At 29.6% G+C, this 57012-nt stretch overlaps 4 protein-coding genes across 5 annotated transcripts; 2 read left to right on the forward strand and 2 right to left on the reverse strand.

The window, feature by feature from the left end:
- Positions 1-455: 455 nt before the first annotated feature.
- On the forward strand, positions 456-1948 carry LOC135956759 (cytochrome c oxidase assembly factor 7 homolog). Its single transcript, XM_065507331.1, has 3 exons — positions 456-626; positions 782-1071; positions 1135-1948. Exons 1-3 carry the CDS (start codon positions 527-529, stop codon positions 1504-1506), a joined length of 762 nt encoding a protein of 253 aa, XP_065363403.1. The 5' UTR covers positions 456-526; the 3' UTR covers positions 1507-1948.
- A 749-nt stretch (positions 1949-2697) lies between these two features.
- On the reverse strand, positions 2698-4737 carry LOC135958060 (probable citrate synthase 1, mitochondrial). Its single transcript, XM_065508924.1, has 4 exons — positions 4611-4737; positions 3957-4550; positions 3404-3865; positions 2698-3217 (listed from the first exon to the last, which is right to left on the reverse strand). Exons 1-4 carry the CDS (start codon positions 4653-4655, stop codon positions 2804-2806), a joined length of 1515 nt encoding a protein of 504 aa, XP_065364996.1. The 5' UTR covers positions 4656-4737; the 3' UTR covers positions 2698-2803.
- A 1191-nt stretch (positions 4738-5928) lies between these two features.
- Positions 5929-34914, reverse strand: zyd (zydeco). 2 transcript variants are annotated; one of them, XM_065507581.1, is made up of 8 exons: positions 34759-34914; positions 10143-10316; positions 9888-10075; positions 9637-9823; positions 9492-9572; positions 8465-8962; positions 6666-6767; positions 5934-6594 (listed from the first exon to the last, which is right to left on the reverse strand). In XM_065507581.1, exons 1-8 carry the CDS (start codon positions 34790-34792, stop codon positions 6257-6259), a joined length of 1602 nt encoding a protein of 533 aa, XP_065363653.1. In that variant the 5' UTR covers positions 34793-34914; the 3' UTR covers positions 5934-6256. The 2 variants fall into 2 exon arrangements, with proteins under 2 accessions (XP_065363654.1, XP_065363653.1); XM_065507582.1 differs by lacking the exon at positions 9492-9572 and having other exon boundaries at positions 5929-6594.
- A 6675-nt stretch (positions 34915-41589) lies between these two features.
- On the forward strand, positions 41590-56326 carry LOC135958678 (sodium/potassium/calcium exchanger 4-like). The gene is made up of 7 exons (XM_065509569.1): positions 41590-41683; positions 54697-54903; positions 54969-55156; positions 55211-55397; positions 55458-55757; positions 55808-55909; positions 55983-56326. The coding sequence occupies exons 1-7, from the start codon at positions 41590-41592 to the stop codon at positions 56324-56326; spliced, it is 1422 nt and encodes a 473-aa protein (XP_065365641.1).
- The last annotated feature ends 686 nt before the right edge of the window (positions 56327-57012 follow it).

Consider the following 57012-nt stretch of genomic DNA (forward strand, 5'->3'; position numbering starts at 1 on the left):
AACTCATAATGAATTAAATAACGTGATGGTTAGGAGATAAAATTTATTTTGATTTCGAAAATGGCATTAAAAATTAATTCTTTTGAAACTTTGATTCAAAAGTGTCACAATAAAATGTTAAACAAAGGAAAAAACGAAAATAAGAAATATTTAATGTCATTTTATCTTTTCGAAATCGATATTATCAGATATGTAACTGAATTTTCATTATTTTATGTCAAAAGACAATTCGACACTATATTCTAGCCAATAAATGACTGTATATTCTAGCCTATAGTTTAAACTCTATGGTCTAGAGGGAAAAAAGTACTATTTAAATGAAATTAATCCCACTTTCCATCCCTGTTTCGCCATGTCAAACAAATCATTCACAATAGCCAAACAGCTGTTTGGTATTATTCACAAGAGACCAATAAGAAAATTTTGACATTTCACACCGAAGAAAATATTCCCTGTTGTTTTTATAAGAAAAGAAAAACAGTTTTATAATAAATTTAATTAACTATTTACTTAAGACAACAACACAATGGCTTATGATTTAAAAAAGGAATCAGATGTCAAAGAATACATAGACAAATTGGGTGTCGAATATCGTTTTGGCTGCTACTCGGAAAAGAAACCAGAAGGTAATAAATTATGAACAGAAAAAAAATGCCGGAAAATATTTCTATTGCCTACAAAAAAAAAAATCAATTCTAACCTAAAGACTTTAATTAACAAATAAATAATTTACTTTACATAAAATTAAAATGTTAGTGATTTTATGAATTTGTTGTTGTAGTTTGTCATCTGTTGGGCGATTATTTGGAGGGCATTAAGAAAGATTTCGAAAAGGCCTCAAAGGTTTACAAATCGACATGTGACGATTATGGTTACGCAAAATCCTGCTTCAAATTCGGCAACTATAGTTTCTTGGGCAAGGGTAAAAGTGGCAGCAAGGGTGATCCAAGAGCCGCCTATAGTTATTACGAAAAGGGCTGTAATTTAAATGATTCCGATTCGTGTCTGCATTCGGGTTTGTTGTTGGTGTCTCGTTCAATGCCCAAGGAAATTGATCGGGATGTAAAGAAGGTAAGTGAATTATAGGGAAAAATAATAAAATTTTAATATTGTAATTTTTTTATGATTTTTTAGGGTCTTGAGTTCCTGACCAAATCCTGTGACATGAACAATGCCACTGCCTGTTTCTATTTGTCGGGCATGCACATCTCAGGCGTCCAGAAGAAGCCCGAAGAAAGCCTACCCACACAAACGCCAGCTAAAGATTCCGAGTTCATTGTACACAAGGACATGAAAAAAGCCTTTGAATTTGCCTACAAAGCCTGTGAACTGCGCAACATGTATGCTTGTGCAAATCTAAGCCAGATGTATGCACGAGGCGATGGCACAGATAAAAATGAAAAGGAAGCAGATAAATACAAGAAAATGGCCATGGAAATGCAAGATGAAATTAAGAAACAACAGCAAACTTTACAATTCCAACAGGGTATAAAAAATCCCCATTAATCCAAAAGGAAACAAACCAAAATATCTTTCTACATACAACAACTATAAAGCCACCAACACCAGCTCTTTAAATGTATTAAAATTTACATAAATTTTCTTTTTATCACCAGTTTTAAACAGAACACAACTGTTTAGCATCTTTGTAATATGACATTCTAAAGCCTTTTTAGATGTATGTAAATATCCTTATATATTTTCCTGGTCTTTCCTTAGTAGTTTTAGCCGGCCCATTAATTGATGTGACGACAACTGTTTTTATGTTGTCTTTTTAAATTTAACCAGACAAATTTAGTTTGATTTATAACATTTTCTATATTAATCTGTTTAAGTTAAAGTTAATTTTTAATGGAAAAAATATCAGTTTTGTGTATTTTATTTCGTTTTGCCAAATAGTGTAAAATGGATATTTTTTTGAAAATAAATTTAGTTACAATTTTAAAAATTCAGTTGTTTTATTGTAGACGAAAACACTTTAGATTAGACTATAGGCTAGACTATTGAGCAATCCATAGACCAGACTATAGATTAAACCATAGGCCAGACTGGACTAGACTATATAGTATACTATAGGCCAGACTATAGAGTAAAATATAGGCCAGACTATAGAGTAAACTATAGGCCAGACTATAGAGTAAATTATAGGCCAGACTATAGAGTAAACTATAGGCCAGACTATAGAGTAATCTATAGGCCAGACTATAGAGTAAACTATAGGCCAGACTATAGAGTAAACTATAGGCCAGACTATAGAGTAAACTATAGGCCAGACTATAGAGTAAACTATAGGCCAGACTATAGAGTAAACTATAGGCCAGACTATAGAGTAAACTATAGGCCAGACTATAGAGTAAACTATAGGCCAGACTATAGAGTAATCTATAGGCCAGACTATAGAGTAAACTATAGGCCAGACTATAGAGTAAACTATAGGCCAGACTATAGAGTAAACTATAGGCCAGACTATAGAGTAAACTATAGGCCAGAATATAGACTAGACTATAGAGTAAACTATGGGCTAGACTATAGAGTAAACTAGACTAGGCTATATAGTAAACTAGAGTAGACTATAGAGTAAACTATAGACTTGACTATCGAGTAAAATGTAAACTGGACTATAGAGTTTTTTATGGCCGGAGATGAAACAATTATTTGAGACGAGAAAATTCCATTATTTTGAAGAAATATTTTAAAATATTAATAAGTTTTAATTAAAATAAAATTAAGTAGAACAATTCAGAACATATATTAAGACAATATTAACGAAAACATTAAAATAAATAAAAAAAACCTGGTCATATTAGTTCTTCTTCATTTGTTGGTTTTTTTCCATTAAAACGCCACTGGCTTTTGCTCTTTCCATCAGTAAATCCGTAGTTATAGTATCGGGACGTTCTAATGGCAGCATTAAAGCTCTAGACCATATTAACTGAGCCATTAAACCCAAAGCACGAGAAACACCAAACAGTACAGTATAATAGGAAGCTTCATTTAAACCAAAATGCCTTAACAAAACACCCGAATGAGCATCAACATTGGGCCAAGGATTGCTAACTTTTCCCAAACTTTTCAAGACGGTGGGTACCACTTTATAAACAGTGGCCACCAACTTCACCATAGCATCATTAGGTATAACACGTTGGGCATATTCCAGTTGACATAGAAAACGGGGATCGGTTTTGCGCAAAACAGCATGACCATAACCGGGTATAGGCTAAAAAACCAAAAACAAATTTATATGAAAATTTACTTTCAGCCCAATTATGAATAAAAATTCCCCTGGAGTGTTTTCTCTTTTCTTATTTTTCATATTCAAATTCAATGTAAAAAACCTCCCGGGGAACAAACTCCCTGGGAATTTTTTATTCATAATTGGGCTGTTTAACTATGAAAATGATACCTTGCAGTTTTGTTTTACTTGTTCCTGGCAAAATTCTTTAATATCTTGTTCACTAGCTTTTAAGCCCTTAACTTTAATCAATTCATCCAACCAATTGAGTACTTCCTGATTGGCCAGACCATGCAGAGGACCTGCCAAGCCATTTAAACCTGATGCAAATGCTAGATATGGATCGCATAGAGCAGATCCCACCAAATGACAGGCATGAGCCGAGACATTACCTCCCTCATGATCACAGTGTAGGGTTAAATATAAACGCAATAGTTCATTAAAGTTGTGATCATTAAAACCCAACATTTGGGCAAAATTAGCACTCCAATCTTGGTTGGGTTTGGCAGTGTAATTGTTTGGTGCAGTTTTAAAGCTGTTATTATATATCATGGCAGCTATACAGGGTAATTTGGCCAAAAGATCCATACTGTCCTCTAAAACAAACTTCCAATAGTTCGAACGGGCAACATTCTAGCAATAATTTAGAAAAATTAACAGAAATGTGAAGTAATTAACAAAATCATTAAATTTTCCTAGTTTCTTATTAAACTCTTGTACTTACCTCATCATAAGCCTTATTAAATTTGGAATTCTTATTAAGACTTGCCACTGCTATTGAAAACTGTGTCATTGGATGTAAATCCTTTGGTAATGATTCTATAACTTTCACCACATATTCCGGTAATTGACTATTCTCAGCCCAAGTTTTAGATAAATACTCAGTATTCACTTTACTGGGCATTTCTCCCGTAACCAATAACCAAAATATAGCCTCTGGCAAGGGTTCCTTGCCACCCTCTACTGTGGGCAACTTTTCTTGTAATTCCTTTAAGGTAAAACCTCTAAAACGTATGCCCTCTTCAGCATCCAAATTGGAAGTGTCGCATACAAAGCCCAGCATACCACGCATGCCGCCATACAACTGGTTCACTGTGATATCAGCCACTTTAGTTTGACCATATTCCTGTTTAAATTTAGAGATTCTAAGACGCTCTTTCTGGATTTTAGTTTCAAGTAGTTCAATGAAATCCTGTTGGTTGTTGATGCTCTTTGTGTCCTTCTTAGTTTGGTTTAAGTTTTCCTTGAATTCTTCAGTTTTCTTTAAGGGAATTTGCAGAATATTTTGTTTGGTGCTGGCCCAACGTAAAAGGAGGGGCTTGGAGGTGAATAGAATTTAGAATTATTTATTGTTTTTAGTTTATTGGATATTTTTTACCTTGAAAGAGTTTCTAGGGCAGATATATTTGTTGAGAGCAAACATGTTGAGATTTTATTATACTTTTTCTGAATAAATTATTTATATTTTGAAATTAAACTGAATGGTATCTGTGTTTCAAAATTTAATTTAGAATCCACAGATTTTGAAAGGTTTTTTAACCCTTAATTGGTTTGTAGGGCTGACATATACTGTTAGTATCCAAAAAAATCATTCAGAATCAAATCTTCCAATTGTATTAATGGTTAATTGAAATTATGGTGAATGCAAGGACTTGTATAATTGTGGTTAATTGGCCTACCTCTTCAATTCATCGAAGAAGGATGATATGGTCAAGATCGAGTTGATATACCAGTAAAACTACGTTTCCGCTTACACCGTAATCGGCACCGAAAACGAAATTCCATTCATTTGCACCGAAAAAAAGTTCGTTTCAGAAATCGGCAACGAAAATTGGAAACGAAACGGCACCGATCAGTAACGAAAAACCTGTCAATTGGGGTCGCAACGAAAACAACTTGAAGTAGGTTGTTTTCGGTGCTGTAGGAACGAAATTATTTTAATTATTTTTTATTTCAAATTTAAAGAAAATCAAAATGAATAAAAAAAAATTAATTTTCTTTATTGGAAGAGGAAAAATGAAATTCTATTTAATTTCCAAATGACAACTTAAAAAAGAATTTCGTTTCTGTTTTATGCCGCAACGCATTACGGTGTATGCGGAAACCCAGCTTAACCGATTGAGTTCCCTGTTGAGTAGGAGGTTAGGCCTACTTTGAAACAAAAAGTCGACTTTTCGACTTTTTTAGATTTAAAAAAAATCGACATTTCGACTTTTTTAAATTTTTTTCCCGACCAAGGAAAAAATTAACTTATAGAACCCTAGTTCGGTCCCAATAAACAATAATTCCGTGGTTTCCTTTCAATAATTTCCCACAACGATCGATAATTTTTTTGAAAACATTTTATTTAAATTTGTTGTTTTTTATATTTAAATTACAAATCTTATAAAATAAATTAAAATTGTTTATGATTATTGTTTTTGTTTTTGCTTTAAAAACTTATACAATTTTATTATACATCAAATTTTTATTGTTAAATTAAAGACATATTTTTATAGTTTTGATTAAATTGCAAATGATTATGATTTACATACATAGTATTTGAAATTAAAAACAAAATTTAAAGAATAATTATTAAAAAAAATATTTCAAAATTTTAAAGAGGTTTTATTTTTGCTTAAAAACTGTTGAAAACATTAAAAGAGTTAAATCAAGACAGAGAGAGAGAGACAACAATAAACTAAATTGCGAAAAAGCAGCAAATTAAATGAAACAATAAAAATAATACTAAAAAATACACTTAAAAGAAACAATTGAATAAATTTATTTTGCCATTTTCAATACAATTGCTTAAAAAAACATTTTGGACCAACTGTCTTTAGTGACTTTAAACGTCACTCTTATTACCAAGTAGAATAGGTTTCGAAATTTTTAAAATAATTTTAAATTTTTAATTAACGGTTTTTGGTTTTTTTGAAATTTTTTTACTTATTATTTAAAGAGAGAAAAAAAACATAGAAATTAATAAAATTTTATTTAATTTATATTGTTTTTTTTTGTTGTGGGTGTGTGTGGTGACTTTATTCATGATCTACCACAAGTGGGTAGATTAACCCGGAAGAATACATTCAATTCGATTAGTGAGGCAAATATCAAAAATACCAAATACATGACCAGACAGGCTGTGCCCACTTTTTTATCCAATTTAAATTTATTACACGAAAATGTCAAATACAACAGGAATAGCGTGGAGAGCAGGGTTATGGCGGAATATTCAAGACCGGCTGAATTAATGCCAACATAATTTTGTCCTGGTTGTATGGGGAAGAAGACAGCTTTGATGAGCCATGGTACACCCAAACATAAAAGAATATCGAAGGTGTTTGAACCAATGGAATTGCAAATGCCCATGGAACCGTGACCTGATAAGGAGAGGAAAATATAATTGTTATAATATGAAGGTTATGAATTTGTTTTGTTATGATAAATGTACCTCTTTTGGCCACTATAACACTGGATACAGCCTCGGGAACACTGGTGCCAGCAGCCAGGAATGTAATGCCCATAACGGAATCGGGGATTTTTAAAGTGTCACCTGAAAGAAATATCGATTTAAAAATAATGAAGTTGCTTAAGAATAGAACTAGAACAGAACTAGAACATAACTAGAACATAACTAGAACATAACTAGAACAGAACTAGAACAGAACTAGAACAGAACTAGAACAGAACTTGAACAGAACTAGAACAGAACTAGAACAGAACTAGAACAGAACTAGAACAGAACTAGAACAGAACTAGAACAGAACTAGAACAGAACTAGAACAGAACTAGAACAGAACTAGAACAGAACTAGAACAGAACTAGAACAGAACTAGAACAGAACTAGAACAGAACTAGAACAGAACTAGAACATAACTAGAACAGAACTAGAACAGAACTAGAACAGAACTAGAACAGAACTAGAACAGAACTAGAACAGAACTAGAACAGAACTAGAACAGAACTAGAACAGAACTAGAACAGAACTAGAACAGAACTAGAACAGAACTAGAACAGAACTAGAACAGAACTAGAACAGAACTAGAACAGAACTAGAACAGAACTAGAACAGAACTAGAACAGAACTAGAACAGAACTAGAACAGAACTAGAACAGAACTAGAACAGAACTAGAACAGAACTAGAACAGAACTAGAACAGAACTAGAACAGAACTAGAACAGAACTAGAACAGAACTAGAACAGAACTAGAACAGAACTAGAACAGAACAGAACTAGAACTAGAACAGAACTAGAACAGAACTAGAACAGAACTAGAACAGAACTAGAACAGAACTAGAACAGAACTAGAACAGAACTAGAACAGAACTAGAACAGAACTAGAACAGAACTAGAACAGAACTAGAACAGAACTAGAACAGAACTAGAACAGAACTAGAACAGAACTAGAACAGAACTAGAACAGAACTAGAACAGAACTAGAACAGAACTAGAACAGAACTAGAACAGAACTAGAACAGAACTAGAACAGAACTAGAACAGAACTAGAACAGAACTAGAACAGAACTAGAACAGAACTAGAACAGAACTAGAACAGAACTAGAACAGAACTAGAACAGAACTAGAACAGAACTAGAACAGAACTAGAACAGAACTAGAACAGAACTAGAACAGAACAGAACTAGAACAGAACTAGAACAGAACTAGAACAGAACTAGAACAGAACTAGAACAGAACTAGAACAGAACTAGAACAGAACTAGAACAGAACTAGAACAGAACTAGAACAGAACTAGAACAGAACTAGAACAGAACTAGAACAGAACTAGAACAGAACTAGAACAGAACTAGAACAGAACTAGAACAGAACTAGAACAGAACTAGAACAGAACTAGAACAGAACTAGAACAGAACTAGAACAGAACTAGAACAGAACTAGAACAGAACTAGAACAGAACTAGAACAGAACTAGAACAGAACTAGAACAGAACTAGAACAGAACTAGAACAGAACTAGAACAGAACTAGAACAGAACTAGAACAGAACTAGAACAGAACTAGAACAGAACTAGAACAGAACTAGAACAGAACTAGAACAGAACTAGAACAGAACTAGAACAGAACTAGAACAGAACTAGAACAGAACTAGAACAGAACTAGAACAGAACTAGAACAGAACTAGAACAGAACTAGAACAGAACTAGAACAGAACTAGAACAGAACTAGAACAGAACTAGAACAGAACTAGAACAGAACTAGAACAGAACTAGAACAGAACTGAACTCCTACTCACCAATTATAGTTATCATCCAGGCCACAACATACGACAGCGAACCGATCCACACAATGCACATCACAAACGTCAAGGGAAATATTTTATTATTTTTCGCTTTCTTACAATCCGGTATGGCGACACAGAACAGCAAGTGTATGGGCCATATAATGATCCAGGTGAATTGGGCAAAACAACTTTTACCCCAGGGATACTTAAGCAATGAGTAGCCCTCCTCATCTGCAGGTTCTACAGCAGGCACTGCGGCATCCACAGCCGCTGCAGCTTGTAACGTATTGGCCTCAACATCGGTGTTTTCCTGATGGGCTATGGGTGCCTTAATCACACAACCCGAATTATTAGAGGCGGCCGTTGAAGTTGTAGTAGTAATGCTGGTGGTTAGACAAGTGGTGGCTATAGGCGGTGAAGCAGATGGTGGTATTTTTGGCGGTTCATTATTGACACCACCATTTAGCTGAATGGTGGATAAATTATGGCATATACGATTCTCCACGAGATCTGGGAAGGGAAAATGTGGTAGAGATATTAATAAAAAAGCTGGTATAAAAGACAATTAGATTAGAAAGGTGAAAAATTAAGCAATAGTTTTGAAGTGAGAACAGTTTTGGATTAAACGAGTATTTACAGTTAGATTTTGAGATTATTTGAACAGTTAAATAACAGTTTAACTAAAGGTTAACAGTTGACAGTGGAGTTAAATAAATACTTAGTAAAAACATTGAAATTTAATTTAAAATTATAGAGATACAAATGAGAATTAAAATTGTAGTTTTGGCTTTAGTTTACAGCATAGAAAAAGACAGAAATAAATTTTCTTTATTATACAAGAATCTGATTGAGAAAAAGACAGTTTAACAGGGAGTTTAAGGCCATAATTAGATGTCAATGGAAACAATTTCGATTCCACTTTTTTAAAAATTGAATCAATACTCTTTTTAGGCATCTAATTACTCTATAACAACCCAGGATAAGTAAATAGTTAGTTGTAATAGACCAGAAATATTTTGAACAAAAAAATATTATAAACCTGGTTCTTTTTCATTACTGTTCTTGGTCTGTATGCTACAGTTTGAAGAACGGCTGCGTGAACGAGCTTGTTTAACACCACCTATATATAAAATTGATAATTGCAGAAAGAGGATAACCCAATTCAGGAACTAAAAATCACTTACCTTTGGCACACTTTTGAAAGGTTTTATCGAAATACATGACAGCCAAGTAGACAGCATATAAGGAGACTAAAATTAAAGCCTCATACCATTCGACACGTTCGTCATGCATCACACAAATTAAAACGGCCACCGTAAAACCATAAGCTATACTGTCACGGGTCAAAGGCCACCAATCCAGGGGTATGGTCTGTCAAATAAACAAGTAATTTTGTAATGAATCCAAAAATCTCTATTTATTAATTAATACTCACCATTCCCGCTCCTATGCCACAGCAAGCTGCCACCGCTAAAATATTAAATACCGCCGAGCCCACTATGGTACCCACACCAATATCACCCTCTGTGATAAAGGTTCCTATCACATTTACAAAAAGTTCTGGTGCCGATGTTGCTGCAGCCATAAATGTAGCACCCGCTACATCATTAGACATATTTAGGGCTTCGATTGTAAAAGAAATTAACTCAATTAATATTTAATATCAAAGATAGTAGAATTTTTCACTTACCGGCACAGATTTTTTCCACGGCGGGCACAAAATATTCATCACATACTACAGCTAAAGCTACAAATAAATATAAACTGGCTATAACATGAAGTACAACAGCACCCGCTTGTCTCTGTCCCTCTGTGAATAAATCCCGGGGAAAATCATCAATAGCAGGCTGTGTGCAATTTATGTCTGTAAATAGGAAGGAAGAAAAAGTCAAAAATCTTTAATGATTAATGATTAAATGAAAAATAATTGGATGAGAGAAATGTTTACACCCCAAATAATATATCCTATTCCTGAACAGATATCGAGAGCTAATTTCATGGGTTTTCTTTCTGATCTTTAACTTAAAGGGACTATAATGAGGTTATATTGAAGACATGGCGCCACTTCATCTTGTTGTATCCACAACTAAAATTCGTTTGACTGAGCAGTAAATTTGGAGAAGGCTGTTATAGGAACCTTCAGTACATGCAAGGAATTTGGGGATGGCTCGTAATTTAAAATTTGAATGTTTTGAATTGAATGCTGTCAAAAAACTGAAGCTACATAGTTTACCAATGATAGAAAAATCATCATATATTTAGCCAAAAAGGTTTTTTTCCCTAATCCTAATACGGCCGGCAGACATTACTTTAACTGTGCTATATTTCAGTGATATTCAGTGTGCGATATTTCAGGTGGCAGTGAAAAGGTGGATCCTGACACAATCTTGGACGAGTTCGAGAAAACTGTTCTTCAACAAATCATCAATGGTGTATAGTAGTTTCATCATAATCGTATAGTAGCCTGAGTACGAGGAAATTTTTAGTTTATGGAGGCACAATTAAATAATAGAAATAGTAGAAGCCCGCCATAATCAATTCTTTATTCAATTCTACTATGACCTAAACTCTATGAATATAATGTGGTTCAAGATCCATTTCTTCAGGCTGTATGGCTGGAAAGTCTATGGAATGTCTTTGGAGACAGACTGAAAGATGTTGTATGAGTGTGAAAAGAAGATATAGAACTAGAACCTGAAGATGAACCTGAACTTAAACCTGAACTAGAACCTGAATTAGTACCCGAATTAGAACCTGAACTAAAACCTGAATTAGAACCTGAACTAGAAACTGAACAAAAACCTGAACGAGAACCTGAACTAAAACCTGAACTAGAACTGAACTAGAACCTGAACAAGAACCTGAACTAAAACCTGAATTAGAACCTGAACTAGAACCTGAACAAGAACCTGAACCTAAAGAAGAACCTGAACTAGTACCCGAATTAGAACCTGAACTAAAACTTGAATTAGAACCTGAACTAGAACCTGTACAAGAACCTGAAGAAGAACCTGAACTAAAACCTGAACTAAAACCTGAACTAGTACCCGAATTAGAACCTAAACTAAAACCTGAATTAGAACCTGAACAAGAACCTGAACTAGAACCTGAACTAAAACCTGAATTAGAAGCTGAACTAGAACCTGAACTAGAACCTGAACAAAAACCTGAACTAGAACTGAACTAGAACCTGAACAAGAACCTGAAATAAAACCTGAATTAGAACCTGAACTAGAACCTGAACAAGAACCTGAACCTGAAGAAGAACCTGAACTAGTACCCGAATTAGAACCTGAACTAAAACCTGAATTAGAACCTGAACTAGAACCTGAACAAGAACCTGAACCTGAAGAAGAACATGAACTAGTACCCGAATTAGAACCTGAACTAAAACCTGAATTAGAACCTGAACAAGAACCTGAACCTGAAGAAGAACCTGAACTAAAACCTGAACTAGTACCCGAATTAGAATCTAAACTAAAACCTGAATTAGAACCTCAACTAGAACCTGAACCTGAACAAGAACCTGAACTAGAACCTGAACTAAAACCTGAACTAAAACCTGAACTAGAACTTAAATTAGAACCTGAAATAAAACCTGAACTAGAACCTGAACTCGAACCTGAACTAGTACCCGAATTAGAACCTGAACTAAAAGCTGAATTAGAACCTGAACTAGAACTTGAACTATATCCTGAACAAGAACAAGAACCTGAACGAGAACCTGAACTAAAACCTGAACAAGTACCCGAATTAGAACCTGAACTAAAACCTGAAAAAGAACCAAAATTAGAATATGAACTAAAACCTGAATTAGAGCCTGAACAAGAACCAAAATTAGAACCTGAACTAAAACCTAACCTAGAACCTGAACTAGAACTAAAACCTGAACTAGAACCTGAACAAGAACCTGAACTAGTACCCGAATTAGAACCTGAACTAGAACTGAACAAGAACCTGAACTAGAACTGAACTAGAACTGAACTTGAACCTGAACCTGAACTAGAACCTGAACTAGAACTAGAACCTGAACAAGAACCTGAACTAAAACCTGAACTAGAAATGAACTAGAACCTGAACAAGAACCTGAACTAGTACCCGAATTAGAATCTGAACTAGAACTGAACAAGAACCTGAACTAGAACTGAACTTGAACCTGAACTAGAACCTGAATTAGAACTTGAACTAAAACTTGAACTAGAACCTGAACTATAACATGAAATATAATCTGAACTAGAACCTGAATGGGAACGTCAACTAGAATATGAAATAAAACCTCAACTTGAACCTAACCTAGAACCTGGAATAGAACCCGATATAGAACCTGAACTACAACCTCAACTAGAACCCGAACTATAACCTGAACTAGAATCTGAATTAGAACCTCAATTAGAACCTGAAATAGAACCTGAACTAGAACATGAACTAGAACCTTAACTATAACCTGACCTTGAACCTGAAATAGAACCAGAAGCAGGACCTGAAATGGAACCTGAAATAGAAGCAGAAATAGAACCTGAAGTAGAACCTGAAATAGAAAATGAACTAGAACCACAACTAGAACCTGAAATATAACCAGAAACTGAACTAGAACCTGAACTAAAACATCAACAAAAACCAGAACTTGAATTTGAACCTGAATTACAACCTCAACAAGAACCTGAAATATAACCCGAATTAGAACCTGAATTAGAACCTGAAACTAAACTAGAACCTGAATTAGATCCTGAACTAGAACTGAACTAGAACTGAACTAGAACTGAACTAGAACTGAACTAGAACTGAACTAGAACTGAACTAGAACTGAACTAGAACTGAACTAGAACTGAACTAGAACTGAACTAGAACTGAACTAGAACTGAACTAGAACTGAGCTAGAACTGAACTAGAACTGAACTAGAACTGAACTAGAACTGAACTAGAACTGAACTAGAACTGAACTAGAACTGAACTAGAACTGAACTAGAACTGAACTAGAACTGAACTAGAACTGAACTAGAACTGAACTAGAACTGAACTTGAACTAGAACTGAACTAGAACTGAACTAGAACTGAACTAGAACTGAACTAGAACTGAACTAGAACTGAACTTGAACTAGAACTGAACTAGAACTGAACTAGAACTGAACTAGAACTGAACTAGAACTGAACTAGAACTGAACTAGAACTGAACTAGAACTGAACTAGAACTGAACTAGAACTGAACTAGAACCTGTCGTTGGTATTTCTCAAGGACTATCCTATATTGGCTTCCAGTTCCAGTTCTTAAATTATCCTAAAACATAGTTATTTTATTAACATAAATTTGTTTTTAAAGTATCTAATTAAATTCTTTCATATTTATCTTTTCAGAGTTTCAAATTACTTTTAATCATAGGTGCTTTTGAAAACTCCAATTTGTGTCAATAGTAGAGGATTCAATACAAGTCTCAGAATATTCCCTAGGTTTGGAATTTAGGATTTTTTTTAAAAAAAACCAAACTGCGTTTTACTTGTCTGCAGAAACACCTATATTCTCTGGCAGGAACCGAACACGCAACTCCTGGATTGATAGTCCAGCACACTATCGTCTAGTCTATTGGGGCACCCTATGTGGAAAATATAATATCAATAGGTAGGAAATGTCTTATAATAAAACTAATTCGCAATATAATAAAAACTTAAATTTTCAATGAGAAATGATTCTAATATCAAATTTAATTTAAAGTTTTTCAAAGTTTCTTCAAAATTTTGTTCATAAACACTCTATCTCCAATTATAATCGAAGGTGATCTCATCATAATAATCAGCTTTAAGATGATTTATTTAAATTTTGCGTATAATTGAAAATTATTATTAAGTTGTTGTTTTATTTTTTGTTTTGTTGCTTTAGACTTCAAAACAAATTTTTGGCGGTAAAAATGTATCAATTTATCAAACAAAATACAATTCGTATAAATAGAAAAATGCAAAATAGAAGTCACAATAGAAACCTTGATACAAAACTACATACTAAATACAGAAAAACTACTAATGACGACAAATAACTAAACAATAAAGGAATACGAGTAAAAACAACAAAATTTAGAAAAAAAATAGAAAAAAAACTAAAAACTACAACAAACAAATAAATAAACGTAAATTATCCATTATGAAGTGGCGGCGCTACTTTTACACAATTAAAATAATTTTTGTAAAAATTTTTAATTGATTTAGAGAGAAAAAAAACAACAACAATGAAATAAATTTATTTTAAGAAAAATACTAAATTTAAAACACTCACACACACACATTTAGCTTTGACAGCAAGTGTGTGAGCTCACGAACACACACACATGAATTTCTCTCAAAGTTCGGGTTTTAAACGATTTAAACCGGATGTAATAAACTAAGTACATTCGAAGTAGCGGTAATAAACAACAACAACAACATCTAATGATAGTGATCTTTGAATTTTCTATATGAATTTAATCGAAATTTTCTCTATATGATAAATGTTACACTGAGAGATTTTGAGATTAGATGCGATGAATAACGATGGAATTTAATCATGTTTTTTAGTTACTTGTAAAATTTGTAAAACAATTGTAGAATTCACAAAGAAATATTTCATTTGTTCATAAGTGTATTATTGTTTCCAAACTAACAAGTTTTCTTTAATGAATAATATAATAAATGAGTTTTATGTTGGACAGATATGTTTGTAACTAAAGATCGAACTTAAAAATTTCCCCAATTCGGCGATCTTTGAACAAATCGGTTGAGCTTAGTAGATGTTATAAGAAAAAAAATATGTTCATAACCTCAAAATTATTATTTTTTAAATGAGCTTCTGTAAAGTTTATTTCACAACCCAAGTATTCGTTTTTTATTTATATACGATTTACATAATAAACTAAGAAAATCGCTTGGGTTTAATAAAAGTTATAGAGAAAAATAAGTTTCTAACCACAAAATATTTTTTTTTTTGAAACTAGTTAGTCTAAGATTAATTTCGCAACACAAGTGTTCACTGTTATCCAAAAAATCTTTCAGAATTTAAATTGAACAAATCGGTTTAGTTTTATAAAAGTTATAGAGCAAAATAGGTTTCTAACCTCAAAATGATTTTTATTTAAACTAGCTACTCTAAGATTAATTTCACAACAAAAGTGTTATATCTTCTTCAAAAAATCTTTCAGAATTTGAATTAAACAAATTAGTTAAGTTTTATAAAAGTTATAGAGAAAAATAAGTTTCTAACCTCAAAATTAATTTTTTCAAACTATGTTTTTAGGCTATATTTTACAAGCCTATTTCTGTAAAGTTTATTTCACATCCCAAGTATTCGTTTTTCATTTATATACTATTTACATAATCAACTAAGAAAATCGCTTGGGTTTAATAAAAGTTATAGAGAAAAATAAGTTTCTAACCTCAAAATATTTTTTTTGAAACTAGTTAGTCTAAGATTAATTTCGCAACACAAGTGTTCATTGTTATCCAAAAAATCTTTCAGAATTTAAATTGAACAAATCGGTTTAGTTTTATAAAAGTTATAGAGCAAAATAGTTTTCTAACCTCAAAATGATTTTTATTTAAACTAGCTACTCTAAGATTAATTTCGCAACAAAAGTGTTATATCTTCTTCAAAAAATCTTTCAGAATTTGAATTAAACAAATTAGTTAAGTTTTATAAAAGTTATAGAGAAAAATAAGTTTCTAACCTCAAAATTAATTTTTTCAAACTATGTTTTTAGGCTATATTTTAAAAGTCAAGTATTCGTTTTAGTTCTTAGATCATTTACAACAAATATGAACAGAATTAGTTGTGTTTTATAGAAGTTATAGTAAAAATTAAGTTCCTAACCTCAAATTTATTTTTTCTAAATGAGCTTCCATAAAGTTTATTTTATAACCTAATTATTGGTTTTTTCATTTAAATGCTATTAGTAGAAAAAATTCATGAAATCACTTGGATTTTTTAAAGGATACAAAGCAAAATAGGTTCCTAACCTCAAAATATTTAGTTGATTTTTATGCCTTAAAATCACTGTTATCCAAAAGGTGCAGTACTTGATAACATATAAGAAACAATTACATTTCATTAACTCAGTTTTTTGTTTTAATATTTCTTTTTTAAATTCCACAAGAATTTGCTTTGTTTTCTTAAGTTTACTGTCGTGTAGCAGCACCAGGAAATCATTTAATATTTATTCGTATGACACTTTTGTCTATTTTTATATTGAAAATAGCATAAATACTAAAACAATATGTCGGAGAACAAAGGAAATATAATAATAAAAAAGTTAAATAAATGCTTATATGCAAATATGCAGAACGAAAATTAAATTACCACACTGTTAGGGAATATATTCCAAATCCTTATCTATACTTGTCAAATATTTATCATAACAATTAATGACATTTGTTGTCAAGACAAAGTTGTCTGAGCAAAAGTACTAAGAATTCTGTCTTAACTAAGAAATAACACTAATAAATATTTATTATCTTGAGAACCATTTTGAACCATAATAAATATTTATTATCTTGAGAACCATTTTGACGTTTGCCATTTGTAAAAATTCTCAACTGCTCATTCTCTATGGGTAAATTATGTCCTCTTCGATCTCGGATCTCCCACTTTATAAAATTTAGTGCGTGATCTACATTTTTATTTCTACGTCTTAAAACGATTTGAGTTATAATTTATCAGATTATGTGCTAGAACTAGTAACAATTTATTTTTTTTTAGCATTAACTATTTAAAACAAAAAATTTGAATATATATTTCCTTTAATAAGGTATCACAACTTTGACAGTTGCAAGCCAAACTAAATCAGATGTAGTTTATTTTATTAAAAATATTTCAAGCCATTAATACAAATAGATCGGAAACTCGCCTGTCAAAGACCTAACTCAGTTGTCAAAAACCTAAGTGGTGTGAAAAAAACTGTGTTAAAACAGTGTTAAAATAAAAACAACACTCGTACGTGTGATTAAAAAACTACTAAAACAAGTTACGGATTTTTTTGTTTTCACATTGTTTGTTTTACTAATACATTCTCACCATTTAGGTTTTTGACAACTGAGTTAGGTCTTTGACAGGAGAGTTAACGCTCTATGTATATTTCTCTATGGTTCAAGCTTTGAAATTCGTATACAATATATAAATCATATGTCTTAAAATTTAAAAACATCATCACAATATCGATTGGATATTGCTGAAGGTATTTACAGACGTCACTACTGTGTATTAATACCAATTTAAAATATTATTAAATCCATCCGGGTTGTCAAGAAATCATTTTGAAAAATACAAATCTTGTTTACACTGTAATTGTATTTCAGAAATTTACTGAAATTGCATTTTTATTTTAATATTTTAAAATCAAGTAAACCAAGTAATTTTGACATGTATTAATACACAGTATTGTCGTCTGTAAATACCTTTACAAATTCATGGATATACTTAAATTGGTTTTAAAATATTCAAATATAAATAGAATTTCAATAAATTACTTATTCGTAGACTTTTAATTGTTTCAAAGTAAATCTTGTTTTCATAATAATAATAATGAATTGCCTACGTATGGGTAATAATAATTATAAATAATATAACTCATACGCCCTGATGATCATAATGAATGATTTTGAAGACAAATGGCCGTTTTTTTTTATATAAGTTGACAGTTTATAGTATCATTTTGAAATGGAAAGTATTAATAAAGGTATGCTAATTAATTTTACATTAACTAATTTTCAAAAAATGTTATTGTATGTTAAAATTATCTGTTTAAAAGAGGTCTTCTTTATTGAGCAAATATTTAAAATTTTTGTTTCGAATTTAGCAAAAATTAGATAACAAATATGACATTAATGTTTTCAAATGGATTTGCAAACAAATTCATTAAAGTGCCAATGAAGAGCACATAATGGAATTTAAAAAGAAAAATTTTGATAATTTATAAATAAGTGCACATATGGGAGTAGGGTTGAAGAATATAGCAATGAAAGTATCGAGTAGTTAATTTTTGGTATTGAGTACCGGCTAGTTTTTATAATTTCTGTTTTTTTTATATTAAAAATTTTTAATATTATAAAATTTGTGTAAAAGTTGTATTTAGTTAGTACTGGTTTAAAAACTATAAGCAAAAATCAATTTTTAAGAAAAATTTAAAAATTTTCCAAAAAAGGATATATGGCCAACTTTTAAACTAAAGTTGCTAGTTCAACGAAATTTGTTGAGCGTATAAGGGACTCTAAACCACAACTTGTGCTGTAATTAGTTTTAACAATTTCTGTTTTTTTATTAAAAAAGTTTAAATTTTTTTGTTATAAAAAATTTTAAAATTATAAAATTTGTGTAAAAATTGTAATTAGTTAGTACTGGTTTTAAAACCATAGGCAAAAATCTATTTTTAAGAAATATTTAAAAATTTTCCAAAAAGGATATATGGCTAACTTTTAAACTATAGTTGCTAGTTCAACGAAATTTGTTGGGCGTATGAGGGACTCTAAACTACAACTTGTGCTGTAATTAGTTTTAACAATTTCTATTTTTTATTAAAAAAATGTTTAATATTTCTGTAATAAAATATGTTAAAAATATAAAATTTGTGTAAAAATTGTAATTAGTTAGTACTGGTTTAAAAACCATAAGCAAACATCTATTTTTATGAAATATTTAAAAATTTTCCAAAAAAGGATATATGGCCAACTTTTAAACTAAAGTTGCTAGTTCAATGAAATTTGTTGGGCTTATGAGGGACTCTAAACCACAACTTGTGCTGTAATTAGTTTTAACAATTTCTATTTTTTATTAAAAATGTTTCAATATTTTTGTTACAAAAAATGTTAAAATTATAAAATTTGTGTAAAAATTGTAATTAGTTAGTACTGGTTTAAAAACTTTAAACAAAAACCTATTTTTACGAAATTTTTATAATTTTCCAAAAAAGGATATATGACAAACTTCTAAACTAAAGTTGCTAGTTCAACGAAATTTGTTGAGCGTATGAGGGACTCTAAGCCACAACTTGTGCTTTAGTTAATTTTAACAATTTCTGGTTTTTTATTAAAAAATTTTCAATATTTTTGTTATAAAAAATGTTAAAATTATAAAATTTGTGCAAAAGTTGTAATTAGTTAGTACTGGTTTAAAACAGCATTGTTTGACCATTTAATTGGTTGACTACTCCAGGGTATGGCCAAATTTTAAAATTAAAATTTTAAAATTCCTCAGAAATTATAAGAGATTAATAGCACATACATATTTTTTCAAGACCTAGGCAAGCGTTTTCCAAAAATATAAAAAATCTTTGAAATCGGATGGGAAACAAAAAAATTACACATAGAAGGTACCCTACTTTGAGCCCCCATAGCACCACCCATAGCACACCGCCCCTGCAGCATTTGTAGCGCCCATTGTAATAATTTAAACTCGAATACTGCTTGGCTACGTCCACGTAATTTTATCCCAATCGGACCAGCTGTTAAGAAATGCCAGTTTTATTTCCAAATTCTGACCCACAAATTGAAAATTTTTTTTTAAAATTTCGCCACTAATTGAAGCCTATTTTGAAATTTTAGAGCTCCGCGCATTTTTTGGCCTCTAAAACAACATATTGGACCTAACAAGATACTTAAAAATGATTACAGAGCAAAACAAAAGTTCGATCATAATGATCTAAACTGATATTTGAAAGATCAAATAAACTAATTTGAATTAATAAAAAAACACTTCCAAATCTCTCTCTCAATCCAGCACCCTGTATATCTTTATTTTTCTAACGTAAAGTAAAATGCTTTCTCTCTCAATTAAATGAATCTTAAATTGCTTAATTAACTAAAAAAAAACAAACCAAACATTATTATTCTGTGATTCCATGACAAATGATCAAATAAACAGACATATGGACGGTGGTGTGGTTGGTTGGTCGATCGGTTAGTCGCTTGGTTTGGTATACAAATGTTTATTTTGTAAATATTAAAACATACGAATTGGTTTGTTTCCATTTCAAATACAAAACTATATCGTTTGTATATTATTTTGCGACTCTGATGATGATGATGTTGATGATGCTGATGATTGAATTGAAATGTTTTGGAGAAATTAATGAATTTTTAATAAAAACAAGTGGAAAAACTTGTGATTTGTTTTTATGATGAGAATTTCTATTTAGATTTTTATTATTATTTTGTTACTTAATTGTTGTTAGCAAAATGACAATTGATTTTAGTTTTAATGTTCTAATGTTTTAATGAGGGAATAAATTTGTAGTAATTTAATTATTTGTTTAATATGTTTGCTTGTTTAAATTAATTTTGGAATATTTTTGTTTAATATTATTGCTATAATTTAGAGGTAATAATGTTTTGCGTGATTGATGTGTTTTTTTTAAATATTATTTGGAATAATAAGAAAATTTGTTAATAGAGAGAAGAAGGTATGAACTTAATCATTGGGCGCTCTTGGATCTCATGGATCCCATGGGCCTTATCCTATGACTCACGACGCATAATTCGCCAAGTTCTGATCAGCGAATGGGAGAGTTCTTGTGGGCGAGGGGAAATCGACTGCCTCGGATTCTCCTGCACACTTTCATGGACGGCGTCATTTGGCATATCTTAAGTTTTATCCTAGTACGGGTGTTGATTCACTGTTTACTAAACCAGAGGACTCAAATGTATCCATTACACTGCGAATAGTCCTCTCGGTAGCACGATTATGGCAAAGAGCGCGGATCTTTCCCCGAAGAGAACATCCATTTTGATAAAACAAACAAAAGATTATGATTTGTCGGAGTAACAATCTTGTCGAGAGGCTAGGACTTAAGTAAATTCTGTGCTTTCAGATCTCCTGGGCTTATGTATAGTTTTTTTTAGTACATTTCCACAATAATGCCTCCAATTCTTGGAGGCATTACTTTACGAATGGGTTAACTGTCAAACGAACTGTCATAATGCGCTCACATTTTTATATTTATGATCAGTATAGATTGACACTTAAACAACGCAACCAAACTATTCAAATTTACTTTGAAAATCAGTCATCGATTCGCACATCTTATAGACGAGTGTTTTATCGCAAAATTGTGGTCAGTCATTGGTTTCTACTGATAAAATTGACGCCTTGGAAGCCAAAATTGTTCGTGTCATTCGAAAGCCCGAAATGATTTTCAAATGATTTGATTAAAATTTACTTTTTTTGTAATAGATTTTTAAAGTTTATTAAAACATTGTAAAGATTATCTAAAAAATTATCACTTTTTAAACAAAAAAAAAAAACAAAACTGTTGTTCATGTCAGGATTTAAGTTTTAGATTTTTTTTCAATAAACTAACAACTTTAATTTGTTAATTTTAAATATATTTATTATTTAATAATGGCACGCTAGTTAAAAACTATTTTCATATTGTTATTTTTTTAACAATAAAAACAAAATTATTAAAATCTTTTGAAAAGAAAATTTCAATCAAAATCCAATTAACGCCTACAATAGCTAAATGTATGAATGTGCTGAATGTGTATTATTTGCAATTGTTATAACTAAAAAAAAAAAATACTAAATTATTAATTACTTGATGTTATCAAATAATTAAAACAATAATTTTGTTGCTGCTGCTGTTGCTGGATTTTTTTTGCTCTCTCTCGTTGTTTTTTAATTTTGATTTATAAATCGAAACGGAAATACAGTGGCGTGCTGCATGTATACAAAAATAATACAATATTTAAGTGAGGAATTAAACCACTAAATTATGAAATTGGATATGAGGAAAATATTTTAATTTGTCACACGTAGAGAAATGTATGATACGTAAGAATAAAAAAACAAAAGTCGAATCATAGCTCTCTTTTGGATCTCTTTTCTCCATATTAGCCATATAAGCTAGAGATTTCCGGTGATCCCTCTGCCTGCTGACTGTTAGTAAATTTCACAGTAATATCTAGCTCCTCGATAGAGAGCAGATCCATCTCCTTGAAATTTTGAGTGGTACTAGATTCACCAAGAGAGTCTCTCGACAATCCCAGAAGCTCGTCCACATCCAAGATCCTAACCTGCCCTTCAGGCTCCATTATCCTGGCATGAACATCTGTTAGACCTCCCGCTATCCCTTCATCAGTACCCACTTCCAACCACATCCCTTCCAATTAAACATTTACCTTCAATTTTATTCCAACGATTATGCTCGTACTGACGGACACACAGCATCGGCATTCGTGAACTAGCCTACTAACATACAACAGCGCTTTGTGCTAACCATACAGGACTTCGGCATTGCTACCATTCACATTGCCCATAGCCTCTACGAAAAACGGAGCGAACCTAGTCTAATGGATGACCCGTAAAGAATATTCTATCTATGTCTTGATAGCAGGGATGATATCACGGCCGTTCCAATATCATGACAAGATGAGTAACCTTTGGTTGCGCTTGCAAGATCATTGGGAGCTATTCAAGCAGCAATTTCAAAACGCTTGCTAGCAGCATGATTCATCCATAAAAGAAATTGAGTATCACACGAATTGAAGCCGAGAGACCTTGAAAAATTATTTTGCATATAAGAAATGATGCTTGAACGCTACAAAAGAAAATAATTTTTGCTGAGAATCTTTACTTGCTATGAAAAATGGATACATTACGATAACCCGAAGCCTAAGAGATTGAATGTGAAGCCCGGTCAACTAGCCGAATCGACACCAAAGCCAAATATCTGTATTTGGTGGGAGCAAAGGGGTCCTATCTATTATGAGCTGCTGAAATCTGACCAATCCATCACGGGGAACTTGTACTGAACGCAACTGATTCGTTTGAAGCGAGCATTGGCTGGAATACACCCAGAATATATGGCCAGATATAAAACCGTAATATTCTATCATGAAAACACTAGGCCACATGTTGCAATACCTGTTAAAAAGTATTTTGAATGAATACGCCTATAACATAGGGATCAATGGGTTTGAGACATGTTCTCAAATATGTTATTCTTCCATCTATCTTAATCTATTGACTTTCTATATTGTCAATATCACTGTCCGGCGATGTTCTTCATATTTTCTTTGAAGTTTTCCTTCCTGTTCCTCATACTCGACTACTCAAACTCAGAGGATCAAGGAGATTACAGATATTAGCTGATTGCAGTTATTTCCTAGACATATTTGGTGATGAATGTTATTATTTACCTAAAAAATAACTGTAATACATCGTTTTTAGACTCAGAAATTCAACAACACTTCTTCTCAAACTTCGAGGATCTTTGAAATTCTAAATATAAGGATAAGGTACCATTTCCAAGTCTTGGTTAAGCAAGAAAGACATTATTATTCCAAGCATAGTCATTAGAAATATGTTCTTTATATAGTAATTCTAGTAGAGTTTCTTGTGTAGAATCAAAATATCCCAGATATAGAAGATTTTATAACAATGTAGTAATTTCTTGACATTTAATCGCGTTCTGTTCCTCATAGTCGCCATTTCAAATGGTTCCAGATATAAGCTGATTGCAGTAATTTCCAGTACTCTTGGTGTTCTTCACCTAAAAAGACACTGAGATTCATCTTAACCATAATGTTTTCCATTCTTAGTCTTAGCAATTCAACAACACTTCTTCGCAAATTTCGAGGATCTTTGAGATTTTAAATATTTAATAGTCCTGGCAAGAAAGACATTCCAATCATAAACATTAGAATGTTCTTCATCTAGTAGATTTTCTTCTGTAGAATCAAGAGATCCCAGATATAAAAGATAGAGTAATTTCTTGACACTTAATCCAGTTCTGTTCCTCATAGTCGACTTCTCAAACTGCAAGCATCAAGATTATTCCATATATAAGCTGATTGCGGTCATTTCCTGAACTATTTGCCATTTTTCACCTAAAAAAGAAACTGTGCTTTATCTAAAACTTAATGGTTTTCGTTTTTAGTTTCAGTATTTCAAAAACAAATCTTCTCAAACTTCGAGGATCTTTGAAATTCTAAATATAAGGATAAGGTGCCAATTCCTAGTCTTGGCTAAGCCATAAAGACATTATTATTCTAATCATAATCATTGGAAAGATTTACTTCATTTAATTCTTATTCCTTATAGTCCAGTCAGTGCCCCGCCCGACTACTCTTTGTTTCAATCGATGCAGAACGCTCTCTCTGGTATTCGCTTCTCTTTGGCTTGATTAGGTTTTGGCCTCAAAAGATGAGCAGTTCTTTTGGGTCGGAATCCATATGTTGCCAGAAAGATGGGAAAAGGTCTTAGCTAACAATGGCCAATACTTTGAAAAAATTTATATTGTATAAATGTTTTATATACTTCTAGATGGAGATAACTGTTGACAGCAATTCCCTCTAACAGACTAGATGCCATATCTCGTGGCCAAAAGTTTTTAGTATGCGAAGACGGTTTCTTTTTCATTTTGGTTGGGGGTTTAGTTCCTTTGGTTGGGGATTTATTTAATTTAGAACTTTTGGGTTTTAATTCATTTGTAGTTTGGGGACTATGTTCAATGGGGATTTTGTTCGTAGCACCAGTAAATCCAATCCAATCCAATGGTTTGACTATTTTTAGCTATGAGACAATATAATTGTAATCAAAAAATAAAAGTTAATGTGCCCCCCAATACAGATTAACAATACCAGAATACCGGAACGAAACCATGTAAGGTATCTTGGTACGACTGCCTTCCTGCATGGATCCACCATATTGAATCAAAAGTGACACATATAAAACTGAAATCTATTCAAATGCTGGGGCTCCTTAGTCCTCGCTTAGCCCTAGACTTGGGACTATAAGATTCTCTTGTATAATGCATCCAGCTATAGGAAACAGCATCTTCTTCTAATATCGAAATGAAACAAAGGAGACAGTCAAGACTCGTTAGAAATCGTATCATCTATTTATGTAACTAGATGATCTTAATGTTCCTAGGAGATCAAAAACTATACTTCGAACTAAAGGCAATTTCATTAAGCGCTTCCTATCTTTAAATTTAAATAAAAGAAAGCGTGTTTGAGATATCATCGAAATTTTGTATTCATTTGAAAGTTTTATCGATGTCTCTAATTGGCGAGCATCCGAAATGTTCAATTTTCCATGACTCTGCTGCATAAATCAGGCTGAATTTGATCGATGGCATGTGTTATGTAGATTTTGAGGGCCGCACAGTGGTACATTTTTTTGCAAAAAGTAGAAGGAGTGCTCCTATGATAATAAAATTTGGTACACTTGGCTAGTTTCATATAGAAAAGCTAAATATTAAAAATGGTTCATATCGGATAGTCGCTAGGGGTACCTCCCATACAAGGGTCCTTCCAAAATAACGTTGTATCAGTCATAAATTCTTAAATAATGCAGCGATCTTATTTAAATTTTGCATATGTTAGTTCCAAGTGCCCAGATATCATACTACAAAGTATGAAGAAAATCGATACATATTTGAATCTAGTCCACATATAGGTCCCTTTCTGAAAATAGTTTTAGCGTTAAAAACTCACATAAAAATAATAGTATCGTGATGAAATTCGATATAAACAATATTTATATAAAACCAAATCTATCTGTTAAGTTTCATAAGGATAGGAGCATAATTGCTCCTATCCCTCATATAAAAAATAAAAGCCTAAAAGTATGCAAAGCTTTTTATTGTAAATATTCATACAAAATACCTGAGTTTTATCACAAAATTTATAAGTTTGTTCAGCGATCGCAAAAAGTCGCAGAATATTTTTACATAAAATGAAAGAAAATATTCCAAACTTTCATTTAGTAGTAGTACTAGCACGGAGGTAGACCGAGCTAACTTATTTATTTTCTAATGAAAACTGCAAATGCTAAATTATTTGGAGCCATTTTGATTTGCTCGGATCTCTTAAACTATATATGTAATTTAAATATTTTTTTCTTTCCTATTAAATTCAAAATACTATATTTTAATAAAAATGCTGTAAAACTATTGGCAGTTGAACCGTATTTATTGTATAAACAACTGAAATGTAGTAAAATTTTCATCAGTTTTCGTTGTATAATACATATTTAGATAACTTTACCACACTCTTTTTTATACAAAATTGATTTTTTTGGAAAAAAATCATGGTTTTCTACTAATGAAACATTTCTCTACAGAATTGCATCATTAGATTTCTAAAAAATTAGTTGGTTCACATCACCTTCACGTGAGATGACCATGACCTCAAATCACACGTCCAGAATATCCAATGTGGGGCCACATTGGATACCTTTAGTGCTGTTGACGTTGATGGACTGGCCAACATCGTTCTCAAAGAAATATGGTCCGATGACAGCCCAAAATTCATACCAAACAGTGACTTTTTCGGGAAGCATATGTCGTTTTTGGATCTCAATTTTGTTTGGCGAAGCATGCGGAATGTTTCCCGAACAGAACATCCATTTTGATAAAACAATTTTTTTATTTGCACGCTATATCAGTCCCTGGTGATTTTGGCAAAACAAACTGAATAAATGACAGCCAATTTGACAGAAGTAGCTTCACTAATATGGCTGCTATCAACTGTCAAAGTTATTCCCTATTGAAAGACACTTTAAAAGGAAAATTTACAAGGTAAACCAAATTCCCTTGGCAAGGAATTGCTATCCTTTGAGATTCCCATCCTCTTATATCCCCTTACTTTTCTGCTTCTTAGGAAGCTGTCAAATCTTAGTTAGGTTTTTGTACTTATTTTCCTTTTCTAATATTTAAAGTATTTTATTTTTCTCACTTTTTTTCCATTTCTTAAGTATTTTTTTTTTATAAATTTTTTTTAATCTCCATTTTGTTTTTCTTTTCTTTATTCTTTTATATACTTTAATAGTTCACTTGGGTCACTTTATTTTCAATCTATGTTTATATACTAGATATATGTATTATCATTTATTATCACCCTCATCATCATCTTCATCTTTATGGCATTTTATTTTGGAATAAATTGCTTTGGGTGTGATGTTTCTCTTTTTAGCGCAATCATTGTCACTTTTTAGTAATTTGTACGAGTTATTTATTATTTTGAGTGTTAGAATAAATGCATACAGACAGGCTACAAATGTTTATTTGTATTTGTATTTAGTATATAAAGTATAAAATTTATATAAATCTAAATATCTGTAAGTTCTTTTTTTGTTACACTCTTAAAGATTTATGAATGTATCTTTAAGATACATAACTATCTATACATCTACATCTACACTTCTACAATACTTTTACAGTTATGATTTATTCACCACTAGTGGTGAATTTGAACTGTTCATGTACTCGTACATAAATTAAATTTATTTTATATTAATTTAAAGCTTCGTTTTAAATCGTTTAATCGAATTTGATTTTGGTTTATTATGAAAACTATAAAATAAAATATTAAATTTTTATTCTGAAATATTTGGTCTCTATTTCCAACAGATAAATAAATCTCTTATAATTTCCAATTCCTAAAAATTGCGGCAAAAATTTCAAAAATGGTATTTTGCTCATAGGATCCACATTTCTATCGTTGCTGGGAAAATACTTTGAGGATAAATAGGGAACACATCAAGGTTTCGATAGCTACTTTCCGTTTTCTGATCTCGGCTATGGGATTTTAGAACATGTGGCCCAAAGTTGAAATTTTAATAAAAAAATAGGTTAAATTCAGAAGGGAATAGGGGGGACATATTTAAAAAATAGGACATATCTTTTATACCAAAATATTCTCCGTAAAGATACCTTCTAGGCAAATATAAAATTGTTATACATTCTTTAAGAAAGTTTTTTTTTAATAAAAAAGGAGTTAAGTCACCTTTTTGTTAAAAAAAAACAGCAAAAATCTAATATTTTTTGAATTTAAATTGAAAATCGTTTATTTTCAATGAAAGCTACGGCTCATTTTAATAACTTGGCTATGCCCTCTCCAAATTTTATCCTGATCGGACTAGCCGTATAGAAATGCCAGATTTGTTTCTCTCCCACTATGCACAGTGGTTTAGAATTTTTTTTTTTTGTAAATAATTCGGTATCTTGTGAACTATTGGAGATATTGTTACGAAATCTCACATGGTTTGAGCTGTGGTGTTTCTGAGTTGATTTACGCTTGTTCAGCTTCCTAGCGCTAATGGGGGCCAGTGCGTAGCCCCTCAAAATTGGTCACCTCGGGTCTAAATTTTTTTTTAAAAAATCCCCAAAAATCCATTTATGATCCAAATGAGCTGAAATTTTAAATATAAATAGTCCTTGAGAAGATCTACAAAATACGCTTACATGTAGGTTATCTCTATTAGTTTATGAGATATTCAGGTTTATTGATTTATTCTTTTTAATTTTGCTCGATTTTTTTACGGTTTTTTAGATATGGCGGGCCTATGGAGGGTCAAAATTTATTTCTAAAATATCAGCTATATTTGTAATAAAATTCTAAATAAAATAATAGAAACTTGCTGACAGTTATCTCCTGCCTATAAAAAGTTATACGCATCCAAATTTGGATGTAAAAAATGGCCTTTTTTTACGTTTTTTTCCCAAAAAAGCACATATAATTTTTCTTTTGTAGAAAAAAAATTTCTTCGAAACTATATAGAATTTTTATATGATTCGTAAAGATAACTTAATGCAAAAGCGTGTAAAAAAAAATTTGGCTCACTTTAGCGGACATATCACCCCCCAGACCTATTCAAACTTGGCCAATTTTAAAAAAAAAAATTCGGTTTGAGTAAAAAATTATAAAAAGACAAAGCAGTGATCCACAAAAATTCTACATATTTCTATAACCCCATATGTTTCTTAAATACCTGCTAAGTGTTTTTACTATCACACGGTAAATAACGTCACAGTGGGCACTTTTCTAAAAAATCTCAGTTTTTGGAACTTATTTTCCCCGTTTTAGGAATTTTGGCATTTCAAAATAAATAATGTCAAAAATTCTAATGCCATTAATTTATGGACATTTGATTCTATATTGGTTCCAAATTTTGTTATTATATCTTTGATTGTTAAAATTTTACATTAATTCAAATTTTATATTTTTATTCGTGGAAAATCACCATATTATAATTTTTTTAGTTTTTAAGGTAAATGAAGTCCCAACATTTTATAAAATTATTTAGTTTTACTAAATTATCAATCCTGAAGTTATAATGTTTTCAACAATATCAAATACTTATATGAAAGGCCTTTATTTAATCCTTAGAAGTTCCACAAACCTTGCCCCCTTTGACAGATTTATACGTTTTTTCATACGTACAAATTCTTAAATTTTATAACTCAAAAAATTATGAAGTCTTTATACCCTACACCACCATAGTGGGGAGGGTATTATGCGTTTGTGCAGATGTTTGTAACGCCCAAAAATATAGTCTAACACCCACCTTAAAGTATACCGGTCGACTTAGAATCACTTTCTGAGTCGATTAAACGATGTCCGTCCGTCCGTCCGTGATTGGTTGGCTGGCTGGCCATGTAAACCTTGTGCGCAGAGTACAGGTCGCAATTTTGAAGATATTTCTATCAAATTTGGTACATATTATTTTTTCGGCCCAAGGACCAAGCCTATTGAAACTGGCTGAAATCGGTCCATTATTTCACCTAGCCCCCATACAAATGTCCTTCCGAAATTGGACTTTATCGGCCATAAATGTTTAATTTATAAATGTATCTCCACAAATTACGCTCCAAATAAGTTTTATATATACAAAATTCATGTCACAAAATTTTGTTAAGATCGGTCCATAATTAGTCATAGCTTCCATATAGACCCGCTTCCGAAAATCACGTTAACGTGCATAAATCGCTTAAAAATGTTGGTATACTCACAAAATTCAATATAGTAAACTTTCATATTGAAATAAATCACACGACCTAATTTCATGGTGATCGGACCATAATTGGTCATAGCCCCCATATAAGGCCCACTTCCGAAAATCACTCAAAAATATAAATTATTGAAATTTTAAAAGAAAAATGTTTTTGCTCTTTTACTTAGTGTAGGGTATTATATGGTCGGATTTGACCGACCATACTTTCTTACTTGTTTTTTTTTTTGCTTGGTAAACCTAACTTATCATAAACACAATCTCTAACTAATTTAGACTTTAAATATTAGAAAACCGGTTTGAATGCTGGGATCAGCTTTTCTGCGAGTTTTGAATAGTCGAAATTAAGAAGAAGTTCTGATTGATCTTCGACAAAATTCAGTTTTACTTTCAGTTTCTACATAGACACTGGTAGTTAGTTTAGGGACCAAATTTACTTTTAAAATCAGTCATCGATTCCCGCAACATATCAATGATTAATTTTTGGTTAATAAACAAAATGGCGGCATATGGAGTGAGATCAATCCACAACAGACCCTACAGATTCTATTACATTCAAAAATAGGACCATATTTTTTTAAAAATGAAGAGGAGATCGTTGCCGCAACCATGGATTTATTGAAATTAAAATTTGTCGATAACTTGATTTCTAGAAATGGACTTTTCAATTGGCCTCCAAAGTCGTGCGATTTGACACCTCGCGATTATTTCCTGTGGGTCCACGTGAAGTCACTGGTTTATCCTGATAAACCAGCAACAATTTTTGGCCTGTCACATACGGCCAGCAAGGTTTGAAAAAGTGGCTCAAAATTTGAAGTTAATTAAAGAGAGGTCTATCTTTAGTTTGAAAATTATGTAAAAAAATATTTAAAAAAACAAAACTTTCTTTTGAAAACAGTCCCAACGAACAATGGATCATATAAGGTGAATGCATCTTATAATTGATTTTTGCAAATGATTGAAATTAAAGTTAAGATCTCAAGCAATAATTATTTGCAGAAATTATAGTTATTATATCAACAGAACTATTCGAAAATGGCGACAGAACACACTATTTTCGACATTAAAGTTTTAAGGAGTTAAAATTATACCATATTCAAAGGCGTATTTATATATTTATAATTATTTTTTCTTGGGATTGTTATATCTTGTTGGAAAGGCTACCTTGTCCAGATTCTATGTTTGTTAGGAGTTTTGTATATATTGTTAGCAGCTTTGAAATTTATTCATTTAAAATATATAATGTTTTTTGGCTTACCTATGCAACTTTGACTAGGATTTTAATTATTGGTGCCGTATGCCGCCTATCCAGTTTAACATAGAATTAAAGTTTAACTTATTATCTAAAAGATATATGAAAATTAGCTGCCGTTTTGTGCCTATAAACAAATGCTATGGAAAAATGTTGAGCAACTCAGAAATTTAAAAACAAAAATTATTAACTTTTTTTGATTTTAATTGCTTTTCATTGCTTATATTGCTATGATAGCTTATAAAAATTTCTAAATATATATAAAGAAAATTTAGTTCTTAACAAAACAGTGTTTTAGTTTTTTAAAAGGGATGAAAATTGTAAAAGTTATTCAAGTTTTCATCAACACCTTTTATAGTATTTTCTCCCTCAGGGCATATGAATAAAAACTATTTTTTCTTTTTTTTTGTACAATATTTAATTTACACAGAAAAAATTATATTTCAATTCAAACATTTATCACACGTTGAACTGGTTTCAATTATTTCATAATTGAATCAAGTATTCATGTGCTCAAAAACTAAATTTTCTATTGAATTTTGAGTTTTGAATTTGTTAATTTTGACAATTGCATATACAATTTTTGTTATTGGTTGAACTTTAAATACAAAAATTATTGAATAGATAATTTTCGTAATTGAAAACACAAAAAATAACAAAAATGTGTAGGTGAAATAATGGACCGATTTCAGCCATATATCTTCAAAATTGCCATCTGTACTCTGCGCACAAGGTTTACATGGACAGCCAGCCAGTCAGACGGACGGACGGACATCGTTTAATCGACTCAGAAAGTGATTCTAAGTCGATCGGTATACATTAAGGTGGGTGTTAGACTAATTTTTTTTGGCGTTACAAACATCTGCACAAACACATAACACCCTCCCCACTAGGGTGGTGTAGGGTATAAAGACTACATAATTTTTTGAGTTATAAAATTTAAGAATTTGTACGTATGAAAAAACGTACAAATCTGTCAAAGGGGTCAAGGTTTGTGGAGCTTCTGATGAGTAAATAAAGGCCTTTCATATAAGTATTTGATATTGTTGAAAACATTATGACTTCGGGATTGATAATTTAGTAAAACTAAATAATTTTATAAAATTTTGGGACTTAATTTACCTTAAAAACTAAAAAAATTATAATATGGTGATTTTCCACAAATAAAAATATAAAATTTGAATTAATGTAAAATTTTAAAAATTAAAGATATCATAACAAAATTTGGAACCAATATAGAATCAAATGTCCTTAAATTAATGGCATTAGAATTTTTGTTATTTTTTATTTTGAAATGCCAAAATTCCTAAAACGGGGAAAATGTCTTCCAAAAACTGATTTTTTTTAGAAAAGTGCCCACTGTGACGTTATTTACCGTGTGATAGTAAAAACACTTTGCAGGTATTTAAGAAACATACGGGGTTATACAAATATGTAGCATTTTCGTGGATCAGTGCTTTGCCTTTTTAGAATTTTTTTTCAAACCGAAATTTTTTTTTAAAATTGGCCAATTTTGGATAGTTCTGGGGGGTGATATGTCCGCTAAAGTGAGCAAAATTTGTCTTTATACGCTTTTGCATTAAGTTATCTTTTCGAATCATATAAAAATTCTATATAGTTTTGAAGAAATTTTTTTTCTACAAAAGAAAAAATATATGGGCTTTTTTGGGAAAAAAACGTCCCTTTTTACATCCAAATTTGGATGCGTATAACTTTTTATAGGCAGGAGATAACTGTCAGCAAGTTACTATTATTTTATTTAGAATTTTATTGCGAATATAGCTGATATTTTAAAAATAAATTTTGACCCTCAATAGGCCCGCCATATCTAAAAAACCATCAAAGATCGAGCAAAATTAAAAAGAATAAATCAATAAACCTGAATATCTCATCCACTAATAGAGATAACCTACACTTGTAAGCGTATTTTTTCGTAGATTTTCTCAAGGACTATTTATATTTAAAATTTCAAAATTTTTTTTTTAAATTTTTTTTTTTTGGAAAAAAAATTTATGACAAAAATAATTTTTTGATGAAAAAAAAATTCGGATCAAAAAATATTTTTACCGATTTTGACCCATTGTAGGTCCAACTTACTATAGCCTTATCTACATTGTTGCAATGGACTTTGAAATATCTATCATTAGATATCCATATTGTCTATATTAATGACTTAGTAATGCAAATATAGATCAAAAATAGGTCAAAAATCGAGGTTGTCTTGGTTTTTTCCTCATATCTCAGCCATTTGTGGACCGATTTTGCTGATTTTAAATAGCAAACTTCTCGAAAGCATGTCTGACAGAATTATTGATGATTTGGATCCCGAAGATATCTGGGGTCTTCAGAAAATTGATTTCAACTAACAGACGGACAGACAGACAGATGGACATGGCTTAATCAACCCGCTATCTATAAGGATCCAGAATATATATACTTTATAGGGTCGGAAATGAAAAGTGTAGAAATTACAAACAGAATGACAAACTTATATATACCCTTCTCACGAAGGTGAAGGGTATAAAAATCTTACAAAAATCCTCATCCATTCAAAAGTTACAGATTTTTGATCGGAAAATGACCAATGATTTCGACTATAAATAGAATATTGAAGTTTTTCATCAAAATCCTTTAAGTTATACTATTTTTAATGTTTCTTTCATGCTATTTACAAGCGATTCCAAAATGGAAACTGAACATTTTTGAGCATTTCAATCATGATTAAACCCTTAACCCTAAATTTCTCATAAATTGCTAAAGTTCAAATCAAAACGTGCATGTAACTGAATTGAAAATAATTTGAACATTACATTTCCTATAAATTACACCGGCAAAAATTATTTAGTTATTTGCACGTTTCTCTATAAAATACCTTTGAAAAATATTTGAAATTTTTCAAATTTCTATACATGTTTACTATATCTATTTGTTTGTTATTTATATTATTTGTTTTTTGCATATAAACATTTAGTTTTATTGAAATTTTTTTGTGTGTTTTTCAGTTTAAAAGCTAAACAAAGTTTTTAATTACAAACAGTTTGAGCAATGAACAAAAAAAAATTTTATTTATTTAAATGGCAAATGACATGTGGTAGAGATTTAAATAAAAATAATATTAAACTAGTTAAGGTTTTGTTAATATTTTAATGCTTCACTGAATAAACTGAATAAAAACAAAAACTAATAGAGATTTGAAAACAAAAAAAGAATTGAAATAAAAATAAATATTATGTATACGCCACCAAGTGTTTTATATTTTAAAAGATTTAAGGTTAATTTGAGTATTTTTGTTTAATAATAAATTTTATATACCCGTAGTGCTGCTTAAACCCCAATAATCTTCCATTTTGTGTGTTGTGATTGTTGAATTTTTTGTAGTTTTTAGTTGGTTTTGTATTATTTATTAAAGGAATTTCATTGAATTTCAAAAATATTGAATTTATTTTTTTTTTTTTTATTAAAAAAATACTTTTTCTTTACAACTAGCAAATGATTTAGCGACGGTATTTCGTTTTATATATTTTTTTTAAATTAAATTTATTTTATTTTTTAGAGGTGTGTGTTTTTTTCAAAATTTATTTTTTTTTTCAGCGCAAAAAGATCGCGTAAGCGCGCTTTAACGTTGTTTGCTTGATATTTTGAACACCGCTCGTCATAAACTGCGCTCAGCACTGTCTATACATTGGAATACAAAAAAAAATGCAGCAAAAAAAACAAAAAAAAGCTACAAAATTCAAAATAGAACAGCAACGTTTATTTGAAAATTTAAAAACCCACACTCTCACACTTTAAAACCACACACATTGTATTTCTGTAAGTGTTTGTGTGTTTTTCAGGAGCACAAACAATTTAGCATATTCACCGTTACATTGATTTACTTAAACTTGTACTCTTGCACTCTCGCTCTCTCTCTCTTTCGTATTTAATTCCCAGCTTAAACACACACTCTGCCACACACTTGTTTGTCTAAAGCAGGCAAGAATAATAACGGTGCTCTGTGTATTTCTTTTATTATTATTATTATTGTTGTTGTTTTTGTTGTAAAAACAATATGCTTGATTGATTTTCTTTTTAATTTTGTTGTTTGTTGTTATTTTAATTTAAAGGAAATTCGTCTTGCTCTTGTTCTATTTTAATTCTTCCAACAGAATCCGCTTCCGTTTATTTAAATACTTATTTATTTTATTGTTGCTTGCAACTTCTTCGGCATTTATCAAATGCTTACTTAGGTTTTAATTTCTTTTAATTTTAGCGGGTGTATTGTTATTTTTTCAAATAATTTCAAATCCATATCATATCATTTAATTTATAATTTTATTTTTATTTTTTCAAATTTATCATTTGCTGTAAATGATGTTGAGTAACCGCACCGTTATTATTGACTAAATTCATTTAAGCTCAGTTCTATAGTTGCAAGCTTTGCTCTAATATTTAAATGTGGCAAAAAAAAAAAAAACAAAAAAAAGTGCCGCTGTTCAAATTAGTTTATTTTTCTTTTTTTTTTATTCATCTTTTGTGCATTTGTAGTGGTCATTTATTTAGTTTGTATTGGTGATTTTAAAAGATTTTTTTTTCTATTTGTCAAACATAAAAGCGTAACAATTTGTAATATTTAGTTTAGTTTTATTTTCGTTTAATTTTTGGTTTTTTTTTTCTTACTTCTCCATAATGCGGGTCAATCATTAAGGGAGGTGTTCTTTTTTTTGTACGTTTTAAAATCTATTGTTGCAAGTTTAGTATCTTTCTAAGTCGATCTATAATGATTTGCTCTATATGTGACAGTGGGGCAAAAACATGTACTAGGAGAATACCACATAAATGTCAAGATTGGAGATCACTGATCGCGGCCTTTAAAAACATGCCAGGAATTTGTTAGGAATTTTAATTTGAAGTTAGGCACGGGTAGTTTTCAGCAATAAAATTCAGCACATTGGCACCTATTGAAAAGAAATGCAATGGTTCCAGTCATTCGACCGATTCATGATCAACCAAAAACGAAAATTAATGATTACAATCCTCGAACCAGCCAATAATCCTTATATAAACGACCATGCAGCTCAAAAGTCACGTTATGGCTACCCAAATCTTCTAGCATGAGTGCAGAATTTCAGTGCGTTGTAATCTCTGGTACTACGATGTTTGCTTTTGGTCTAACATATGCAAGTAATGACACTTTTCCGCCTTATCTGAGCGGAATCATGGTAGGCTTTACTTATTAAACATATTTTCATGTAGTCATTGTTGCTCCGTCAAATATCTCGCTATCAAGAGGCCTAGATTGTGCAAGTAGTCTCACTTCTCCACCTTATCTGAGTGAGCTCTTAGTAAGCATCACTTATGCTTTAGATATAGATAGCGGAATGTCAGTTTCAGCTGGTCATCTGCAACATATGACGTTGCCTTTCATGTCCTCATGTCCACGCACCCACATAAATACGATTGACGAATAACTCGTCATTACATTTAAGGATTCCCGACATTCCTAGACTAGACTCAATATTGTATACAAGCAGATTTTATCATAGGTTGGCTGTCAGTATATATCTATATCAGTGTCGCTCAATATCACAAATTCTGCTGACGTTACTTTGATACACATACACTATAAGCTTTGTGTTTTTGTTGCTTTGTTTTCATCTCAGAGAACAAAATCAAATCAGTTGTGGTGTTGTTGTTGTTGTTGTTTTTATTCTCTGCTGTTTTACCAACACAACCAAAGCTTTGATGGTATGTGTTTGAGCACCACTGATCTATATTGAACAGTCGCTAGATATTTTTGGCTTGTTGAAATGTACGCAACATCTCCTTCAGGAGTTCGCTATATCTGAAGGACACTATTGGTGCAGTTGCTTTGTTGAGAGAGTTTGTGTTAAAATTCTGAGCATCCCCCGATAATGCGGCAAACATTGGCTTATATAATCAATGGATTTCAAAGTCGGGTTACAAAAGTTGTCTTGGTGAAGCATCGTTTTCAAATGACTCCTGGGCATTCTCTGGTAATATACCAAGAAAAATCCCTTTACAGGTTGGATCATCGAACCAGATGTCGGGTCCAAATTCCATAACCTCACTACCCGCCATTACGATACCACTGAATGCCCCACTCGCAAAGAGCCATCAAGGAGGGCTTTCCTACAAAGGCCTACCGATTAGCGTTTAATCGATTGGCATTGATCCAAGTCGGTCGATGCGATCACAAGCAAGGAATTGTCGGCTAAAGCCAGTTCCGGTCCTCCTACCAGCATCTCGGTATGTGATATACCTCGCAGACCGAGATCAATCGGAAGGTTTCCGCTCCTCAAGGTGCAAATAGTGGACATTGCCCTGAATAAGGAATCATTGACACCACTGCGAGAGAAGCCATGCCGGATTTACTAAGTACTCGATAGTATTTGACGGCGCATTTATCGTGATGATGATAATAACGAGCCCAAAACATCTGCTGTTAAACCAGAAGCTCAGCAAGGTATGGAATGTACAAAAATCGAGGTGCAGAAATACCAGGCATCCTTGAATGAATTGTACTCACTTGGGAACGTGGACATAGGAATAATGAAGGCAATTGTATTGCTGATAACTTGGCGAGGATAGGTGGATCGATGTCGGAAGATGAGATAGACTTCTTATGTGGGGTAATGAATCCACTTGTGATGGACTGTCAACACACGTCAGATCTACTCGGTTTACTAAGCAATATGGTGGCGATGATTACCAGCACTTTCGGTACTTTCAAGACTTGGGCTGCCCCACCGTAACTGCAGGAGTTGTCAAAATGAGGAAGAGACCATCTTACACTTGTCCGACTCTGGGTGATCTGCGTGCCAGGCTTTTAGGGGAACAATCCTTTAGCAACTTCTCCGAATTATATGGAAAGGAATTAAGGTGTATGCCTTTTTTAGGAAAAACAGATGGTTGATATGACTGAGCATGCATATGGCACCTAATAATGTCCCTGTATCTGTCTTATGATGGTCTACGCTCACTGAATTTCTTCTCTCCTCTAATTCCTATAATTTCTCTTATTAACTCTACTCTTAGTAAACTTATCACTCATCTTATCGCCTTACCTCTTCTGATACTTCATTTACTCTTCTCTTCCTCAGATAACACAATCAATACACAGAGAAAACTGATTCGTGATAGCAACCAAATTTGTTGCCAATCGAATGATTCTACCTTAGTGACCGAATTTTACAGTTGTGGCTGCAAAAATTTAGAAGGGCTAACAAAATTTTGGTTGCTTTAACCGAAATTCTTCATTAAAACTGATTTTCTGTTGACAGAACCGAAAAATTCTATGAGTGCAACCGAATCATTCGATTAGCAACAAATTCGGTTGCTACTACGAATCTGTATTCTCTGTGTAGACCCAAGTGAGCTATACACAAAACAAAAAGCTTTGGGTTGCTACCTGTGAACCTAACCTAATTTATCATAGATTGGTAAAGTTCTCAGTCGTTTTCTGTTACGATGGTTTCAAAGATTTCTTCTTTATTTCGAAACCCAATGAACCTTGTCCGGTAAATCTGATCCTTTAAAAATCCATTAGAACACTTTCTGTCGATGATATTTTAGTTTGCCCAAATTATGTCTAAATTTCACGGTGATTTCGAAACACATCTGTGATTGAACTTTGACAGCCTCATTGCCTATATAAAAGGTCTCCTGTTACCAGGTCTGTGGTTTTGGAAATCTCAGCCTGAATGACGCTACATTTATCGGAAAGCCTATACGACATTCGAGTGTCCGTTTCCACTATCGTAGCTATATGCATTTTAAAATCTTTCATGAATAATGCATATCCTCTCGTAGATGCCAACCAGATATTCCTATATGAGATCACTATAATGCTTAATCCCTGGTTGGCTTAAGGTCTGTCAATGTTAATTGATTTTGTACACAATTTTCCTATAGACTTTCCGCCTTAACTTCACTTTGACCGATTGCAGGATTTTCCTGTGACTCTCTATTTTCATTTCCTCTCATCGAACAGTGCAAAATATATACACAGAGGCAATAGATTTATGAGCGCCTCGAGCGGACATATGACCTTTGCCCTTCTCATGATAGTAAGTGACGATAAATTCAGCATTCACGGGAAAACTACCGCAATGACATTAATATGGTTATCAGCAGTACGAGATTCCAACACCATGATATCCACAATGCAACATGGATATCCCCAGATCAATCCACCAAGATGTACAGTGTTGGATGTTCATTCAATCCGAGAGGCCAATATCGACTAGGATCACAATCTTGTCGCGGCTAAGGTTAGCACTCGATTAAGTCAAGCCTAACTGCAACACGAAGGAAGGTGGATGTCGCTAAGCTGAAGGTGCCAAATATGGCTACCGCATACTCCACTCAATTAACTTATTTTCACTCCTTGTTCCGGTGATATTGGCGTACAATGGGAACATATTTCCCACTCTCTGGAGAATATTGCTACATCTGTACTAGGGTACCAAACACCTTCCCCAAGAAACCAATGGTAAAGAGAAAACGCAACGCTACTTAAGAGAAAAAAGCAGCCTAGAAGGCATTAAAGCGATCAGTGGTAACGTAAACTACTGGAGAGAGATACCAGCAGAAAAGGAGAGCGGAAAAAAAGTCTATTTCGGAACAAGAATAGGGAGATGGGAGGAAATTGAAATGAACAGGAGTAGGAATGAGTTACAAAAATTCTACCCAAGGGCCAAACATCAACCATAAGGTTTCAGTTCAGCTATGTACTCCTGTAGGGATGGAAATGGGAATTTTGTAGTGGATACTTCAGGTATACTGAACATATGGAAAGATGATTTTTCAAATCTATTGGCATCCAACCAAGGTGATGTCAAATTGGCGATATCCAGACTTAAGAACAACAAAGCTGTGGGAGCAATGGTTTGCCAGCGGACTATTTAAGGCTGGAGGAAAGAAGTTATTAGAGTTCATTGTTAATATTTTGCTGTAAGAACATATTCCCGAATATTGGAAACTCAGCTTGTTGTATCCTGTGCATATAAATGAAGACAATACCGTTCCCATCGCAAACAAGATTCTGTCAAGCTGTGTGAAAGATTCAAATCTGAACTCAACGATATAATCGGACATTAGTATGGATTTAGGCCTGGAAAATCGACTACCGACCAAATTTTCACACTACGCCAAATCCTAGAAACGACCAAGGAAAAGCAAATCGAATATTGAGAGATGTTACTGCAGTATTTACGAGAAGGCATCAGTGAAAGTGAATCGGACAGTGAATGAAAGTTAATGGTTTCGACAAGCAGAGAATCCATCAGGCTGAGTCAATATGTGAATGTTGGTGACTATAACTTTATTACCTCGGTAACGCCATAACTAAGACAATGATACGTGTTTGGAGATAAAGCCAAGAATAATACTTGCAAATATATGTTACTTAGGACTTATCAAACCATTTAGAAACAGAGCCCTTTCTCGACAGACAAAACTCACGCTCTACAGAACGCTAATACTGCAGAACCATGTGTACTTGCACAGGCAGATGAAACTGTCCTTGGTGTCATTGATAGGAAAATACTCCGAAAGATGACGTGAACATTGCGAAACGTATCAAACTACAACAATTACGATGACTCGGGTATTTTGTGAGAATGGATAACAATGATCCAGCATGATCATGATCCAGCGAATATGTCCTGGAGAGAAGACGCAGAAGAGGGCGACCAATTCTCCATGTGAAAAGATTAACTAGAGGAACATCTATCCGAACTCGGTGTGCAAAACTGGAGAAGAAGCACTGAAGATCGAAGCTCATGGAAATCTAATTTACATACGGCTTAAGACCCATATATTCTTATGTCTTTACTCAAAAACTCTTAGGACTACCAATAACTATATTATTTATCTCTACTTCCCAGACTCTCTTTATTTCGGTTCCAATTGATAAATCATTTGAAGTGAGAAATCTTACTGATTCAGGTGAGTATATCTGATTGTCCTTGTCTCAATATAGTTCAAGGTTCTTTCAGTATCTAACAAATAATCTTTACTACTTTCAGAAAATATATTTTGCCAGTATTAAACACATAATCATTACTTTGTGACCACAGTTTATTTAAAGCTGCATCATCAAATAACAACAACTAACTATGAGTACGAGAGTATTAGAAAATGTCGTTGTCGCATCATCACCGTCATCATGATTATTGTGATCATCATCATCATCATTATCATCTTTATCGCCACGATCGTGATCATAATTTTTGTAATGACGTTATATTGTACATATGTATGTACGTTTAGTTTAGTTAATTACTTCTTAAATAAAATGTCTCTTTTTGTCTATGTCAGAGTAGTCAATTGTGATTGCTAGTGCTGTCGTTACACTAATGTTACACTCGACTACGGTTCGTCTAATGTTCTAGATTTTGACCTTTAACGATGTTTGTTTTAATTTTAGTATTTGAATTTGAATTTTTTTCTCTCTAGTTATTGTAAAATTTACGTGTTATGAACGTGCGTCGGTTTTTATACCCTTCACCTTAGTGAGAAGGGTATACATATATAAGTTTGTCATTCCGTTTGTAATTTCTACATTTTTCAATTCAGACTTTATAAAGTATATATATTCTGGATCCTTATAGATAGCGGAGTCTATTAAGCCATGTCCGTCTGTCTGTCTGTTGAAATCAATTTTCTGAAAACCCCACATATCATTGGTATCCAAATCTTCAATAACTCTGTCAGACATGCTTTCGAGAAGTTTGCTATTTAAAATCAGCAAAATCGGTCCATAAATGGCTGAGATATGAGGTAAAAACCAGAGCAACCTCGATTTTTTACCTATTTTTGACCTATATCTGGATTACTAAGTCATTAATATAGACCAGGCGTGGATCCAGAGGGGGTGAAATAGAAAATTACCCCCCCCCCCCAAAACCAAAAAGTTTTCATATAAAAAAAGGAATAAAAAGAAAAATGTAGAACAAATTTTAATTTCCCCCCCCAAATGGTTGACCTGGATCCGCGTCTGATATAGACAATATGGATATCTAATGATAGATATTTCAAAGACCTTTGCAACGAAGTATATTAGACCATAGTTGGACCTACAATGGGTCAAAATCGGAAAAGAAAATTTTTAACCCGAATTTTTTTTCACCAAAAAAAAAATTAAAAAACAAAAATTTTAAATTTAAAAAAAAAATCAAATTTTAAAATAACAATTAAAAAAAAACATTTTTAAAATTTAAAAAAAAAATTTTAAATTTAAAAAATTTAAAAAAAATAAATTTTAAAATAACAATTCAAAAAAACATTTACCAATGGGTCAAAATCGGAAAAAAATATTTTTTAAAAAAAATTTTAAATTTAAAAAAAAAATATTGAAATTTAAAAAAAAAATTTAAATTTTAAAATAACAATTAAAAAAAACATTTTTAACAAAAAATGAAAAAAACAATTTTGGAAAAAAAAAATGTTTGTTTACCTAAAAATATTTAAAATTTGTATCTAATGATAGATATTTCAAAGACCTTTATATAAGACCATAATAAGTTGGACCTACAATGGGTCAAAATCGGAAAAAATATTTTTTAACCCGAATTTTTTTTCCCAAAAAAAAAAAAATTTTAAAAACCAAAAATTTTTTTTAAAATTTAAATTTCAAATTTAAAAAATTTAAAAAAAAAAATTTTAAAATAACAATTCAAAAAAACATTTGCAACGAAGTATATAAGACCATAATAAGTTGGACCTACAATGAGTCAAAATAGGAAAAAATATTTTTTAACCCGAATTTTTTCTTCACCAAAAACAAAAATTTAAAAAACCAAACAATTTTTTTTAAATTTAAAAAAAAAATTTCAAATTTAAAAAAAAAATTTTAAAATAATTCAAAAAAACATTTTTAAAAAAAAATGAAAAAAACAATTTTGGAAAAAAAAAATAAATTTTGTTTTGTAAAAAAAAATTTAAAAAATCAAAATTTTTTTTTTAAAATTTAAAAAAAAAAAAATTTCAAATTTAAAAAAATTAAAAAAAATTTTAAAATAACAATTCAAAAAAACATTTGCAACAAAGTATATAAGAACATAGTAAGTTGGACCTACAATGTGTCCAATTCGGAACAAATATTTTTTAACCCGAATTTTTTTCACCAAAAAAAAAAATTTAATAAACCAAAAATTTTTTTTTAAAATTTAAAAAAAAAAATTTTAAATTTAAAAAAAAAATTTCAAATTTAAAAAATTTAAAAATAACAATTCAAAAAAACATTTACAACGAAGTATATAAGACCATAGTAAGTTGGACCTACAATGAATGGGTCAAAATCGGAAAAAATATTTTTTAACCCGAATTTTTTTTCACCCAAAAAATTTAAAAAATCAATAAATTTTTTTAAAATTTAAAAAATCAAAAATTTTTTTTAAAATTTAAAAAATCAAAAATTTTTTTTTAAAATTTAAAAAAAAAAATTTAAATTTAAAAAACCATTTTTAACAAAAAATGAAAAAAAAACAACTTTGGAAAAAAAAAAAAATTTTTGTTTACCTAAATATATTTAAAATTTGTATTTTGAAGTATAATTTGGTGAAGGGTATATAAGATTCGGCACAGTCGAATATAGCTCTCTTACTTGTTTTTGTTTATTATTTAATTTTTCTTTACAACGCACACGCTTTAATTATAAAATGGGATGGGTAAATCTAAATCTATAGCTGGTAATGAATGCATGAATGAATGGTTGAGGCTGGTTAGAATTGGATTAGAATTAGTTGGAGATTTTGGGGCTTAAAAGTTTAGTAAAGTTTGAAGAGAGAGAGAGATATAACTTTGTTTTAATATAAAGTTTTAATGCTTAACTTTAAAATTAAAGTTAATTCAATAAACTTTAACTAATTTCGTAATTTTTTTTTTTCTATTTTTTTCATTTTTATTACATTTCTCCCATAGAATCCATAAGAATTTTGTAAAATTCTAGCCGTCGTCTATTCATGTGCATCTAAATTTTTTCCTATTCACTTAAATAACAAGAAGACATTCAATTAAATTTGTCAAAGAAACTACATAGTAGTAATTGAAAAAAATAATAATAAAAGAACACAACAGAACAGAAATGGAGAGTCTATTATTATATATATATTTTTTTTTCTTCATCAGATTTTCTTTTTACAGACTCTCCATATAGACGTTATGAACAAATATAACGACAACAAGTGGAAAAAAAATGAGTAAAAAACGATGTTGTTTAAAAGTTCATAGAGAGAAGATAAGATACAATATATTTTTGAGGATCGGTTTCTTTATTTTTTTGGAAAATTATGTAACATAAATTTTTAGAAAAAAAGAGCTTTATTTGGCTAAGTTCAAACTAATTCTGCTAACATAATCAAAGATAACCTATATGATTCTGTTTTGACAAGATCACATAACTCAAAGGGATCGTTGAAACTATAACAATTCTAGATGATTCTAGAAACCACGTTTTTTCAGGTAGTCATTTTCTGATGAGATGATCCTACGAGTTGGCAGATAAGGGTAAAACTCATTGAAATGCAAATATTCTTGCTGTGGGTAGGTATATTTTGTTGACCTTTAAAAGCAGTTTATTTGAATTTTTTAAAAAAAATTAATTCGTTTTTCTATCAATTGTTTTATAAAGATTTTTAGTCATAGAGAAATATATATAGAGCGGCTATCTCAATTTCTATGTTTTTCTTAAAAGTTTCAAAGATAAATTTTAAAGGTGCTTATGCACCATAATATAAAATTTTAAATCATCATATTATAGACATGCTATTGTACAACTATATTTTAAGACATAAAACCACTACATTTAAATAAATACAAATTTAAATCTGAAATTCTGCTGGCGTTCAGTATTTGTATACCCTACACCACGCTATGCATTTGTGCTGATGTTTGTAACCCCCAAAAATATAAGTCTAACACCCATCTTATATGGTTTCCACTTTAATATGAACAATATATTTGATATTGTTGGAGTTTTTAAAGGATTTTAATTTGATTTGCCTTTGTACCCCTTTGAAAATTTTCAAAATTTAAGGAAATTTCTCTGTTTTTAAGTAAAATATGTTCAATTTATCATATCTTATGAATTTTTTTTCCAAAATTTTCTTTTTTAACACAATTTTTATTAGAGTGTTCTTTGTACCCCTTTCGAAAAAATCTGAAAATTAAGCAAATATTAGTGATTTGAAATTAAATATTTGATATTTTATAGAATTTTAATATTTTTTTAGAATTTTCATTAGAGTGGCTTTTGTACCCCTTTGGAAAATTTCTAAATTTTCCAGGAAAATATCCCGGTTTTATATAAAATATGCTTAATACATCATTTAATATTATTTTTTGTGAAATTTTCTTTTTTAACTTAATTTTTGTTAGAGTGGTCTTTGTACCCCTTTAAACATTTTCTGTTAACTTAGGAAATTTTTTAGTTTTTTAAAGGTATAGGTTTGTTATATTTGTTGTGATGCTAGTTTTTGTGGGATTTTCTTTTTTTTAACAATTTTCTTTTAGGTGGCTTTTGTACCCCCTTGGAAAATTTCTGAATTTTCCAGGAAAATTTCACGGTTTTATATAAAATATGCTTAATATATCATTTAATATTAGTTTTTGCTAAATTTTCTTTTTTAACTTAATTTTTATTAGAGTGGTCTTTGTACCCCTTTCGAAAAAATCTGAAAATTAAGAAAATATTAGTGATTTGAAATTAAATATTTGATATTGTTAACATTTTATAGATTTTTAATATTTTTTAAAAATTTTCATGTGAGTGGCTCAAGTACCCCTTGTGAAAATTTCTGAAAATTAAGTAAATTTGCGTGATTTTGAATTTAATATAATCAGTTTATCATTTATAACGATTCATTGGAAGATTTTCTCTGTTTAAAATATTTTTTAGTTTAGTGGCTAATGTCCCCCTTGAAAAAATTTCTGAAAATTAAGGACATTTTCATAATTTTAAATAAAATATAATAAATTTATCACTTATTATGATGTTTTGGAAAATGTACTCTTTTTAAAATAATATTCAGTTGAGTGGCTTATGAACCCCTTTGAAAATTTTCTCAAAATTATAAAAATTTTCCCAGTTTTATATAAAATATGTTTATTATATCTAATATAATGATTTTTTTTTGGAAAATTTTGGATTCTAAAACATTTCTTTTGAATGGTGTTTGTACCCCTTTTGGAAATTTTCAGTTAATTAAGGAGATTCCAGGATTTCAAACAAATTATGATTATAATGTTTGATATTGTAACAATTTTTATAGAATTTTCATTGTTTTTACTATTTTTATGTGAATGGTGTTTGTACCCCTTTAGACATTTTCTGTTAATTAAGAAATTTTTTTAGTTTTTTAAAGATATATGTTTATTATATTTGTTATCATGCTAGTTTTTGTAGAATTTTCTTTTTTTTTAACAATTTTCATTAGAGTGGTTTTTGTACCCCCTTGAAAATTTCTGAATTTTCCAGGAAAATTTCCTGGTTTTATATAAAATATGCCTTAGACATCATTCAACATCAGTTTTTGTGAAATTTTATTTTTTTACTTAATTTTTATTAGAGTGGTCTTTGTACCCCTTTGGAAATTTTCTGTTAATTAAGAAATTTTTTTTGTTTTTTAAAGATATAGGTTTGTTATATTTGTTATCATGCAAGTTTTTGTAAGATTTTCTTGTTTTTTAACAATTTTCATTAGAGTGGCTTTTGTACCCCTTTGGAAAATTTCTGAATTTTTTAGGAAAATTTCCCGGTTTTATATAAAATATGCTTATAAAATATGCTTATATATCATTTAATATGATTTTTTTGCAAAATTTAAAACTTTTATTGGGGTGGTCTTTTGTACCCCTTTACATATTTTCTGTTAATTAAGGAAATTTTCCCATTTTTTAAAGATATAGGTTTGTTATATTTGTTATCATGCTAGTTTTTGTGGAATTTTCTTTTTTTTTAACAATTTTCATTTTGTACCCCCTGACTTTTGTACCCCCTTGAAAAATGTCATATTTTTTGATTTCCTGGATCGTTTTGCTCAATGTAGGGTATCATATGGTCGGGCTTGACAGACTATACATACTTTCTTACTTGTTTTATGATCGTATTTGCACCACCACTACCCCAGCAATATTGAAATAAATGTCAGTAGATATTTTTGTGACAAAAAAGAAAAAAAAAAAAAAAGAAAAGAAATCTTATTTAATTCACTTGTCACTTTAATCTACTAAAGATATATTCAGCTTCATAGTGTTGTTGTTGTTATTGTTTGGTGGTGATTTTTTGTTGTTGCTGTTGTTTCGTATGGGAGAGATCAGCAAGCAGCAGTCAGATCTTAACAATGAATATTTAGCGAAATTTATTTCAAACTCATACATTTGAACACATAAACGAATACTATTTATGTAGAAGTGTGTATTTATATGATTTTTATTATAAGTTATCTACTATTTTCCAGATTTATTTATTTATTTATTTGTTGTAGTCTAAATTCACCACACATTTTTATTACTCTGATTGAGGATCAGTATGTGACCGACCGATCATGATGGGCTGGCTTGGCTGGGCTGTATAAATAATGATTTTTCTTAATACACATTACATTTTTCATCCATATTGTTATTGTTGTATACTAACAATAACAACAACAACAACATCGCCACTAATAATAATAATAACGGTATCCCATTGTATTCAAATTAAGTGGCAACTATACAATATTGGAGAGAAGAAAAAAAAATCAAAAAAAAATATTTCACAAAAAAAAAACCTAAAACGAATGAAAATTATTTATGAAAAGAAATTTAAAGTGATAAAATCACAGTTTGAATTTGTTGTAGTATAGGTGCGTGTTCAGCTACATACAAACATACATCTATTCATATATAAAGTTAAATATTCACCGACTTAAAGATAGACGGGATATCTAAATAAATCTGAAATTATTTACATGTAAATTAGTGATATTTTTATACATTAATTACATTAATTTTTCTAATTTTCACACAACTATCAAACAAAAAAAATATTGAAAAAAACCTATAATTATTGCATTTAATTTTGAGAATTTTTTTAAATGTTTGAATATCTCAAATTTAAATGTTTGTGACAAATGACCTTAACATTAAAATTATTGCGAAACAAATAAAATACAACACAAGGGAAATTTTTTAATTGTAAAGCAATATCAAGGAGATAAAAATTTAAATGATCATACAAATGTTGATGATCAACATTATCAAGGGGAAATGTTGCGTAATTTGTCAAATACAATGTGTAAAATTCATATACATTTTAATGTTTATGTTTGAAAAACAAATTTCTCAATTATCCCCCCGATATTGACGATCCCTATTCCAGATAAAAGTCGAAATTTTATATAAAAATCTTGAATATAAAGGTTATCATGGAAATAACAATATTTATATAATTGATCATTCATATTTGTTTTTATGTTAGTTAGCAACATTTTACTAGATTTTACTGAAATGACGAAAAATTTATAATTTTTTTTTGGAAATTTTATTCGAATAAAAGTTTATTCGATTAATTATTCAAATAAAATTTACTCCAATTTTATTTTTTGGGAACGTTTTTAAGATATTAAAATTTATTTAATCGTTATTCGAATTTAGTTTTATTTGTTAAATAAATTCTTCAATTTAAAATCTCAAAATTTTAAAAAATAATCCAATAATTTTTATTCGGATAAAAATTTATTCGATTATACGAATAAAATTTATTATTAAAAATCCCTTCATTTTTATAAATAATCGAATAAATTTTATTCGAATAAAAATTTATTCGATTGATTATTCGAATAATATTATTTTTTTTAAAAAAAATTCATTAACTTAAACACATTAGCAGTAAATTAATTGATAGTTTGTATAATTTTAAGTATAATTGGATATTTTTTCATACGAATAATCGGTTATTCGAATAAAATTTATTTCAAAATTTATTTTTTTTATTTGAATAATCGGTATTCGCAAACACTAAATATTTTCTGTAAAAAAAATCCTTTAATTTTTATAACGAATCAAATAAATTTTATTCGGTTAAAAATTTATTCGAATAAAATTTGTTCCCATTTTATTTTTATAAATAATAATTTATTTAACTAATTAGCCAAAAAAATTTATTAATTTTTATTCGAATAAAATTTATTTCAAATTTATTTTTTTCTTCAAAAATCTGGTTAATAAAAATTTATTTAACTTATTAAGCCCAAAAAATTAACTAATTTTCATAAATTCTCAATTATTTTTTTATCCGAATAACCAATTATTATTATGAACAAATATCCGATTATTCTTATAATTATACAAACTATCAATTAATTTATTGCTAATGTGTTTAAGTTAAAGAATTTTTTGAAAAAAAAAAATAATTTTATTCGAATAATTATTCGAATAAATTTTTATCCGAATAAAATTTAACACGAAATATTTACTCTTTGAGATTTTAAATTGAAGAATTTTAGAACAAATGGAAATAAATTCAAATACCAATTAATCAAATAAAAAGATTAATTAATTAAGTGTAAAAATTAAACGATTTTTAACATAAATTATTCAGTTTCGGAGATTTTAAATTGAAGAAATTTTGAACAAATGAAAATAAATTCAAATACCGATTAATCGAATAAAAAAATTAATTAATAAATTGTAAAAATTAATAGATTTTTTGGGGTTTTTAAGTTAAATTAATAATTATTTATTTAAAATTTATCAAAAAATAAATTTGAAATAAAATTTATTCGAATAATCTATCGAATAAATTTTTAATCGAATAAAATATATTCAATTATTTATAAAAATGAAAGAATTTTTTAACATAAATTATTCAGTTTCTGAGATTTTAAATTGAAGAATTTTTTGAACAAATAAAACTAAATTCGAATACCGATTAATCGAATAAAAAAATTAATTGATAAATTGTTTAAATTAATAAATTTAGTTAAATAAATTATTATTTATAAAAAATTATGCAATAAATAAAATTGAAAAAATTTTAGTCGAATAAGCTTTTATCCGAATAAAATTTAATTGATTCGTTACAAAAAGTAAAGCATAAAATATTTACATAAAATATTTAGTGTTTGCGAATATAAATTATTCAAATAAAAAAAAATAAATTTTGAAACAAATTTTATTCGAATAACCGATTATTCGTATGAAAAATATTCAATTATATTTAAAATTATTCAAACTATTAATTAATTTTCTGCTAATGTGTTTAGGTTAAAGAATTTTTTGAAAAAAAAAAATAATATTCGAATAATCAATCGAATAAATTTTTATCCGAATAAAATTTATTCGATTATTTATAAAAATTAAACGATTTTTAACATAAAATATTTAGTCTTTAAGTAAAGAAGAATTTTTTGAACAAAATCCGATTACCGATTATTCGAATAAAAAAATTAATTAATAAATTGTGAAAATTAATAGATTTTTTGGGCTTTATTAGTTAAATGGCTTATCATTTATAAAAAATGTATCTAAAAAATAAAATAGGATTACATTTTTTTCGAATAATCTATTGAATAAATTTTTATCCGAATAATATTTATTCGATTATTTATAAAAATGAAAGGATTTTTTAACATTTTGAGATTTTTAATTGAAATAAATTTTATTCGAATCACTTATTATTCGTAAGGGTGTTCCTAAAAAAAAAGATATTAATTTTCCGTCATTTCAGTAAAATCCAGTAAAATGTTGCTGGTTTGACCGGCTCCTAAACAAACATAAACAAATATGAACGATCAATTATCTATTACATATATAAATACAGTACGGGCTCGATTTGTGCAACTACCTATTATTGCAACTGACCGATTAGCGCAACAGCCTATTTTTTAACATTAGAGTCTTTATAACTGCAACTTTTTTACAAAAAACAGACGCGATAAGTGCAACTTTATTATCCGTTATAAATAAACTAAAAAACAACATTTTAATTTATGCAACCAAAGTAGGTCTTAAAAATTACATGATTTAGTTTGTTATGTTGACGATTAAAAATAATTTTCCCGATTATTCGTAAATATTTTGCGAATAATCGTAAATTTTTGTATTAAAATAATATGGATTTTCATTATTTGTGTTTAAAAGAAATGCCAAAATAAAAATAATTAATTTTATTCGAATATTTTTAACGAATAGAAAAACCGGTTTTTTGGTAAACCGATTATCGTCATAAATAAACTAAAAAATATCATTTTAATTTTTGCAACCAAAGTAGGTCTTAAATTACATAATTTACATACATAATTTAGTTAATTATGTTGACGATTAAAATACAATATTTCCGATTATTCGTAAATATTTAGCGAATAATCGTCAATTTTTGTATTAAAATAATATGGATTTTAATTATTTTTGTTTAAAAGAAATGCCAAATTAAAAATAATAAATTTTAATCGAATATATTTAGCGAATAATAAAACCGGTTGTTGGGTAAACCGATTATTCGTCATAAATAATTTAAAAAATATAATTTTAATTTATGCAACCATATTTAGACTTGAAAATTTTTAAATTTATTCCCTTATGTTGACGAATAAAACAACGGATTTTCGATTATTCGTTGATATTTTGGAATTAACAAAAAAAAATTTATTTAGAAAAACAGTTTTCCTATTTTCTTTTTTTAAATAAAATAAAGAATGAAAAATAATGAATTTTAATCGAATAATTATAACGGATAAAAAACCGGTTATTAGAATAACCGATTATTCGTCATAAATTAATAAAAAAATATCATTTTAATTTATGTAAACAAATTGTGATTTATAAATTTTTAGATTTATTTGGTTGTAATGAAGAATAAAAAAAAGGGTTTCGATTATTCGTTGCTATTTTGCGAATAATAGTAGATTTTTGTATTAAAAACAATATGTTATTTTTAATATTTTAAAATAAATGGGAAATTAAAAATAACAAATATTAGTCGAATACATAAACGTGTATACAAAATTATATAAGAAAGATAATCATTCAATAACTATCCAGCACTTAACAGTTGGATTATCTCTAGAAATGGTTTATGGTTTATGTAATTTCACGAATAATCGATTAATTTTTTTAAACGAATAATCGGTTTTTGTGTTTTTTTTTCTGTAAAATTTTTTTATCAATTCGAAAAATTATTCAATTTATACTCACAAAAGGTCATAAATTAACGAATATTTTTTATTCGAATAATTGGTCAATCGAATAAAATTTATTTTTTTTTAGTAAAATTCTTCAATTTAAATTCACATAGAGTAAATTAGTTCATGGTTTATGTAATTTCACGAATAATCGATTATTTTTTTATTCGAATAATTTTTTTTTTCTAAAATTTTTTATAAATAATGTTTTAATATTTTCATTCGAAAAATTATTGATTTTAGACTCACAAAAGGTCATAAATTAACAAATATTTTTTATTCGTATAATCGGTTAATCGAATAAATATTTTTTTTTTAAATTCTTTAATTTAATTTTACTAGAGTAAATTAATGAATGGTTTATTTAATTTCACGAATAACCGATTATTTTTTTATTCGAATAATCTTTTAATCGAATAAATTTTTTTTTGTAAATTTTTTTTTATAAATGATATTTTAATATTTTCATTCGAAAAATGATTGATTTTAGACTCACAAAAGGTCATAAATTAACGAATATTTTTTATTCGAATAATCGGTTAATCGAATAAAATTTATTTGTTTTTGAAAAATTCCTTCAATTTAAATTCACATATACTAAATTAATTTATGGTTTATGTAATTTCACGAATAATCGATTATTTTTTTATTCGAATAATCGTTTAATCGAATAATTTTTTTTTTCTAAAATTTTTTATAAATAATATTTTAATATTTTTATACGAAAAATTATTCAATTTATTCTCAGAATAGGTCATAAATTAACGAATAATTTTTATTCGTATAATCGGTTAATCGAATAAATTTTTTTTTTCAAAAATTCTGCAATTTAAATTCACATAGAGTAAATTAATTAATGGTTTATGTAATTTCAGGCATAATCGATTATTTTTTTATTCGAATAATCGTTTAATCGAATAAAATTTTTTTTGTAAAATTTTTTTATAAAAGATATTTTAATATTTTCATTCGAATTTTATACTCACAGAAGGTCATAGATTAACGAATATTTTTTATTTGTATAATCGGTTAATCGAATAAAATTTTATTTGGAAAATTCTTTCAATTTAAATTTACATAAAGTAAATTAATTAATGGTTTATGTAGTTTCACGAATAATCGATTATTATTTTATTCGAATGATCGTTTAATCGAATAAAATGTTTTTGTGTAAAATTTTTTTATAAATGATATTTTAATATTTTCATTCGAAAAATTCTTCAATTTACACTTACAAAAGGTCATAAATTAACGAATATTTTTTATTCGTATAATCGGTTAATCGAATAAATTTTTTTTTTTTTAAATTCACATAGAGTATATTAATTAATGGTTTATGTAGTTTCATGCATAATCGATTATTTTTTTATTCGAATAATCGGTTAATCGAATACATTTTTTTTTTTGGAAAAATTCTTTAATTTAAATTCACAGAGTAAATTAATTTATGGTTTATGTAATTTCACGAATAATCGATTATTTTTTTAACGAATAATCATTTAATCGAATAAATTTTTTTTTCTAAAATTTTTTATAAATAATATTTTAATATTTTCATTCGAAAAATTATTGATTTTAGACTCACAAAAGGTCATAAATTAATGAATATTTTTTATTCGAATAATCGGATAATATATTCGAATAATCGAATAATTTTTTTTTTTTGACAAATTTTTCAATTTTTTTTACATAAATTAAATTAATTAATGGTTTATGTAATTTCACGAATTTTTTTATTCGAATCGTTTAATCGAATAAAATTGTAAAATTGTGATTAAATCGAGAATTGTTCTAGCTTAGAGGATTTGAAAGTATTGATATCCCTGTTTTGAATATCAACCGCTGTATATTTTTAGAGTTTTCAAATTATTTTCTTTCAACAAGTGTCCTTAAAATAATAAAACAAATTTGTCAAATTGGAAAAAAAAAATAATAATTTTAAAAACTATTTTTAATTATTCCAAATTCTTACAAAAAAAAAATACAAATGGCTTTAAATTACATCAAATCCAAACCCTTTGAAGGTAATAAATGACAAATAAAATCCCTTGGAACTGAATTAAAAGTATTTGAAATCTTACAGTTCGTTCATTTATTACTGCTGGCCATATCAAAAATCAAACCAATTGCTCTCTGCATGCCATAGATGAGTATCCCGAGTGGTTTACCGATAAACCGCCACGCTATGATTTCGTTTTCTATTGTTGTCTAATCACCGGCTATTTGTTTCTGGCCTTGGCTTTAGTATGTGATGAGTATTGTGTGCCCTCGGTGGAGAGGTTAAGTTATAGTAAGTATTCTGAAATCGTTTTATATATATTTTCATTAATTTATCATTTCCTATTTCCCTTTTAGAATTTGGTTTATCTTATGATGTGGCTGGGGCCACATTAATGGCTTTGGCCACTTCTTCTCCGGAATTTTTTATAAATCTTTATGCCACCTTTTTGACTGAAGGCGATATGGGTCTGGGCACTATAGTGGGCTCTTCGGTGTTTAATACTCTGGCCATTACCGCCTGTTGTTGCCTATATACGGGCGTGGTAAGTTGATGAAATGGGAAAAATACTGTTAAATAGTTTTTGGGGTCTTTCCAGAACTTTTCTCTTGATTGGTGGCCTATTACTCGAGATCTTTTGTGGTATGGCTGCAGTGTTTCACTGCTAACCTTTTTAATTTGGGATGGTTTTATTTACTGGTGGGAGGCAGTAATACTGGTCTTGCTTTATTTCTTGAATGTGGGAAATCTGTTATTGGATCGTATATGTCAGGAGAAACTCAGAAGTAGGGGGATAATGGAAATATTCTTGGTTACAAAATCAAATTTTTTCAAATCCATTTTAGATAGACAACAGCCCTGCAAACTGAAATGTTTTGTACCCTTGGGCGAGGTTAAAGACTTTAACCAAATGTCAGCTCCCGATAATGATGAGCTACCATTTGATTTCTTTAACTGGCCTAAGGATTCGAAGTGGAATAAATTTATTTGGCTGCTATCCTATCCTCTAGAATGTCTATTCTTTTTAACCATACCCAATATAAGGCGGAGCTGCTCTCAGGACTGTAGTGGTTTATGTCTAGTAATGTCTATGTTATGGATTTCATGTTTGACCTATTTGTGTTCCTGGTGCATAACCGTAATAGGTGAGTATTAGAGAAACTATTTCGTAATAACATTTAAAGCGATTTTTTAGGTTACAATTTATTTATACCGGATTCAGTAATGGGTCTAGTAATACTGGCTGCCGGCACCAGCATACCTGAGGCTATATCAAGTGTTATAGTTACCAAGAAGGGTAAATATCGGGTGTAAAACTCAATTAATATTTAGTAGAACTAATTATATTCCTCTTAAACCCCCCCCCCTAGGCTACGGCTCCATGGCCGTTTGCAATGCTATCGGCTCCAATACCATTGATATACTCCTATGTTTGGGTGGTCCCTGGCTGGTGAAATCTTTATACTTCCCCATTTCATCCACTAGACATGCTGTTTCCCTTATATCCGATGGTCTGGCCTATTCCTCTGCTTGTCTGCTGGTATCAGCTGTTCTCTTGTATATCTTCTTTATGATCACACGATTCCAATTGGGTCGTACGGTGGGCATTTTAAGTTTAAGCACTTATATTACGTTTATAACGGTGGCGGTAACGATTGAAATGTTATTTTTTGAAAAAAGTTTACCACATTGTTTGCATATGGAGGGAAGATGAAGGGAATAAAAAAATTATTTTTGAAAAAATAAAATATTTTTTTTTGATTAAAAATTAATTATTTGTTAAATTTATTCAAGATTTAAAAGATTTTTGGTTTGTTTAGTTAAAACAATACAAAATTGAACAATAATTAATCGTTTAACCGATTATTCGAATAAAAAAATAATCGATTATCCAGGTCATTGCATAAACCATAAATTATATGGTGTGTTTAAATTGAAGACATTTAACTAAAAGAAATTTATTCTAATAACCGATTATTCGAATAAAAAATATTAAAGAAATTTAGTTCGAATAATCGATTATTCGAATAAAAAAATATTAATAATGAAAGAAAGAAATTTAGTTTAAATAATCGATTATTCGAATAAAAAATAATTTGTTTTTTAAAATTAAAATAATTTTTCAAATTAATCGATTAACCGATTATTCGTATAAAAAAAATAATCGATTATCCAGGTCATTACATAAACCCAAATTATATGGTGTGTTTAAATTGAATAAATTTAAATTTAATTTAAAAATTAAAGAAATTTATTCGAATAACCGATTATTCGAATAAAAAATATTAAAGAAATTTAGTTCGAATAATCGATTATTCGAATAAAAAAATATTAATAATGAAAGAAAGAAATTTAGTTGGAATAATCGATTATTCGAATAAAAAATAATCGATTATTCGA

The sequence above is a fragment of the Calliphora vicina genome, chromosome 4, assembly GCF_958450345.1.
Source record: "Calliphora vicina chromosome 4, idCalVici1.1, whole genome shotgun sequence".
In the NCBI taxonomy this organism is placed as follows: domain Eukaryota; kingdom Metazoa; phylum Arthropoda; class Insecta; order Diptera; family Calliphoridae; genus Calliphora; species Calliphora vicina.

Bases quoted from the DNA above. Each gene is read 5' to 3' on its own strand.
- LOC135956759 (XM_065507331.1), top strand. From the start codon at position 527: ATGGCTTATGATTTAAAAAAGGAATCAGATGTCAAAGAATACATAGAC. The intron at 627-781 runs GTAATAAATTAT...TTGTTGTTGTAG, and splicing joins CTCGGAAAAGAAACCAGAAG to TTTGTCATCTGTTGGGCGAT. The intron at 1,072-1,134 runs GTAAGTGAATTA...ATGATTTTTTAG, and splicing joins TTGATCGGGATGTAAAGAAG to GGTCTTGAGTTCCTGACCAA.
- LOC135958060 (XM_065508924.1), bottom strand. From the start codon at position 4,655: ATGTTTGCTCTCAACAAATATATCTGCCCTAGAAACTCTTTCAAG. The intron at 4,551-4,610 runs GTAAAAAATATC...TTCACCTCCAAG, and splicing joins GCCCTAGAAACTCTTTCAAG to CCCCTCCTTTTACGTTGGGC. The intron at 3,866-3,956 runs GTAAGTACAAGA...AATTATTGCTAG, and splicing joins TTAATAAGGCTTATGATGAG to AATGTTGCCCGTTCGAACTA.
- zyd (XM_065507581.1), bottom strand. From the start codon at position 34,792: ATGGAAGATTATTGGGGTTTAAGCAGCACTACGG. The intron at 10,317-34,758 runs GTATATAAAATT...TCCTATTTACAG, and splicing joins GGGTTTAAGCAGCACTACGG to ACATAAATTGCACACAGCCT. The intron at 8,963-9,491 runs GTTTATAATATT...TTCCCTTCCCAG, and splicing joins CAGTAATGAAAAAGAACCAG to ATCTCGTGGAGAATCGTATA.
- LOC135958678 (XM_065509569.1), top strand. From the start codon at position 41,590: ATGTCGTTGTCGCATCATCACCGTCATCATGATTATTGTGATCATCAT. The intron at 41,684-54,696 runs GTAATGACGTTA...GAAATCTTACAG, and splicing joins CGATCGTGATCATAATTTTT to TTCGTTCATTTATTACTGCT. The intron at 54,904-54,968 runs GTAAGTATTCTG...TTTCCCTTTTAG, and splicing joins GGTGGAGAGGTTAAGTTATA to AATTTGGTTTATCTTATGAT.